Genomic DNA, 72,089 nt, shown 5'->3' with positions numbered 1-72,089 from the left:
AAGTACTTAAAAGCAAAATTATTTTTCATGATATTCATGCTTGTCTAGGGATAGAATATCATTTGAGCCTTGAATCCTGCAAAAAAAAAAAAAGTATTTATATTTAAGACTTAGAAAACATTTGCTTGGTTTTTAGTTACATATAATACTGATCCCTGAAAATCCAGGTGTTCTTCCACGTATCTTAACTCCATTGCAGTTAGGTAGAGCCATGTGATTATTTCTGGTCAAGGTCAGTGAACAGAAGTAGAATTTGTCACTTTGGAGCAATGATGCTTTAAGACCCTTAAGCTCTCTATTCCCTTCCCTAGTGACCTGGAAACACATGTTCCTTAAAGTGCACCTACTGTGACCTTCAGTGAGTGGTGCAGCTAATTTCTAGTCTTCAGTTATTCTCTTCTGTGTGAGAATGAACAAAAGTTGTAGTGTATTGGGAGTTGTGAGCACAGTTGTGACGATGCAAACCAGTTTATTCTTATATTGTTATTTCTTAATTATTGTATTACTTTCCATATGAATAACTCTAAACCTACTTTTGCCCCACCCTGAATTATTGTTGCATCTAACATTAATAATCTAAACCAAAATTAAAAATCAGTGATCTCTCCTACAAACATACACAAACACATCACCTGCTCAAATTCTTCTTTTTTTTTTTTTTTTTTTTCAGCTTTCCGTGACTTTATTTATTTATTTTTTCTTTTTAAATTTCTTTATTGATTAAGGTGTCACATATTTGTCCTCATCCCCCCATTCCCATCCCCCCCTCCCCACGCATGCCCCAACTCCCTGTTGAACTTAACCGTTGGATAGGATCATATGCATGCATACAAGTCCTTTGGTTGAACTCTCCCCCTCCCCCCACCCTCCCCTATCCTCCCTCTGAGGCCCGATAGTCCGATCGATGCCTCCTTGCTTCTGGTTCTGTTCTTGTTCCTCAGTCTATGTTGTTCATCATTTCCCCTAGATGAGCGAGATCATATGTCACTAGATATATACTTATGAGAACTGAATGTGAGACAAGCAATAATAGTTATGCTGACAGGCAAATGAATCAGTCTGTAGTGAGTTTCTTTCTGGACCAACAGTTCTTTTGAGACCCAATTTCAATGTCCACCAGTTCCTTATGTGTACATGTCAGCACTGACCCCTCAGCTCTGGATGGTGGACAAATGGTGGTAACGGAGGTCCGACTCCCTCTGGTTTGGTCTCGGCCGGACCCAGGGGCACGGCTTCACCCGGAGTAAGGGGCACGTGGCCTCACCCGGATCTAGGGACACATGGTCTCACCCGGACCCAGGGACGCTTGGCCTCTCCCAGACCCAGGGGCACGTGGCCTCACCCGGGCCTCGGTGCACGAGGCCTCACCCGGATCCAGGGACACATGGTCTCACCCGGACCTAGGGACGCTTGGCCTCTCCCAGACCCAGGGGCACGTGGCCTCACCCGGGCCTAGGTGCACGAGGCATCACCCAGATCCAGGGACACATGGTCTCACCCGGACCCAGGGACACTTGGCCTCTCCCAGACCCAGGGGCACATGGCCTCACCCGGGCCTAGGTGCACGAGGCCTCACCCGGATCCAGGGACACATGGTCTCACCCGGACCCAGGGACGCTTGGCCTCTCCCAGACCCAGGGGCACGTGGCCTCACCCGGGCCTCGGTGCACGAGGCCTCACCCGGATCCAGGGACACATGGTCTCACCCGGACCTAGGGACGCTTGGCCTCTCCCAGACCCAGGGGCACGTGGCCTCACCCGGGCCTAGGTGCACGAGGCATCACCCAGATCCAGGGACACATGGTCTCACCCGGACCCAGGGACACTTGGCCTCTCCCAGACCCAGGGGCACATGGCCTCACCCGGGCCTAGGTGCACGAGGCCTCACCCGGATCCAGGGACACATGGTCTCACCCGGACCCAGGGACGCTTAGCCTCTTCCAGACCCAGGGTCACGTGGCCTCACCCGGGCCTCGGTGCACGAGGCCTCACCCGGATCCAGGGACACATGGTCTCACCCGGACCTAGGGACGCTTGGCCTCTCCCAGACCCAGGGGCACGTGGCCTCACCCGGGCCTAGGTGCACGAGGCCTCACCCGGATCCAGGGACACATGGTCTCGCCCGGACCCAGGGGTGCGTGGCCTCTCTCAGACCCAGGGGCACGTGGCCTCACCTGGACCTAGATGCACGAGGCCTCACCCGGATCCAGGGACATATGGTCTCACCCGGACCCAGGCGCGCTTGGCCTCCCCCAGACCCAGGGGCACGTGGCCTCACCCGGACCTAGGTGCACGAGGCCTCACCCGGATCCAGGGACACATGGTCTCACCCGGACCCAGGCGCGCTTGGCCTCCTCCAGACCCAGGGGCACGTGACCTCACCCGGGCCTAGGTGCATGAGGCCTCACCCAGATCCAGGGACACATGGTCTCACCCGGACCCAGGGACGCTTGGCCTCTCCCAGACCCAGGGGCATGTGGCCTCACCCGGGCCTAGGTGCATGAGGCCTCACCCGGATCCAGGGACACATGGTCTCACCCGGACCCAGGGACGCTTGGCCTCTCCCAGCCCCAGGGGCACGTGGCCTCACCCGGGCCTAGGTGCACGAGGCCTCACCCGGATCCAGGGACACATGGTCTCGCCTGGACCCAGGGGCGCGTGGCCTCTCCCAGACCCAGGGGCACGTGGCCTCACCCGGGCCTAGGTGCACGAGGCCTCGCCCAGATCCAGGGACACATGGTCTCACCCGGACCCAGGGACGCCTGGTCTCACCCGGACCCAGGGACGCCTGGCCTCCCCCAGACCCAGAGGCACGTGGCCTCACCCGGGCCTAGGCGCACGAGGCCTCACCCGGATCCACGGACACACGGTCTCACCCGGACCCAGGGACGCCTGGCCTCCCCCAGACCCAGGGGCACGCGGCCCCACCCGGGCCTAGGTGCACGAGGCCCCACCCGGATCCAGGGACACATGGTCTCGCCCGGACCTAGGGGTGCGTGGCCTCTCTCAGACCCAAGGGCACGTGGCCTCACCTGGACCCAGGGTTCAGATTCGCCCGGACCCAGAGGCACATGGCCTCACCCGAACCCGGAATCCAGCTTCACCTGGACCCAGGGGCGCGTGGCCTCACCCAAACCCAGGGGCGTGAGGCCTCACCTAGACCCAGAGGCGTGTGACCACATCTGAGCCCAGAGGCTCGCAGGCTCGCCTGGACTTGGGTCTCAGCGGGGTTTCGTCTTCTTGATCCCAATTCCTGTTGGTCAATTCCCTCTCAGCAATTCCTTCGGTCATTTTCTCAGAGCTCCAGGGCGGCTGCCGCAGAACTCGTTGGGCGGCGGGCTGGGCAAGGCTCCGGTGTGCCCGGTGCATGGCGGTGGGCTGGTCCGGTGTCGCTGCGTCGGCCCTTGGGTCTGCAACGGTGGCCGGTCGCTGAGCGTGCGCACCTGGCCACTTCGGGGCATTGAGATTCTTGAAGGACTCGGAAGTCAGCAAGCACGGAGTCTCCCACCCCATGTCTCCCAGGGGCTCGTCTGTCCGTGCTCGGCAGCGAGTGGAGCCGTCCCCTCAGCCGGAGACCGCCGGGGGAACTGCGCCGAGCACGTTCCAGGCCGCCATTGTGTCGCCTGAGCCATAGTTCTTAAAGTGTGGACTTTGGGTCACCGGCATCAGCATCATCCTGCGTACCCCTCTCTTTTATTCTAGTTGTAGAGCATCTGCTCAGCCAGCCCCCCGGTCTTTCTGGCTGGTGTCTGCTCTGCTCTCCCGTCGTAGTCTCAATATTGTTGTGGTAGGCAACGATCAGGCTGCCGCCCTATGTCTCCATCTTGGTCCTCCTTTGTACAGTTAAGTCTTGATTGTTGTTGGTGTCACTGGGAGGAATTGTCCTCCAGGCCAATTGGCCGTGAGGACCCTCTTTGTCTATATAGGAAGAGTTGCTGTGCAGGAGACATGTTTGTGGGCCGGGTCTTGATGCAGCAATGCCTTGGCGCTCACTGAGTCTGCCTCTAGAATGCCTCCCTTATGCAAGTGATTGAAATCTGGTGTCATCTCACACCAACCACTAGATGCCCTCGTTTCTGGGTCTCCAATGTAGTGCGGGTCAGCCACTACCTGAGGCACTCAGCAGGAAAAAGCTTCTGCTCAGCTTGGCTGGGGCGAAGCTACAGGGTGGAGCCTACAACCTTGGCTTCCTGTCAGCCCCGCCCTATGAGGCTCCTGCGTCTGTGTCCCTCTGTATTCCTTGCAAACACCTCTGAGAGAAACGCGCCCTGGAGTTTCGCCCACTGCCAAACAGTCCAGTCCCTCCCCTAATGAATCTGGACTCCCAGATTCTCGCCTGGAACTGGGTTTCAGTGTAGTTGGAACTGGGTCTCAGCGCAGTCTGGCGTCCCTGTCTCCTTCCCAGCAGGGCCACCCAGTGGCGCAGGCAAAAGTCCGTCCTCTGCGCACCTTCCAGTGCGCGCGTCTGGAGCCGCCGCTTCTCTGTGCCTCCGCCACCACAGCCCAAATTCATTCCCCCAGCGTGCGCCTGGCTTCCCAGGGTTTCGCCCGGAACTGGGGTTCAGTGCAGTCGGAACTGGGGTTCAGCACGGTCCTGAGCTTATGTCTCCTTCCCGCTAGGGCAGTTCAGTGGCGCAGGCAACAGTCCGTCCTTTGCGCCCCTTCCCGTGCGCGCCTCTGGAACTCTGCCTTCCCCCGCTCCTCTGTGCCTGCGCCCCACAGCCCAGATTCATTCCCCCAGCCTGCGCCTGGCTTCCCAGGGTTTCGCCCGGAACTGGCGCTCAGTGCAGTCGGAGCCGGCGCTTAGCGCACTCCGGCGCCTTTATCTCCTTCCTGCCAGTGAACGCCGGCCAGGCCCTCAGCCGCCCCTTCCTCTCCGGCTCCATCCTCCCCGCAGGCGCGCGTGCTCGTGTCTCCGCCAGTTTCTCCATACCTCAGGCTTTTACGGCTCCCCCGATTGTCCCCGTGGCCTTCTCCTTCCCCCCAGCTGTGGGCATTTCAGTCCGCCAGCTCTCCTGTGGTTCTGGACGATGTCCGTTCTGACCTCTAGTTGTGCCTTTGAAATTGTTGTGCCCGGCTGCAGGTTAGGTGTTTAACCTATGCCGCCATCTTGGTTTCTCCTCAAATTCTTCTTTTTTTAAAAAAAAATATATTTCATTGATTTTTTACAGAGAGGAAGAGAGAGGGATAGAGAGTTAGAAACATCGATGAGAAACATCGACTAGCTGCCTCTTGCACACCCCCTACTGGTGATGTGCCCGCAACCAATGTACATGCCCTTGACCTGAATCGAACCTGGGACCTTTCAGTCCGCAGACCAACGCTCTATCCACTGAGCCAAACTGGTTTCAGCCCTGCTCAAATTCTTCTGATACTCTGTCAATAATCTTGTACAATATTCATAGGAAAAATGGAACCCAATGCTTATGTTATGAACTATTCCACAGTCCCCACCTCCTGAAGTGTCTTATGTTTCCAAAACTTTGGAGGAATATATTTAATTGCTTTAACAATAGAGAAGAAGAGAGGTTAACTTTGACACTCATCAGTGTTTTTCTTCCTCTACCTCTCAGCATTGCATTTCTCTGTGTGTTAGCTTGCTTTTCTCCAACTGCTAATGGACTTCCTTCATTGGGAGGAGAGAGGTGGGTGGATGTGACACCACTGTGATTAGCTAGTTATTAATAATATAGGAAAGAAGCAAAGGGAAGGCCAAACAGTATAGGCATGTCATTTGGGCAGCTTTACCAGGAAGCTACAAAGTCACTCTCCTCAGAGAACATAGGCCTATTCCCTGCAAAATACTGGGGGAAGGAATCCAACTAAGGAAAAATAGATACATGCCCAGTAAAGTTGGGGTGACTAGGGAAGGTACTTGCCTGTCCATCAAACCTAGGTAGAGAGATCATTGGCCAGTATGGGTGCAGCCACTGCAATCCCATGAAAATCTGGGAATACATATCCCCTAAACAAAAGAATTCTCCCTCTTGTTGTACTTGACTCTTGGCTCATGGGGCTCTCTCATTCCTGCTTTCTTGTATTTGCCCCTGTGGCCCATGGCCATGCAAACCCCACACAAAACTAATGGACTACAGCAGGAAACGCAAGACAATCTAGCCTGATGCCCTATTGGACTGGTTCCAACATGGAAATAAAACTCGGCCTTAGATGGTTAGAGCCTCGGCCTGTGGACTGAGGGCTCCAGGGCTCGATTCCTGTCAAGGGCACATGCCCAGGTTGCAGGCTCGATCACCAGTAGGAGGCGAGCAGGAGGCAGCTGATCAATGAGTGTCTCTCATCATTGGTGTTTCCATCTCTCTCCCTCTCCCTTCCTCTCTGAAAAAAACCAAAAACAAACAAACAAACAAAATCCCAAAACCAACTCTGGACACTGAGGCTGATTTTGGCTCTACGGAAACCCCACCCAGCTATACTTCTTCTGTGACTGGATTAAGGGAAATGGGAGTTTGGAAACCCAGGAGTATAATTCCATGGACATAAAGCTTTCTACTATACCTCATCCTCCCGTGGGGACCTCTGAAAATTCTTATTCCAGTGGTACCCCAATAATCCCACCTCAGGGTTGCTCCTGCTAAGAGATGATTAACACTCATACTTAAGCTTAACTTTTCTGATACATTTGAATGCATTCTGTGAATTAAAAAAAGAAATGAGAAAGAACATTGTTGGTATTCTAGTCAATTTCAATGTTAACTAGGTGTTCACAATTGCGCATTTCTTATCCTCTATTTTGTTTTGATCAACTTTTGTAAGGTTCCTCTCATGCCCACAGGTCTTCGAATTTAAGATTTTCCCTAAGTCTGAGCAAATACTAAAATAAGGAATGTGCCTTTAATGAGCTTATTCCTGAAATTGACTGACCATAAGGAGGTGCATCTCCTGTCAAACCACACAGACTATGATTTCTACTATGATTTCTGCTTACTCTCCCTCTCCTTTGGCCGACTTCCTCTTAACTTACTTAAATCTATGACAGAAATGCAATTTTAGTTTAATTTGAGATGCAATTTCTGAGTTAGGAGTATTCATCCTACTCAATTGTCTTATTTTATGAAGTCTCACCTTATATGGATTTATTTTTATTGGAAAAAATAGCTATAGCAATGTCAAGCATCCAATAGTGTATTATCTTACACAGGACTTAAAATGTAATGGTGCCCTGGCCAGTTTGGCTCAGTGGATAGAGCATCGGCCTGTGGACTGAAGGGTCCCAGGTTCGATTCTAACCAAGGGCATATGCCCAGGTTGTGGGTTCAATCCCCAGGAGGGGGCATGCAGGAGGCAGCCAATCAATGATTCTCATCATCGATGTTTCTATCTCTCGCTCCCTCTTCCTTCCTCTCTGAAATCAATAAAGAAATATATTTAAAAAATAATGGTATTTTTAAATTGACTATACTCATTTTTTATGTCATGATTTATTATACATATGCTAAGTAGTACTCTGGTTTCATTAAATGCAGTTCACAAACAATTTAATGGCTATTTTTATCTACACTAATAAAAAAGAAACAAGCAAATTGACCATACCTTCGCTACGCCCACAAGCCAATCAGGAGTGAGTATGCAAATTAACCCAGCTAAGATGGCAGCGGCCACGGAGCTGGAGCGAGCAGGAGGCTTGGGGTGCCCTGGCGATGGAGGAAGCCAAGCTTCCAACCTGCCCTGGTCCTCCGCTCAAGGGGGCGCTGAAAAAAAAAAAAAAGAAAAGAAAAGAAAAGAAAAAAAGGAGTGGCTGGGAGCTTGGGTCACCGGGGTATGATCAGGCCAGGATGGGATGTCAGTTGTCGGTGATCAGGCTGGTGGGGGGCAGGGCCGTTGGAGGTAAGCAGACCAGCAGGGGGGCCAGTTGGGGCTGAGCAGACCGTCAGTGGGGGTCAGTTGGAGGTGATCAGGACTTTGGGGGGGCAGTTTGGAGTGAGCATGCCAGCAGGGGGGTAGTTGGGGGCAAGCAGGCCTGTGGAGAGGGGAGGTGGGGGTGAGCAGGCCAGCAGGAGGGGCAGTTGGGAGTGAGTAGGCTGTCACAAGGGGCAGTTGGGGGTGATCAGGCTGGCGGGGGGGCCATTTGGGGGCGAGCAAGCCGGCAGGCAGAGTGGTTAGGGGCAATCAGGCAGGCAGGCAGGCAGGCAGGTGAGCGGCTGGAGCCAGCAATCCCGGATTGCAAGAGGGATGTCTGACTGCTGGTTTAGGCCCGATCCCTGTAAACCAGCAGTAGGAGATCCTTCGAGGGTCCCAGATTGGAGAGAGTGCAGGCTGGGCTGAGGATCACCGCCCACACACACACACAAATTTTGTGCACCTGGCTACAAGTATCATTATAAATAGAGACTCACAAAGAATACCATTTAATTTAAAACATGGGTGTAAATAGAAGATTTGGAGGATTTATTTCCTTAAGTCAAATATATGTCTGACTTTATTTTAATGGCTATATCAAATTCAGTTAAAAGTTGAATTTGAAAAGAAAGTAATTCATTTTGCAGTGATAGTGTACACATAAAATTTGATAGCAAACCATGTAGTGGTAAATAAAAAACCATACTCAATTATGAAAAATTAAATAAAACTGTAGCTGTTAAAATTCACACACTTTAAACAAAGTTAGCGGGGGTTTTGTTGAGCTTTGAGGGCCATTTTGTCTCTGTATCAACTCCTAGCTGATCAGCTCTGCTGCTGTACAGTGGGTGCAGCCACCAGTAGTGCATACATGAAAGAGCATGGAGATATTTCAGTAAAAATGGATTTTTGTGTGTAGAAATTTGAACTTTATATAACTGTATATGTGTCACAAATATTACTCTTATTTTTTCAACCGTGTAAATATGCAAACCTCATTATTAGCTCCTTGGCTTCTCTAAATCAGTTGGCAGGCCAGATTTCATGTGGAGGCCTAGTTTTCTGACTCTTGTTTTAGGGGAAAAAAAAGGAAGTACAGAATTTCTGCGATGCAGCTATTATTATAAATATATCTTAAGAAACAAATCAGCATAGCACTGTTCACTATTTCTCTTTGAAAAGCGTCTGAACCTTCATAGGATTACAGTATCAATCAGTGTCCTGCAGTTTGGTGGCCAGATAAAATAATTTCAGATAAAAATCAAATAAATATTAGTTAATTATATATGAACCAAATATTGCATATTACAGTAAAATTAAAATCTAAGTGAGTCTCTTTTTCTCCCTCTTAAATGTAGCAAGCTTACTTGAAACAATATTTAACTTTAATGCAGTTGTATTCTCTACATTCTGATTGCGTCTTACTGAAAGTCATTTGAAAGTTCTCAAAATTTTGGATGGATGAACTGCAAAAACATTTTCAGTAATGGAAGATTTTAAATGTATTTTTATTATTATAAACAAGATGTGCAAATAGGAGGTCATTAATATTTATCCCTATAATAGCAAACTAGGAACTGTAATAATTTGAACATCTACAATTAAACTTGGAAATAATATTTTACTGAAGTTTCTATATTTTTAAATTATTTTTATTGATTTCAGAGAGGAAGGGAGAGGGGGAGAGAGATAGAAACATCAATGATGAGAGGAAATCATTGATTGGCTGCCTCCTGTACACCCTCTACTAGGGATGAAGCCCACAACCTTGGCATGTGCCCTTGACCAGAATTGGACACGGGACCCTTCAGTCTGCAGGCTGATGGTCTATCCACTGAACCAAACCAGCTGAGCTGAAGTTTCTATTTTTAATTGGACATTTATATTCTGTATTCAAATGAAATAAACCTGAAAAAAACACCCTTTGATTTGGAGCATTTAATTTTTTTATAAAATCAAAATTCTTATAGAAACAAATTATATGATGAGTTTTGACTTATAACTATGTGTCATCAAGAAAAATGCTCAGCATGGAGGCAAAACTCAGTAACAGTTTAAATATTTAGACTAAAATATTTATACATTTCAGTATAAAGAATATAATTTAGAGTATCATCCATATATTAGAATTTGTTATGAATTTACTGGTACCTGAACATTTATGAAAAAAGATAAAGTATTTTCTCAAAAGTATAATGGTCTACAAATAAACAGTTTTAAAAATAAGAACCATACAAAGATACGTTGAAAACCATTGTGGATAGGACTATGACAACACTAACATTAGCAGACTACATTGAAAGGAAATACATTGTTTTCTGATAATGTCAGCACAAAACTCTGACATACTTTACTAAGAATCTGAAAACAAATACACAAATATATGTAACAAGAATAATTATTCTGTTTGTCATGTTTAATATTTATAAAAGTAATATTAAATTACTTAAATTATTCTTAAGTTACATATTTTTTATTTTATGACCAATTTGCATGTTGGAAATCACATGTCCATCCTAACCTTTATCATATATGCAAATTCCATGTAATCTCTACCTTTTCTGTGATGATAATCTTGATCAAGACTAACAGCTCCTTCTCAGTACCATCATGTCCAGAATATGCATTGTATTTATGTGTCGGCTTGCCAGTCACTTCCACTAGATTCTTGAGAACAGAGGATATATTTTATTTTAATTTTATTTCTATCTCCTAAATACCACATGCAGTACTTTTTAGTATGTGTTCACTGAATTAAACTTGAATCTAGAAAGGAAATTATTTAGACTTACAATTTCACTGTAAATTTATTTACTGTTTAAGTTTCAGGTGGAGGTAACACATATTTGGTTTTGGTGCAATAACAAGCCCGCATTATTAGAGACATATTAGATATATTTTTTCTTGCAATCTCCTACATTAAAAAATTTAAAAATTGTGGTTGTCAGAAATAGCTGTAGAGCTAGAGATATTCTTCACATCCCTCCTCAGCCCCAGGCATTAGAAAATACCATCTACTATATTTCCTCCTCCCGATCCTTTATCTATTTTTATTAAATTTACTTATATGACATTGGTTAATAAAATTTTATGATACAAGATCTGTATATTTCATTGTGTTCCCACCACCCAAAGTCACATCTCTTTGTGTCACAATATATTTGACCCCCTTTACTTTTTACTAACCCACACCCCTTCCCTCTGGTACCCACCATATTTTTGTCTGTGTCTATGAATTTCTGTTTGTTTTTCTTGTATGATCATTTCTTGCTCTCAGTTTCATATCCCACATGAGTGAATTCCTATGGAACTTGACTTTTTCTGTCTTATTTCACTTAGCATGATATTCTCAAGGTCCATCCATGTTGCAAATTGTAGTGTTTCATCTTTCACTAGGGCTGGATATACTTCATTGTATATATGTACCACATCTTCTTTATTCAATCAACTAGTGAGGGAACTTCAGTCATTTCTATGTCTTGGCCTCTCTGAATAATGCAGCAATGAACACAGAGATTTCTTTTTTAAGCTTATCATTTCAAACAATGGAAAGTCCCTGCTTTTTATTGAAACTCCACCTACTGCCCACCTGGTGTGGCTCAGTGGTGGAGCATTGACCTGACCCATGAAACAAGAGGTAACTGGTTCCATTACAGGTCACAGCACACACCCAGGGTTGAAGGCTTGATCCCCAGTGGGGGGCATGCGGGAGGCAGTGGATCGATGTTTCTCTCTCATAGATGGTGTCTATCTCCCCCTTCCTCTCTCTCTCTCAAATCAATGCAAACATTAAAAAAAAAATCTACCTACTTCTAAAATATATTTAAATTTGCCTAATATAAAGATCTTACTTTAAAAAGTATGTTTTCATGAGCAATATATGTAGTGAGGTAGTACTTGTGAAAAAGTGGTGATAGCATCTTCTTTCTTTGCTTTTACAAGAGCCTTTCTTATGTGGTTGCATATTCTCTTCTATAGTTCATATATATACACACTTTGAAACGTTACTGTTGATATTGTATGAAATTAATATTTGGTCCATAACTTTTTTCTAATGTCTAACTTATACCTAATGCTGATGTTCAGCTGTTTGCCATCATTTGGATAACACGGAATAATGATATTTAGACATATCTTATAATGTCTGTTACAAAGAAGAGTAATTTTAAAGGAAGTTAACAAGCCAAATTAACAATCTACTCAGAAAGTTCAAGTAAATATAAATATAAAAACTTTAATTAGATCATAGTACTAGAAACATAAAATATTATGCACATTCATGCACACATCTTAAATCTTTTACTTATCTGTCTATATACTTTCCTGGAAATTAATATTTCTAACATATTTAATAGAAAAGATGTAAGAAAGAGTAATATAAATGGGGATATCTATTCTATATTTATTTTAAAAGCATATATTTAGTAGCATTGACTGATACACCAGAGCTTAACCACACAAAGGTAATAATTATACATTGCCAAAACATTCATTGAGTTCTTAAATGGGAAGAATTATATTGCATTCCATTATAGTTATTGAATTCAGTATTTTATATCATTCTAAAACATGTATACAAATAATATTTTATTCTCATTTTGAACATGAGAAAAAAGGCATAAATATTCTTACAAATACAGATTTTAATTTTAGATGCTAGAGCTCGATTCTAGTCTTTCTCACAAATGCATTCTATACATTATCGCTTCAAGAAAAAAGCTAAAAATTTAACTGGATATATTGAGATTAACTTGCTGTATACTGAAGGATTATAAATTCTCTTGATTTATAGTACATGATATAAACTAAATTGGCTTTTCTTTAAAGCATTGTGAGTTTTTGTTGTTTTGTTTACTCTTAACTATACCCGTTTTTATGTCCTATTACAATTTCTCCAGTTGTTTTCTACCAATATATAATAATACTTTTGCTCTATATTGGTAAAAAATAGGTACTTAGAAATACTACTTTACCAGGTAAAGCACACATTAAATTAAAATATTCAAAATTTATTCTCAAATTTCTCTGTCTTTCCTATCTACAACACTCTAGTTCCTTAAAGTATTTTAATAAAAATGGTTCCTACTAAACCTCTTGGCTTTTGAATACTTTCAGGAAGAAATCACATGTTCCGTTATTGTGTCAGGTTCATAGGTAAAAGCCTTTCTTTGGCATAATTAGTTCTCTCTTGCCCTGTATTTATATGGCCCTAAGGATATAATAAATAATATTATAATGTGCTCTCTGGATCCTGAAAGTCCACTCTTCAAAATTGTGCTTGGAAATAAATGTATTCCATTTTAGAAGAAATATGTTTTCTCTATTTTATGTGACTGAAAAAAATAAGGCAATTTAACCACTTTCAGCAGAATGGGCAATCATGACAATTAAAATGTGTTCCAATTTTATGTCAAAGTTAATCTAAAACATATTTTAAATAAAAAATAGTATTTGAAACATTATATGTTTAGGGGCAGTAAGCATAGCAACACTTCACATACATGTAATTGTTGGTTTTATAAATCAGTAACGACTTAATTTTTACAGAACTGAAGTTCTGTCCAGGCATATACCTGGGTGGATAGACCAATGCTTTGCTCCCATCAGGGAATAACTATGTGCATAAGTGTGTACATTGATTATTATATGGGCATTATTATCAGGGCATTTCCTCATTGTTGACTGTATTGCTAATCCCTCAGAAAGTGACTTCTACATACTAGAAATTAAATGGTTATACTGTGTGTTTTTTTGTTAGTGAAATTGCCTCTTCTTTAATCTCTACTGTCTTTGTCTCTTTTTAATTTCAAATAAAATCAATAAAAACATTTTATTAAATCACTGATTCCAGAATGAGCTAAAAAAGCATCATCTGGAAAGTCAAAGGTTATTTCTTCTTCCTTATGCAAAATAATAAAAAGGTTTACTAGCAAATACTTTTCTGTCATTAATGGTAGTACTTTGTGATTTGTTAATTCTAATTGGTGCCTTAATATAAGTCATCATAAATATTTTTGAAGAGAGGTTCATTTGGGATATTACCACAGGCCAGTCACAAACTCTTATTTTATCTTTAAAATATTTGGGTCCATTTTTAATTTAAATTGTAATTGGTGGTAGAAAATTAGATTCAATAATGGCATTTTTGCTTGTTCTTATTTTTAAATCATAGTAAATTAGCAAAGAATATATTTATCACAAGAATATAGCATAGAATGAGGCAATAAAGTCTTTTATCACTTAATATTTTTCTTTGTTAAAAAAATGCTGTCATATTTTAAGAATAGAGTGATCTTACAACCATCTCCTAAAATTTCAGAAATGAATTAGGTGATTCACATTTAATTGGAAATAGGATGCCAAGATTAATATAACTTTGAAAGAGAAGTATAGTATGGACACAGGATATTTAAGAACAATAAGTCTCTTTTCCGGCTGGAACCATGGAGGGTGCAGAAGAAGAGAAAGAAGGTTCCTGCCGTGCCAGAAACCCTCAAGAAAAAGTGAAGGCATTTCTCAGAGCTGAAGTACAAGCACCTTGAGAAAATAGTTTGCTGAAAAGATGCTTTGAAAGGCAAGAAGGAAGCTCATCTATGAAAAAGCTAAGCACTAACACAAGGAATACAGGCAGATGAACAGAACGGAGATTTGAATGGCTAGAATGGCTAGAAAAGCTGGCAACTTCTATGTACCTGCTGAACTCAAATTGGCATTTGTCACGGATGAGAGGTATCAATGGCATGAGCCCACAGAAGGGGCTACAGCTTCTTAGCCTTTGCCAAGTCTTCAACGGCACCTTTGTTAAGCTCAACAAGGCTTCCATGAACATGCTGAGGATTGTGGAGCCATATATTGCATGGGGGGGAGTACCCAAACCTGAGGTCAGAACATGAATCGACCTAAAAGCGTGGTTATGGCAAAATCAACAAAAAAACTAATTGCCCTGACAGATAACAAATTGATTGCTCAATCTCTTGGTAAATATGGCATCATCTGCTCGGAAGATCTGATCCATGAGATCTATACTGTTGGAAAGCAAAAGAAGCTAACAACTTCCTGTGATCCTTCCAGTTCTCTTCTCCAGGAGCTGTGGGAAGAGAAAGACCACCCATTGTGTAGAAGGTGGAGATGCTGGTAGCAGGGAAGACCAGAGCAATAGGCTTATTAGAAGAATGAACTCTAAGGTATTTACCATGGTTATTTTTATAATCTGGTCAGTTAATATACTAAGTCCTTTAAAATTGAAAAAAAAAGGAATAATAATAACAAAGTACACAGTCATAATATTATTGACTATAATATTAAATATAAACTGTAATTGAAAAAATTTATAAAGGTATATAATTTTATATGTTTAAAGTAAAAATCAACCTATGAAATGATAAATCAAAGACACACAAAAAAGAATAATAGCACTGCATCCTAGAAAATTCAACGGTTTGCCTAAAATTGACCTAGTCTTCTGGAAGAAAAATATATTTCTCTGAAAAATATTTATATAAAAAAAAAACAACTTAGGTTATAATTAATTACCACCATCACCATCAGCAGCAGCAACAACAATAAAAACACAGCAGGTTTTGTGCAAGATACAATTGACATATATATTAACAAATACAATTGGCTTTCTTCATTGACCCAAAACCCTTATGCTCAAAGTCATTAATTATCCGAGAGATGCAAATCAAAACGAGAATGCAGTACCATCTCACACCTGTCAGAATGGCTATTATCAACAAATCAACAAATGACAAGTGTTGGAGAGGATGCGGAGAAAAAGGAACCCTCATGCACTGCTGGTTGGAATGCAGACTGGTGCAGCCACTGTGGAGAACAGTATGGAGTTTCCTCAAAAAACTGAAAATGGAACTGCCATTTGACCCAGTAATCCCACTTCTAGGAATATATCCTAAGAAACCAGAAACACCAATCAGAAAGGATATATGCACCCCTATGTTCATAGCAGCACAATTCACCATAGCTAAGATTTGGAAACAGCCCAAGTGCCCATCAGCAGATGAGTGGATTAAAAAACTGTGGTAGATCTACACAATGGAATACTATGCTGCTGTAAAAAAGAAGAAATTCTTACCATTTGCAGCAGCATGGATGGACCTGGAGAGCATTATGTTAAGTGAAATAAGCCAGGCAATGAAAGAAAAATACCACATGATCACATTCATTTATGGAAAAATAAAGAACATTATAACCTGATGAACAAAAAGATAGATACAAAGGCAGTAAAGCACCGAACAGACTGTCAAACTACAGCAGGAAGGCTGGGGAGTGTTGGGGGAGGGGCGTGGTAAGAGATCAAACAAAGGACTTGTATGCATGCATGTAAGCACAACCAATGGATACAAGACACTGGGGGTGGGGTGGGATGAGGGCATGCGGCAGGGGCTAGGGGAGGCTGGGGGAAGGTCAATGGGGGAAAAAAAGGAGATATATGTACTACTATATGTAATACTTTAAACAATAAAAAATAATAAAAAAATCTTTATGTGCACAACTATGTAGAAAATCCTAAAGTCTTCTCCTAAGACCTATTAAACCTACTCAACAAATTCAGTAAAGTTACAGGATAGAAAATCAATATAGAGAAACATTTAGCAATTTGATACACTAACAAAGAAAGTATCTGAAAAAAGAAATTTTAAAAATTCCATTTATAATAGCAACAAAACAATGAAATACTTAGGAATAAATTTAGCTAAGGATATGATATATCTCTACACTAAGAACTATAAGACATTGATGGAAGAAATTTGAAGACAACACTAATAAATAAAAAGACATTCTATGTTCATGGATTGGAAGAACTAACATTGTTAACATGTTCAAATTTCCCAAAGCCATCTGTATATTCAATGCACTCCATATCAAGACTCCATTGTCATTTGTACAAAAATAGGAAAAAAATCCTAAAATTCATTTGGAACCAAAAGATCCCGAATAGCCAAAGAAATTCTGAGAAAGAACAAAGCAAGGGGCTCACATTTCCATATTTCAAGCTGGTATTATGAAAAATTACAATTAAAACAATATGGTGATCGCACATATACAGATGCATAGGCCAAAGGAACGTGATCAAGAGTCCAGGAACATACCCATGCTTATATGACCAACTAATATTTGACAAGGGAGTCAAGACTACTCAATTTAAAAAAAAAGACACTGTCTTTTGTAAATGGTACTGGAGAATATGGATTTTTACATGTAAAAAGGATGAAACTAAACTTCTATCTTATACCACTAACAACAGATATGACATATACATGTGCATATGTATGGAAGTATGGTCACATACACACTAGTATTTATCTTTTACAGAAGAGCAAAAATAATTAAAATATATAAATGCAGAAATTTATATTTTTACTCACCCGCATATCTTGCAATGCAGTATTTCTCAGAGTCATCTGAAAAAAATATTGTCATGACTAATTTCTGACACCGTGTAAAACCACAGTGTAAATTAAAATGAAAATGCAATCTGTACAAAAATGGCACATTACAAAAAATGCTAAGTTACTTATCCTGTACCACTATCCTGTTTCTGTTACATTCTTGCCAATTTAGCAAGTGGAAATAAATTTACAAACACAAACACATTTAAGATTTGTGATATCTTTGGCTGACTCAAAATATATACTTACCTTTCCTTTCTTTGCAGATTGTACTGCATAGAAAACAGAAAACAACTTATAAAGTATATCATGCAAGTGGAAACCAATTCAAGAATGAATATCAACAGAATAAAGTAACTGTAATCCAATGGATGGGAAAATAGGATCTATTAAATATATGCCATTAGAATTTATTCAGAGATTGCAAAGAGTTGAGACTTAGAGAAAGAATGAGGTATGGACCGTCTGTCATTGAAGACATTAATTGTAAGAGAGACCAGTTAGATCTGTCCAATGCTCAAAGAGCTATTGTTGTCTTGAATGCAGTTAAGCATTTCATTCTTTGCTAAAGGTACCCAATGATATTAAATTCTATGAGACCTGATACCATATCTGACTTATCACAATAACAGCTCATAATAAAATGTATTCCCAGTTATTTCATTGTGTCAACCTAGCTAAGCTAGAGAAAATTGCCCAGAATCAACTTTCTTTCATAGTTTTGGGCTAGCACAGGCTGTAAGAAACATTTTGGCTATGATTTGTAAGGATGATTGAAGCTGCAGCCATATTTTTACACATGGAAAGTGTCAGAGCACAGCTTGAGCACTGTATCCTGAGTCCATATGTTCTTCTGAATTCAACTACACTCAACTACACCAACTATGGGGGCAGGTTCCTTCTCCAACCCTGCTCGCTATGCTAACTGTTGGTCCATGCCTCTCCTCCAGGGCTGGACCTTCTTGGACACCGGTGGTAGACAGAGAAACCATAAGGAGTTGTGGGTGTATAAGAATGAGTCTTTATTATAGAAGCCCGTGGCCACATAGCCATCAGACAAAACAGTCCTTCGCAAGCAGTTTCATACAGGCAGCTGCTCAGCACTTGGTTAACAAAATACATCTTTCCCACAAAGCAGCATCAATCTATGTACCCACAGTTATTATCTGAGCAGCCGCACGCTGCCCTGAGACTCACTGCCTCACATAGTAGCGGCACCTGATTTCTCCACTCTTGCCACTTTGGTCTTTCCCATCTCTCTAGCCTTTTCCTGCACTCCTCTCAAAACAGCAGCAGCCATATCCTCTGAGCCTGCCTTTTCTCCAGTACACTCTTCTGCACAGCACACTGGCTGGTCAATAAGGTATTATACCACTTAGACCAGTGGTTCTCAACCTTTCTAATGCCGTGACCCTTTAATACAGTTCCTCATGTTGTGGTGACCCCCAACAATAGAATTATTTTCGTTGCTACTTCATAACTGTAATTTTGCTACTGCTAATGAATCGTAATGTAAATATCTGTGTTTCCTGATGGTCTTAGGCTCTATAGCAGTGGTTCTTAACCTGTGGGTCAGATCCCACAGGTTGAGAACCGCTAGCAGGGTCGACTATGTAAATATCTGTGTTTCCTGATGGTCTTAGGCTCTATAGCAGCAGTTCTCAACCTGTGGGTCAGAACCCACAGGTTGAGAACCGCTAGCAGGGTCGACTAAGACCATCAGAAAACACAGATATTTACATTACGATTCATAACAGTAGCAAAATTACGGTTATGAAGTAGCAACGAAAATAATTTTATGGTTGGGGGTCACCACAACATGAGGAACTGTATTAAAGGGTCACGGCATTAGAAAGGTTGAGAACCACTGACGTAGACATAAGAGACTAGTTGCCAACAATGACATCAATAAGTTGGGTTATAGAAGGGCACACATGCGAACTATACCATGAAATCACTGTGGCCTTGCACCTGCTTAAGTTATTGTAGCTTTGAACATTATGATTAAGATTCCCATGTTCAGAGTGGCCTTGGCCATTCCAGCGTACTATCAACAAGGCCTTTCACACTCTGTTGCCTTGACTATGCGGTGACTCTGGTGTGGTTCTCACAGAGGGTAAATGCAGAGCAAAAGGCATCATTGCTGCCACCTGTCTGCCAGCTCTTCGTAGCACAGGAGAGCAGCTGGATCCACCCACAGCTCCTCCAACTCCTACCAGATCTTCATCTTAACCTTCTCTGAATCCTGGGCCAAGAGCTAGTAAGGAATTGTTCCTCCTCTCCTTGCCCCGTCCTCCCCCACCCCTCCCATGCCTCCTGACATGCAGGACAGCCTGGTCCTCAAAGTTTGAGGCTTAATGGTAACATTACATTAATGTTTTTAAGTTGTTCCTATACTTTCCAGAACAGCCTGTGGGTTCCAGTTTGTGCTCACTTCCCCTATTTGCATCTGATTTCTGTTCCTGACATCCTGCTCAAAAACAAAGCCTGACATAAACTTTTTAACCAGCTCTCACAATTGAGTAAGGTTGAATCCGCATAATAAATGTCTGATTATTTATAAATCTCTACTGTTCTGTTGAACCATCACTGATACAGCCTATTACTATTTTAAACTTCCAATAAATGTTGATTACATTAATGAATAAATCCTTTGGAAGATCTTTGTATCTCTAGTGTCTAGATTGAGGACTGTCACAGAGTATGATTTCAGAAATTAATTTTTGAATAATGTAAAGTAATAAATGATTGACATAATTAATCATTCAGAACTCCAATAGAAACCACATAAAAGTGGGAAGTAGAAGATCTTGAGTAAAATTGCCCTGATTTATTTCAACCTAAAATCTCTAAATATATTTTTGGATATGTAATAAAAATATAAAATATTGGTTTAAGAAATAGCAATTATTCAAGAAATGAAATTATTGCTCATTATGCTATTTGTATAGTTTTTTCATTTATTTATAAAAGAATTAGTGAAAGAAAATACTTGAGGCTAAATAGCACACAATTTCATGTATTACTAAATACTTTAAGTGAGGAACACAATTGGATCCTTTCAAAGAAATATGGATTTTTCTGAATAACTGTCAATATACTAATTATTGTAGAAGTACAGAGAGCTGCATCTCAACCCTGGGGATAATACTTTATTTACATAAAAAAGAAGTAATGCTAAAATAAATCAGATTAAAAATACCTAGAGCAAAGTGTCTCATCATAATAATGTTTACCCTCATATTTCTTTCAAAATGTATAAAATACATCAAGAGATGGTGGTAGAAAAGTAATAAGTGGTGTCCAGTTTTATACCAATAAACATAAATTGTGGAAAGTTCCAAAATCCTCATTATATAAATAAGTATTTTAGATATTGTGCTAAAAAATCTAGATAATTATTAAAGTACTATGTTACTCTGGCAATTCTGGTTTTAAAATAATTAAAAAGGAACCCATCCTACATGAAAATAAGCTTGTTATGATAAATATCTCCAAAGGGCAATTCTCTCCATTTCAAGTGCAGTTTAAATGATCTTTAATTTGTTCATTAATGTGGGAGGAGAGTGTACACAAATCTATGAATATCAACCCTAAGTGGGAGAATTAAATTATTTATCTAAAATATTATGGATAAGCAAATTTTATATTCATACAATGGAATACTATTGAGCAACAAAAATGGGATGAACTATTACCAATACTGACAACACAGATGAATTATCATAAATAAAATATTGAATGATGGAATCCAGTCATATGCTTTCAGTTACATGTGTCAAGCTAATGGATCTACGCTATTAGAAGTGAGGACAGAGGTTACCCTTTCTTGAGGTTAATGACTGCAAGGAGACAAAATAAGTCCTCTGTGTTAATTGTAATACTCTTTTTCTCTCTATGTGCATTCATTTACTGAAAATTCATTGGTATGTATAATTATTTTTGTACATGTTTATATACATGTTTGAATCTATTTTATATAGAAAATGTGCACAAATCAGAGACACTAACAATATTGGTACTACAATAGAGCAATTCTGATTCTCAAGAGGTATAAAATACGTTTCAAATATTTATTTTTACTAAACAAATCAAATTTGCAAATTGAGAGAGATTATTTTTACCCCTTTTAAAACTATAACTGTATTGAAATGATGAATCCATTTGAACCCATAGTTTTCCCAGATTTAATAACATTTAGATTGTTAAGTAGCTCAATAAACCATACTCTTTCTCCAGACATATGAATTATAGACATATAACTTCAACTAGTGAGTGTTTGTTATCCAAGATGCTCATTATTGAATTTATGATTCAAACTAATTTTTTTTTAAAATATCAAGCAGACATAATTTCTAACAGAGAAGTTTAGATGAAGGATCTTCATTTAAATCATAATCAATTTAAACACAAGTTATATAACTTTTCATAATTTTTTTATTCCTCTCTGCATAGAGGCCATGAGGATCAAGAAGGTATACAGCTTAATATCATGAAAAAATATCATGATATGTTTAACTCATTTACAACCTATTAATCCAAGTAAAATTGTTTACATACTAGAGTGAAATGTATCTCTGGCTACTTATAGGGTCCACCCCATCCCTAAAGGCCTCCTGTAGCTGGAGAGATTATCTCACTCAGTGAACATAAGTACATGACTAGCACATACTTTGTGGGACCCGGTGAAACATGAGCATGTGGGCACCTGGTCCAGATCTCATTAGGATTTCAAGATGACAATCCCAAGCTCTGACCCAAGTGCAGGGCCTGCTAAGCACGGTTTCTGTCACTGCACAAGTATTGAGTTCCCTGCAGCCTTTTCTTCCCCACATCTTTTTTTTTTTTTAATTTCAAAACTATTTGTATAAAATAAGACAAAACTGCTTTCATTTGCTGTCATTTTAAGCCATTAATTTTAGTCAACATTTTGCAACATTTTCTTCATTTAGAATTGTATTTTTATATGTTGTAGGCTAATGAAATCCTTTATATTGCTGGTTTTTGGGGCATGCAAAGACCTTAAATATGTATCATTTTATCACAAAAAGGCAAAAATTGAACTAATAGCAGCTACATTACTGATCTTTCATTGTTACCATATCATAGTCATAGATATGTCCCATCTTCAAATAAAAGGAAATTAAAAAAATATCTCAGAGGGAAGGTGGTGGTGGGTTGGTAGGTAGGTGAGAAGAGATTAACCAAAGAACTGGTATCATAGACAATAGTGTGGTGAAGGCCTGGGGTGGGGGGTGGGGTGGGCTAGAAGGGGTCAATGGGAGAAAAGGGGGACATCTGTATTACTTTCAAGCAACAAAGATAAATTTTTTAAAAATACTACGTGCTAAATCAACACTATATGGGGCATAAAAACCACAGAATTTTCTCTTTCTAGTAACCAGGAAGAAAAATCCAATCAACTCATTAAACGTTTCCTTCCATACCTCCATTACCTTTATAAGCTAGTAATTTTGAATAGGTGAAGTAAGAAACAGTAACTAGATCTTTTGACTTTACACAGAATATTGCATATAATATATGCCAGTGGAAAATATATCTATTTAGACTATTTTGAATATATCTATTCTGATTTTAAGTAACATGTGTAGTTTAATCCTTCTGTAAAATACAATAATGTGTTTCCTTCTTGCATTTTTTAAAAGTTTAGAAATAATTTAATGATTAAGTTTATTGCTAAAATCTCTATCTTTCAGCAAATATCTATAATATTTCCATACTTTGAACTTGTTAAAAGCATTGAACAGAGAAGCAAACTTGGTAAGATGTAAACAATTAAATCTTTTTGATACAATAATGGACTTCAGTGCTTTAAGTTCTGGATTGCAGATATATGCAGTCATTCAAATGTCTTGCCTGGTCATACAATCAATCACCTTATTAGCTAAAGTAAAAGACAGGCAAGTAACAAAAGCACTCTACTTTGTAACTGCAAAGTGATAATAGATTTACAATAACTAATTAAATCCCCTGTAATGTGACTCATGATAAAAATCAATTATCTATTTTTAATTAGTCATGACATCTTTTTATCCATACTTAATAATAATAATAGTGTGAAGCACCACATTTTAAACAACTGTTAAAAATGTTACTAATCTCTTTAGAAAAGCCTCAGGAAGGTTATCTAGATACTTTAAGGTTGCTTTGCAAGTGATAATGAAATTTCTGAGTCAGAGAAAATAAGTAAATATAATGAAAAAGTACCTATGTTTTACAGAGCAAAAACAGCACGTACAGTGAATTCTTCAAGGATTAGTATCATGTTATTACATGGAGGGAACAAAATTTGCACTTCTCACAACTCTAAGTTACTAGGACAAGGAATCCATTTAACCAGCACATTTAATGACTCCTTTCATGTCTTCATTATCTTTATAAAGCTAGTTACACAAAGTTGAGTTAGTAACAGCAGCTAGACCTCTTGAGTTTATACAGGTAACCACATTTACTACATGTATGCTTATGGCAAATATATCCAACACACAGATCTTATTTAATAACAACATACCACTGTTCTAGGTAAGCAGGAGAACTTGTGGCTATGGAAGAGCATTTAAAATACAATCTACTCAAAATTTAATCTTTTATTCAATGCCTACTGATCCTAAGAACTAGGTGATGGTTAAAATCTCCCAGGCATTTCTAATTGTCTTCATAATAAAAACTAAGCTCTTGAATATGGCCTTTCCCTAAGTCACAGTTCTTGTCACTCTTATATCTGTATATACATTGAGTGGCCAGATTATTATGATGTCTGAATGCATAATCATCTGGCCACTCAGTGTATATCCTATATAATAAAAGGCTAATATGCAAATTGTCCCCTTGACCAGGAGTTCGACCAGCAGGCAGTCTGGCCAACCGCTCATGTCCCTTCCCCATGGCCAGGCTGGCTGGACCCCACCCATGCACGGATTCATGCACTGGGCCTCCAATTATATATGTGTGTGTATGTGTATATATGTACATACACACACACACACACACACACACACACATATATATATACATAATAATAATCTGGTGACTCAATACATACATAATAATCTGGTGACTCAATACATACATATATATATATATGTATATATATATATATACACACACATATATGTATGTATTGAGTCACCAGATTATTATGTGTTCAGATCTGGCCAGATTACAATATATAGTTGAGAGAGAGATAGAGAGAGAAAGAGAGAGAGAGAGAGAGAGAGAGAGAGAGAGAGAGAGAGAAGGCAGGAAGGAAGGAAGAAAGGAAGGAAGGAAGGAAGGAGGGAAGGGAGAAACAGGAAGGAAGGAAGACTAAGTAAGAAGACTAAGAAATAAGGAGGGGGAAATAGCAAATAATTCAAGGCGGAAAACATTCCATGGTATTATTTGCCTTTTTCCTCCTATCTTCACACTCAGAACTTATTCTTCTAAATAGAAATCGAACCATTTAAAATAGGAATGATTTATGACAAAGCCTGAGCATCAATAAGACATAAACTCAAAACACCCTAGTCCTATGAAAAACAAAAGCAACTTTGTTTTATGAGACTATTAATACATATCTTGGCCAACTGAAGAAAAATCTCATTCTGAATCTTGCCTCCCAAAGGAATCAGGACCTGCTTTGTAAAATACTGTAATACCTTGCCATTCATGATGATATAGTTAATTCAGATTTTTACTTTTGATGAAACAGATATAAGTATGTGCAGAATTATGGAGAAAGGCTGTGCTAAAGGTTTAATATAGATTTATATAAACTTGTTGTATATTGTTAGAGCCTGGTATTTTGAGGACCATTTTAAAACAGGCTGTCTAGAGTAAACAGTTTCAATCACAATTTACATTTAATAGCATTCTGCACCAGTTTCAGATGTACAGCAAAGTGGCCAGAAAACCATGCACTCTACAGAGTGGACGCCCACTGCTCCAAGCACTCACCAGGCCTCATACCCAATTATGTCAACATTATTGACTATACTAGAGGCCTGGTGCATGAATTCATGAATAGGTGGGGTCCCTTGGCCTGGCCGGCAATCAGGGCCGATTGGGGCCAGCCGGCCGGGGGGAGGGACTGTGGGAGGTTGGCTGGCCATGGGAGGTTGGCTGTGGGAGTGCACTGACCACCAGGGTCCAGCTCCTGCATTGAGTGTCTTCCCCCTGGTGGTCAGTGCACGTGATAGCAACTGGTCGACCAGCCATTCGGTCACTTAGGCTTTCATATATATAGATTCCCCATGCTGCACTCTGCATCTCTATGGCTATTCTGCAACTTCCAATTTGTACTGCTTAATCCCTTTATTCTTTTCACCCATCCCTCCAACACTTTGATCCATGTCAGTCCATTCTCTGTATATATGAGTCTGTTTCTATTTTGTTTGCTTATTTTTCTCATTATATTCCATATGTAAGTGAAATAGTATAGCATTTGTCATTCTCTGACTACCTTATTTCACCTATTATAATACTCATACGTACATTCATGCTGTTGCAAAAGGTAAGATTTCCTTTTTTATGGCTGAGTAGCATGTCATTTTGTATGTACCACAGCCTTTTATCCACTTATCTACTGATGGGCACTTGAAATCTTGGGCTTTGTAAATAAAACTGCAATAAAAATAGGGATGCATATATTCTTTCAAATTTGTGTAAACATTTTTAACTTCTGAGGAGGGTTGTATGAAGTTAATCTTCTGAAAAAGTATTTGGATATAAATTGAGTTAAAATATACTTTTTAAAAGTATTTTATAGATAACGTATTTTTAACAATATTTTGTAGCAATATTAGATGGCATGAAATACTGTTTTGGAGGGTGGTTTGGCTGTTATTTTTTATGGCATAACACTATGTTAAGCAATGGGGAGGCTTTAACTGACTCTTGTCCTTCAAAGTTGAGGTATGAAATGTGGATGATGTCATCACAGCCAGGACAACCTTATTATTGGCTTCTGGGTCAAGAAGGTAATGCTATTTTGGGTGCCTTATATCAACAAAATACCAATGGCTTATAAAGAAGATCCTGGATTGCAGGTATCTAACAAAATGTGTTCTAGGCAAGGACTTGTTTTCAGAGGAAATTCTGCGTTGATAATTTTCATCCTCATCAGAGATAATTTACTGTCATTTTATACTTTGATCAAATGAAAATCAATATTTTATTATCATATGATAAAAATGCATTGGGAATTGGTTAATTTTAGTCAATAGGAATTAAGTTTCAAATTACAATCTTAGCAGATCAGTAATATATTAATGGCTGGGAATTTAAATGCCATGTAAGAACTGAGGCATAATTATGAAACATATTTCTAATGCTACCTCAGGAATTACAAGCATGTTAAATGAGTTGTTAAATTAGATACAGAGAAATAGAGATATAAATATTGAGGCAATAATTTCTTCTGCAGATTTATCAAAAACATCCCTGCAGAACAGATTCAATCACTGGTGCCTAGGAATGCTCCATCGTTTTCTCCAGGGCTCTGGGTCTTCCTAACACTAGTTTTCCTACTGACGCCTTATTATTATTATCACGTGTTACAATGAAAATATAAATATTGAATGAAAAAACTGTAGTGTATTGGAGGCTTTCCAAAACAATTGGATAGACAACATATATTTAAGTTGGTTAACATTTACTGTATATATTTGTAGTGGACATTATAATAAGAATATATTATAAGATGTCTTGAAGCTTGCTTGTATATACAAAAATGTAATATTTTTGATTTTATGATAAATTTCCTGTTGATTTTATAAATTTATTAACTCTGACCCAGGTGTTATTTTCAATATTTGGGTTCAGTGTATATCTTACAACTATCTTTATAAACTACTTCCAAATTAAATGTTTACATTTTTTGGGATTATAATTTTAAGAGGATCACTTTAAAAAATATATATATATTTTTATTGATTTCAGAGAGGAAGGGAGAGGGAGAGAGAGAGAGTAACATCAATGATGAGAGAGAATCATTGATTGGCTGCTTCCTGCATGCTTCCTACTGGGCACTGAGCCTGCAACCCGGGCAAGTTCCCTTGACCGGACTAGAACCTGGGATCCTTTAGTCCACAGGCTGATGCTCTATCCACTGAGCCAAACCAGATAGGGCAAGAGGATCACTTTTTAAAGAAAAATAAGTGCAATCTCTTGCAAGGTATTTTGCACATCTGAGTTACTAATATTACTAACACATATATTACTCATATACGTATATTTTTAAATATTTTTATTGATTTCAGAAAGAGGAACAGAGAGGAAGAGAGAGAGGGAGAAATATCAATGAGAGAGAAACTTCTATTGGCTGCCTCCACCCTGCACCCTACTGGGGATCAAACCTACAATTGGGGCATGTGCCCTGACCAGGAATCCAGTTGGCACCCTCCTGATGCATGGGACTAAACTGAGTCACACCAAGCAGGCGATTCCTCTTATTCTTCTGATTCCATTCACAAGACACATCATCTATTTAGAGTGTATAATACTGTACAACATACTGAAACATGGAGTTTTGTAACTTGTAATTAAAGGTTACTTCATAAATAAAATATTACTTATTATGAAATCTGTATTACTCATTAGACAATTCCCAGCATGGGCTTCAGGACATTATTATAAGCTAATAAATATTTGCATACTTTAAAGTTTACAAAGCACTTTCCTATACACTATATTCAATAATTCTATACATTTAACGCATATTATCTGAATATTACAGCTTACAAAATTGAAGCTCAGAGAGGCTGAAATTCACCCAGGATCACACAGCTAATAAATGGCACAGTGAATATTTAACCCAGTACTTATAACACTAAAAACACACTCATTACGTGGCAGTAAGCTTTAGTGTAAATTTAAATGTTAGGACATACAATACATAATTTAATTATGCCTAATATATATATGGAACTATATATTACTAAAAATGGCTTTGAGGCATAGTAGTTAGGGAAATAAAAACAGGATAAGTGCAAATGATTTTCTCATCATTGCAAAATTGCACTGGAGTGTTTGGTGTAAAACCCTCATTCAATTTCCCTGTTTATTAGGTTTTGCACCCTAATAAAACATATAGGGAATTAAGGACATTATCTTGTATAGTTACTAGAAAAAGAGCAAAGTTATTAAATTACTTTTCAAATATATTCATTAATGATTCTATTTAATTTTATAACTCTGTCCGCTTTTCCAGTTAACATTTAATTAAATAAGAATACTTTGAATGCCAACCTAGTAGACATCACTTTAATTGAAGCCTGAGGGATTAAAATAAATTGAAAGAAGGGAGGAGAGGAGGAGAAGAAGGTGGAGAATAACCCCTGTAAGGCGGCTTTGAGGAGTTAGCATTTGGCTTCTGTGAGAGGCAATACGTGTAAGGTTAAGAATACAGCCCCTGGTGTGAGACTGTATGTGTCACTATGTGAACTTGGCTCCTTCTTTCTCTCCCATTTTCATTCAGAACTGATTGGCATGCATCACTGGATAAGTTTAAGGCACACAGCTTGGCTTTTGGATTTACATATATTGTGAAATGATGACCACAAGAAGTTCAGCTAACATTTATCTTCTTCTATAGATCAAATAAGAGGGGGAAAAAGAATAAAAATCTCATTGTATGAGACCTCTCAAGATGAACTCTCCAAACAACTTCCCTGTAGATCATGCAGCAGTGTTAACTATAGTCATCATGTAGTGTGTTACATCCCTGGCACTTATTCGTCTTATAACTAGAAGTTTGTACCTTTTGCCTGCCTCTCCCTGACCCTCTGTCTCTGGTAAGCCCAAGTCTGATCTCTTTTTCTATGAACTTGTTCTTTGTTTTGTTTTCAGAATGCATTTATAAGGAGATCATACTGTATTTGTCTTTCTCTGCCTACTTATCTCACTTAATCCTTCAAAGTCCATCCATATTCTCTCAAATGATGGGCATTCTTAATGTTTACATCACTAATAGCATTACTATTACTATTGCTCAAAATGATATCTTCATTATTTATATGCTAGAGGCCCGGTACATGAAAATTCATGCATTGGAGAGGGGGGGTTCCTCAGCCCGGCCTGCCCCCTCTCACAGTCCAGGAGCCATCAGGAGCGGGAGGTGACCCAGTGATCAGGGGAAGGCGATGCCCCCATCACACCTCTGCTGCTGCCACTGCCAGCAGCGCAAGCTTTTGCTGTCCCTGGTTACCTGAGCCTCAGGCCAGCCCTGGGTGGCTGGGGGGCTGAGTGGACTGGGGGACTCCAGAGGCAGGAGCGCAGAGTGGCTGGGCCTGCCTGGGGGCAGGCCTACCCGTGCCACACACCTGCTGCCCTGGCGGGGGTGAGAGGACTGGGAGCTGCCATCTTGTGGCTGTGGGTACTGCCATCTTTGAGGGTATGGCAGTCAATTAGCATTTTCCCTTCTTATTGGCTGTGGGTGCTGCCATTTTTGTGAGAGTGTGACGGTCAATTAGCATATTCCCTCTTTATTAGAAAGGATATAAAAAGCCAGCAGCCTTAACGGCCTTAACAACCATAACAACCGGTCACTATGATGCCCACAGTGGCCAGCAAACTGGCCGATCAGGGGCAAAGCTGACTGGCCAACCACCCATGGCCCTTCCCTCAGGTCACTGGCCCCCAATCGGCCACCCAACCCCAATCAGGGGTGGGGCCTACAGTCCAATCGCCCGCAGCCCCTTCCCCAGCCAGCCCAGCCCTGATTGGGCCCTGATCGGGGTGGGCCAGCCAGCCAACCTGCTGCCACTGGCCGGACCCCACCCATGCACAAATTCATGCATGGACCTCTAGTTTACAATAATGTTAATATCATCATTATTTGCAATAGTCAAGACACTTCTCTTAAACTCTCTTTAACTTAATTTCCTCATCTATAAAACAGGCATGCTAATATACTAGGTGTACTGGTTAATAATGCAGATTTTGTAATCAAAGAAAAGATGATAATTTCAAGAGAAACATCAAAAGTGCTTTATTCAAAGTAATGTCCATCATTAGCTACACATTTCCCCCATCTTACAGGTAATTTGTGGATACCATCCCAATAGAACTTTTCTTGTTTTAAGGCAAACCTTTCAGAGACCCAATTTTCCACTTCGTACGTTTTGAAGTTCTGTTCTGCCATCGATCAAAACAAGTGGTAATCTGAAGGAGCAAGGTGTGGGGAATAGGGTGGGTGGGTTAATACTTCCCAGGCAAGATCTTTTAATGTGTCTTCAAGTGTGTGATGGTGCATTACCATGAAGCAAAATTACTTTGCTGTGTTTCCTGGCCGTTTGATGATCAAAGCATGGTTCAAATTGACCTGGACATTCTTTGTCTTTCACATCAAAATCATCACTTTTTAAACATTTAAACCAGTGTTCGCAAGTATCTTGAGATGAAGCATGTTCCCCATAAGTTTCCTGAAGTATACGATAACTCTCAGCAGCACTTTTCTTCAAAATAAAGTAATAAATTAAAATTTCCTGCAAATGTTCTTTTGTTGGCATGAAATTTGACATTTTTAAGCATAAAAATATCTACGATGTTAACACCTTCAGCAAATTTGACATATGATGATTTGAAGCTTGTTGTCAATACAACAAAAATAGCATACATATCAAATCGCATATATATCAACATATGTGTAATTCCATCTATTGAAAAAAAATCCACATTATTAACCGATACACCTAGTACATAGCTCATTGAATTGTGGGGAAAAGTGTAGAAGTTGACTTGGGTGAAGAATTTAGAATAGGACCTGGTACATATTAAGCATTCTATATAGGCAATTGATTGTATATATATTTTGCTTTATGTGTTTATACAATATCAAAATATGAAATGACTGAATTTTATTGTTTTACCTGGGTAATGCTATCATCATATTGATGTAAACAAATTTGATATCACAAAAGTATTGCTACAAACTACAAAAGTATGCACAAATTGTGGTATAGAAATTAAACTCCTGGTAGAACTCATGATATTATATAGTCACTAGCACAGATCGAGTTCAGTTCTTGTTTTCAATTTGTACTAAAGTAATTTTTTGGATTGATTAATTTGCTTATTAATTGATGAGCCACTAGAAAACTTACTATCATGATTCAACTGTTTTTCAACTTATTTATAACTTGATAGACTCTAACAGACAGAACATTTTTCATTAGTCCAGAATTCTGAATAATTAAAAACTGTTGCATTTTATCTCTGAAATAAAATGTGTGATACATGTGTGCAAATGTAACACAGAACAGCATTAACTAAAGTTAGCAATAGGTACAATTAGTTAATTTAGTGCTGCCATGCAATAAGTACCTTACACACATTAATTAACTTCATAAAGTTCTACAAAGAATATGTTATTATCTGTACTCTTTTTTTTATGAGCTGAGAAAAATGGGTTTCAGAAGATGAAGGTTTTTTCCCAGAGTAGGAGCTAGGAAATGGAGGATTTTGGGATTGAACTGGGCCGCATTCACCTCTTTTTAAAAAGATAACATTGAGTAGGATTTTTCTGTTGGTATTTAACATTTTTGACAACTGTGAAAAAATTATAAACAAAATTAAAGGGAAATGCTATTTTTTAGCATGATTATATTTGGGGGGATTATCAAATTCCATAGTATTCAGGCCTTTAGAATGTACCTTTGGTCCTCATGTTGTTTTAGAATTCCATGTCAAGATATTTTAAAATGCATTTTTTACTATTACATTTTTGGAGTAGCACTCCTTGTTTTTTATAGCTACTCATTAAATTTAATAATCTTATAAAATGCAGCTGCTTTTGAACTAGATTTTATGTTTTTGCTTTCAACAGACTAATTACATTGTTAAAAATTGTATATATCTTGCCCTTGCCATTTAGAGTGTCATTCAGATATGCCAAGGTTGTGGGTTTGATCCTGGTCGGAGCACATACAAGAATCAACCAATGAATGCATAAATGGGTGGAAAAACAAGTCGTTGTTTCTCTCTCCCTCTCTCTCTCTCTCTCTCTAAAATCATTTAAAATGTTTTATTTATCTTGCCCATTCTAAAAAATGTAAACCTTTTAAAATATGTACATTCATATAAATATGCTTAGACATATAACATATTATTTGATAACCTTATTTAAAGCATATATGAACATATACAAAATAAATAGTTATATTATATATGTATATATATTTTTTATTTTTCTTTTGCTTTAGGGATTAGATATTATGTTGACTATCACCTTAAAAAATATACAATTATTTTGGGAGGATTTATTTTCATGGTTGATAACATCAATAATATCTATATTCACAGTTAAAAAATGGACTTAGCACTTAAGATTGATATTTTTTTATTAAAATAATACTGCAAATATGTTTTCTGGAAATACCTTTCTTTTCAACCATATAAACAAAGTAAATCATACCACCATGCTACTTAGCATATGCATATATCACTATACTAGAAGCAACATTTATTTATTTTAATTTTAATTTTTTATTTGAAGGAGGGAGAGAGAGAGAGAGAGAAAGAGAGAGAGAGAGAGAGAGAGAGAGAGAAAGGGAGAGGAGGGGGAAAGAGAAAAAACATTGAATTTTGTAGTTTCACTTATTTATGCACTCAGTGGTTGACTCTTTTATGTGCCCTGACTGGTATCAAACCCACAACCTGGGAGTATTAGGAGGATACTCTATCCAAATGAGCTACTTGGCCATGGTCAGATGCAATATTTTTTCCCTTTTGTTTCCTTATTTGTATTACCCATTTACACATAATTTTTTTTTTTTGTATACACTGAGTGTAACAGTTAAGATGTAAATATTTGGTAAATTATTATTTTACAGTTTTATAACATACTAGTTTTTAATGCTATTTAAAAAGTATCAATATTATAAAAATAGGCTTCTCTATAAATACTAGAGGCCTGATGCATGAAGATTCATGCAAGAATGGGCCTTCCTTCCCCTGGCTGCTGGCACCGCCTTCAATCCGTCCAGAGCTGCTTTTCCACCTTCACTCCCGCCCAGAGCAGCCTTTCTGCATCCTCATGCTGCCCAGAGGCCCAGAGCTGCTGGGGTGGTGTCAAATGCCTGTGTCCTGCCACGCCCCCAGCTGCTTGGTGCCTGCATATGCAAATTAACCTGCCATCTTTGTTGGGTTAATTTGCATACTCACTCCTGATTGGCTGGTGGGCATCATGAAGGTACGGTCAATTTGCATCTTTCTCTTTTATTAGTGTATATACCTATAAATACATATATCTTCTATGTAGATATGTTTATATAGATATATACATATATATTCAAATTAATATATATCACATGTAATAATACAGCAATATTTATTTGTATTGTTTTTTTTTTTAATATTTTTATTGAGGTATTATATGTGTACATATCTTACTATTACCCCCCCACCCCACACCCACACATGCCCTCCCCCCCCAGAGTTTTGCGTCCATTGTTTATGCTTATATGCATGCATACAAGTCCTTCGTTTGATTTCAAAACTCCCCCACCTTTCCCAAACTTTCCCCCTGTAATTTGAAAGTCTGTTTGATGCTTTACTGTCTCTGTATCTATCTTTTTGTTCACCACTTTATAATGTTCTTTACTATCCCTAAATGAGTGAGATCATGTGGTATTGTTCTTTCATTGACTGGCTTATTTCACTTAGCATAATGTTCTCCAATTCCATCCAGGTTGCTGCAAATGATGAGAATTCCTTCTTTTTTATGGCAGCATAGTATTCCATTGTGTAGATGTACCACAGTTTTCCGATCCAGTCATCTGCTGATGGGCACCTAGGCTGTTTCCAAATCTTAGCTATTGTAAATTGTGCTGCTATGATCATAGTGGTGCATATATCCTTTCTGATTGGTGTTTCTAGTTTCTTCGGATATATTCCCAGGAGTGGGATTACTGGGTCAAATGGGAGTTCCATTTTCAGTTTTTTGAGGAAACTCCATACTGTTCTCCACAGTGGCTGCACCAGTCTGCATTCCCACCAGCAGTGCACGAGGGTTCCTTTTTCTCCGCATCCTCGCCAACACTTGTCGTTTGTTGATTTGTTGATGATAGCCATTCTGACAGGGTGAGATGGTACCTCATTGTTGTTTTGATTTGCATCTCTCGGATAATAAGTGACTTTGAACATGTTTTCATGTGTCTCTTGGCCTTTCTTCTGTCTTCTTTTGAAAATATTCTGTTTAGGTCTGTTGCCCATTTTTTTATTGGATCATTTATCTTCCTCTTATTAAGTTGCATAAGCTGCCTGTAGATGTTGGAGATTAAACCTTTATCAGTGATAGCATTTGCAAATATGTTTTCCCATGCAGTGGGCTTTCTTGTTGTTTTGTTGATGGTTTCTTTTGCTGTAAAAAGGCTTTTTATTTTGATGTAGTCCCATTTGTTAATTTTCTCTTTAGCTTCCATTGCCCTAGGGGCAGTGTCAGTGAAGAAGTTCTTGTGGCATATGTCTGAGATTTTGTTGCCTGTGGATTCCTCTAGTATTTTTATGGTTTCCCGTCTTATGTTTAAGTCCTGTATCCATTTTGAGTTTATTTTTGTGTATGGTGTAAGTTGGTGATCTAGTTTCATTTTTTTGCATGTATCTGTCCAGTTTTCCCAACACCATTTATTGAAGAGACTGTCTTGACTCCATTGTATGTTCTTGCCTCCTTTGTCAAATATTAATTGAGCATAGTGGTTTGGGTCGATATCTGGGTTCTCTATTCTGTTCCATTGATCAATATGTCTGTTCTTGTGCCAGTACCAGGCTGTTTTGAGAACAGTGGCTTTGTAATACAGCTTGAAATCTGGTATTGAGATCCCACCTACTTTATTCTTCTTTCTGAGGATTGCTGAGGCTAGTCTTTCTAGGTTATTAAAATAACCATCTGTGTAGATAATTTACATGCTAATCCCTGAATACATAGAGATTGATTTCTTAATACAATTAAATTTTTAAAAGTATGTGAATTTATTTTAAATTTCTGAGCTAGTTGAAGGTTTCAGTTGAACATTGATGTGATTAATTTATTAACACATTTATAGCCTACAGAAAAACAAGCCAGAATTGTTTGTAGAATTGGTTTTGTAGAATGTACATTAAAAAGGAATTTCTTTTTCTGCTCACTGAAAATAACCAAATGTTATGGATGTAAGTCAAATAAAGTCTCTCTCTCTCTCTCTCTCTCTCTCTCTCTCTCTCTCACTCACACACACACAAACACACACACAATTTGACAAGTTTATTATTTCTTCATATCAGATCAATTTCAATAAATGGATATTTTCAATCTCATTAATTTATTTTTAAATAAATATTGTATTTATAGAAAATTAAGAATCCTATCTAATAAAAGGGCAATATGCAAATTAACCATCACTCCATCACAAAGATGGCTGTGCCTATAGAGGCTGGGGTGCTGGATGCTGGCTGTGTCGTCCCAGCCATGAGCCCCAGCATCCCGCTCACCCTAGCCCTTGGAGGGAGGGAGGGTGGGCGGGCCTCTGGGCAGATGCCAGCCGGGGCGTGTGGGATGCTGGTGTTATTGCAGGCCGAGCTGAGGGACCACCCCCCTCCATGCATGAATTTCATACATCGGGCCTCTAGTGTACTATAAAAAGAAAGTTTATAAACATTAGGATTTATAATACATTGTTAACCTGCTTGTTAGAATTTTGGATATCTTCTATTTTTTAATTCTATAATTATCATACTAGCGTTCCTGTTGCAAGAAAAATCCTGCAATAGGGTTTCCTGCTGCACTCTACCCTGCCCCGCCTTCTCCGCTAGCCCGCCTGCTTTTCCCTTCTCCCCCGGCTCCGCCTCCGCTCCTCCCTTCTCCCCCGCCCCCCTTCTCAGCCAGCCACCTGCTCTCCTTCCTTCTCCCCCGGCCCCGCCTCCACTCCTCCCTTCTCCCCCCACCCCGCCTCTGCTCTTCCCTTCTCCCCCGGCCCCGCCTTCTCCACCAGCCAGCCTGCTTTTCCCTTCTCCCCCAGCCCCGCCTCCGCTCCTTCCTTCTCCTCCCCGTGGCTTGCTTGCTTCTCCGCAGCTTTGCTCCCTTCTGCAGCTCTTGGCTTCTTTCTATGCTGTCTTGATATGCAAATCAGCCACCATCTTGGTTGGGTAATTTGCATACTTGTCCTGATTGGTTGATGGGCGTGGCTTGGCTGGTGGGCATGGCTTGGGTGTAGCGAAGGTGCAGTCAATTTGCATATTTGTCTATTATTAGCTTGGATGTAGATATTGCCATTTTTAACCAAAAAGAGTGAAATGATTGATGTTTTTCCACTGTTAGGACTTACGTTTTAGCTAATATTTCACAAGTACCCCTGGCTGGTGTAGCTCAGTAGGTTAGCATCATCCCAGTCACCAAAAGGTCACCAGTTGAATTCCCACTTAAGGGCACATGCCCAGGTTGTGGTGCTCCATCCCTAGTGGGGGCATACAGGAGGCAGCCCATCAATGTTTCTCTCACATTGATGTTTCTCTCTCTCCCTTTCCCTTCCTCTCTCTCAAAAATCAATAAAAACATTTTTTAATAATCCTAGTTGAAACCAAAGTCCTTAGTTCTTAGATAATTTACTAGTGATGATATATTTTCTACCTTTAAATCATTCTGTGCTTTCTTTTATTTTGTTGGGGGAAAATATTATATTTAATTACTGTTATTAGAAAATGTAAATAGTTATCAGATTCTTATACAGTGGTATGGTTACTATTAAAGCCTTTAATAAATTAGAAAGTATTTTTAATATTGTTTTATTTAATTTTATATTTAACCTACTTATCAAAAGAATGGCAGCATGAGCCAAATTTAATATAATAGCAATCTGTATACACTAGTAATAAAAACAAGTGAATGCTGTTATTCAGTTTCAGTTACCTTTAATACCAAACCAAATTTAATTTGATATAAAAAAAATTATTAAGGATATTGGGTTTGAACTACTTTGCTTGATGTAGGGAAATCCTTAAAAGGCTTAAAAGGTGGCACCATTCATTGGAGATGGGTATCATTGCATAGATGTAATAAAAAGTAGATAGAAAAATTTAAGGTTTGTTTGGGGCAGTATTTTAAGCCTTAAAATTAGAAAAAAAAATATAACTACCAGAGTAAGTAAATATTATGACCTAAACATTGAAAATTATGTGTTAATAGTTTTAAACAAAGCAAAACTACTTAAAACACAAAAAATCCAACAAAATTAGAATTTTTTTTAAAATGAAAGGTGAAAAATTGTTAATCTCTCTCTCTCTCTCTCTCTCTCTCTCTCTCTCTCTCTATATATATATATATATATATATATATATATATATATATATATATATATCAATAGGATCAATATATATATATCAATAGGATCGAAGAGTTAACTGGACCCTTATTTGGTATACTATTGATAAATGATGTCATTCAACTTTTAAAAGAGTTGTGAAAAGTGATACTCTCCTTGAAAGGTAGCTTGAAATTTTGGTGAAGCAACTCTGGAGCCAAATATATTGAAGACATGAGTGCTTTGTAGTAAAAAAAAATAAATGTGGATACAAACAAAAAAGTAGATTGCAATATGTTAGCTCCATGGTACAAAATACAAAGGTCTTATAAATGGTCGGGTTGGGATAATGGTGGGGGATACTGATAAGATTAAGTTTTTATTATGAGGTTATAATTGAAAAAGAAGACAAGCCTTAGCTGTTTTCTCAGTGGTTAGAGCATCAGCCCTCAGACTGAAGGGTCCTGGGTTCAATTCTGATCCAGAGCATGTACCTTGGTTGCAGGCTCAACCCCGGCCCTGATCTGTGTATGTGAGGCAACCAATCCATGTGTCTCTCTCACATTAATGTCTCTTTCTGTCTCTCCCCCACCCTTCCACTCTCTCTAAAAATCTATGGAAAAAAGTATCCTTGGGTGAAGATTAACAACAACTACAACAACAAAAAGACAAGAAATTGTCACTTAGGGTGATCATTGTGCATCATATTATAAATGAAGTATGTGATTATATTATATCAGTCAGGGTTCTCCAGAGAAACAAATCAATAGGTTACATAGCTATGTAGAAAAGATTTATTATGAGGAATGGACTAATGTCTTTATGGAGGATAAATACAACAATCTGTGGTCTGTAAGCTAGAGACCCAGAGAGCTGGTGTAGTTCCAGCAATTCTGAGGGCCGAGGATCAGGAGTGCTGAGTTAGGAGAGGAGAAGATGGGTGTCTCAGCTCAAGTAGAAGGAACAAATTCACCCCTTCCCTCCCTATTATTCTATTGAGTCCCTCAATGGATTGGATGATACCCACCCACATAGGTAAGGACTATGTTTTTTTCTTTTCTTTTTTTTTTTTTTATTGATTAAGGTATTACATATGTGTCCTCATTTCCCCATTGCCCGCTCCCACTCCCTTCCCCCACTAAGGACTATGTTCTTTACTCTGTTCACTGATTCAAATTCTAATCTCTAATTTCTTCTGAAACACCCTTCCAGACACACCCCAATAATGTTTTAGGAGATAATTAGGGTATCCTTTATTTTTATTTTTTTATTTTTTATATATTTTATTGATTTTTTACAGAGAGGAAGAGAGAGGGATAGAGAGTTAGAAACATCGATGAGAGAGAAACATTGACTAGCTGCCTCCTGCAACCCCCCCCACTGGGGATGTGCCCGCAACCAAGGTACATGCCCTTGACCGGAATCGAACCTGGGACCCTTCAGTCCGCAGGCCGACGCTCTATCCACTGAGCCAAACCGGTTTCAGCTAGGGTATCCTTTAGCCTAGCCAAGTTGATATGTAAAATTACCCAATTGCAGTGATATAATAAATATGGTGTTAGTGGGATTTCTAAGATTCCCAAAAGACCTAGTTTGGAAATTAGTCTTAGACTCTCCAATTTAATTCAGTGAAATTGTACTGGCTGCTGTATCTTGCCAGTCCAGTTAAATGTAATCAAGTATCGTTTAATAGTTTTTACTACTCTGCAATATTTTGTAACATTACAACATATTATTTGTGTTTAGTTTCAATGGTCCTTAACCCTATTATGATTTCCAGATCAGTTTTAGGCCAGGGATTAAGCTTGGGACAAGTTCTTCATTTTCTTTTTCTGGAAGTTATGTTTAAATTTTAGCACAGAGAAACTTGCCACTAATAACTTTTGAAAAGTAATTTCACAGTATGACGCGTTGGTATTTTCAGAATTGATTTAGATTCAATAATTCAGTTACGAAGACCTTCAGTCTTGAATTGGTTCCTACCATTGCTGCCTTTGACCATTATAGATTCCAGGTAGTCTATTTACCTGTCAAGTTTAATGTTTCACCATAAATCTCTACCTTGTTAATTCACATGGCTGTCCTTGTTCTTTTTCAAAATATTATGGGCTCTCCTTATCTTTTATTTTTTTTCCTCAGGCTCTAGCACATTAATTTTCATTTTTAAAGTGTGCCTGCTCATCTAGAAAAACAAAGATTTTAGGTGAATGTTTAAAGTTTCTGCTGCAATTTATTACAGTTCCAAGCAATTCCTTGAATCATTCATGCTAAAGAGGATTACTGTCAAACTGTCAGCAGAATTTGTAATGTCAACAAGGGTAAAGTATCAGAAATATGTCATTAGCTTTTTCTTCAATCCATTTTAAGTGAAAATACAGAAGAAATGGGGAATTTTAATGTCCCAATGTAACCAAAGTATATCTTATACTATCTGTAATAGCTTTAGTTAACCACTGATTACCAAAATCCAATTGCAATCTTCTCAGTGATTATAAGGACTTAAATGCTCACGAACACTATTTGCTATAAATGCCACAAGGAAATGGTTACATGAATGAGCAGAAACGTTAAACGGCTGACAGCTATTTTGGAATTAAATTGACTATAATGTCAATCAAAACATTCTGCATCATGTAGGAAAACCAGTCTTAAGTGCCAGTAGATATTTCATGGGTGATATACTTTGTATCTGCTTCCCTTAGACAGGAAACTCCCTAAGTACTAACTCTCTTAGTTCAAGATTAAAATCACATCCAGGAGTCTTCATGTGAGTGTTAATGCTATAAACAGTACCATAACCTTAGATTAAATCTATCAACTAAACAGTCTCCAAGACAGAAATGGAAAGCAGCCTAGTTGAATTTTACACAGAATTCATAGGGAAAAGGGAGGACTTTAGCATATGGGCGGTGTTTTCTCTGGTGAGTATGTGCATGTTTGAAATCTGATTCTGATTAATGTAGAGATAGAAAAGGTCACTAAATGCCTGCATGGAATATTCAGTGCAACACTCTTCGTTTTAACACCAGCTTTACTCCCTTAAGGTTCTAATGTTAAGAACTGGTGTTTGACCGCTTTTGTCTTGGGACCGTTCTTGACTCGACTACATTGCCTCCAAATGCTTTCCAGCTGTTTCAGCTTAAAGTCAGTCCTGGCTGCTTTGAGCAAACCCACTGAACTAACTCATGCCCCTGAGATCTAACACTGACAGTGACCATCCTGGTCAGAACTACCAGGAGCAAAGTCCTTTGACCTACCAAAACAGATTAATAGTTTAACGTATAGGCATGTTTCTATTTTTTATTTAAATGCATTGAGTATATAAATAAATAAATAATATATAAATAAATGACCCATAGTTAATATTCAGTTAAATAAGCCATGATATGTTCATGCATAGATAATAATGATAACTTGAAATAATATATGCATAAGATAAAATCATGATAAACAAACTCTGTTATAAAATTATATATACAATTTCATTTGAATGCAGTATCTCCTACAATGCTTAGGACAGGGTAGCCACTTAATACATGGTCTTAAATTGATAAGCATTTTAAAACAAAGATTAATAAAAATAAAGCTTGTCCTTAATTTATCTATATTCATTCTTTCATAAAATAGGCATAAAATGAAACAATAATGAAATTTTCCTGGGTGTTGATATTATAAATGAATCAAAGGTTAATTGTCCCTGGAATTCTGTTATTGGCCTAATTTTCTATAAATTTCATTGGTTATATTTATAATCTCTTTCATTCTTTCTCTCTCTTTCAGACACACACACACACACACACACATACACACATACACACATACATATAATCAAATACTGTTAATGGAAGGCTATAAATATACCTCAAGTAGAGGAGTGTGTCACAGAAGTACAGATATAAATACAGCTTTCTAGGGAAAACCCGAAAAGCAGAGAGTAGTATAAAATCCTGCAATCTCCACAATCTCCATAATTCTCAATGTCTCCCACTTAAGGTTAACTGTGGATAGTCTGCATGCACAGTGGTCAACAATACAATTGAGAGGTAATTTTTGAACATGATGTAGCAAAAGAAACCTCTGGTCTCAGTGGCTTAAAATGATATCCTTTTGTTTAGCTCAGAAAGCTGCAGATAGACAATTTACCTAGGTTTGGCTGGGTAACATTTTCCAGTCATGTTTAGGATCATTCGCATAGCTACTTCTAGGTTGACTGTCATCTGGGAAAATAGAGGTAATGGACAAAATCTCTTGGAGTTGGGAAAGTTCTGGAACAGCAGATGGAGCTGTGAAAAAGCTTTCAAGCTTCTATGGCACGACATTTGCAATTATCCCTTTAAGCAAAAGCAGCCACATGGCTAAGTCAGAGAAACTGGACTCTAAAAATTTCTGACCAAGTGCATCTCTACAGAGAGGAGTAAAAAACTGGGCCATTAATACCAATATACCACAGAATACCTGTGGAACCAGGGAACTGGCCCTGATAAGACTTTAGAACCCAGTGATTGTTATCAACCTCCACTTTAATAGAGCTAACTCAGATTTGCTGAGTCAGATCTACTAAGTTTCTAAAAGGGTGTAGTTAATGAGCCTCAGCCTTACAAATTTGTGTCTCTGTTCCCCTTTGACCCATGAGCACTCATTAAGTATCTCTATTAACTCTGATTAGTAGCAGGTCATTGACTTTTCCACAGTGATGGCTGAGGATGAGCATAAGAAGGTCCCATGGGAAGTAATTTTTAATATCCAGGATGCTTGTCAGTACTTGTAACATAATAATTAAAAAAATCAAACATATTTGTCCCTACACAGTTTTTCTGGGATTTTATATATATTCACTTACAAACAATCAAGGTCTGCCACTTTATACCCCGAGTTATGATGAACCTTAGTGCTGTTTGTTTTTCCAGAACAATCAGGATTTCCATGAGCAACTTTTGAGGGCAGAGAAGCAGGGTCATGTAACACTCAAGAAAGACCAATGTCCAATTTTTTGAAAGTCTGTTGTCCTTGATCTAAGTAAGTAATATGAACTATCAATCCATCGAGGTTACATAAATTATCCATAAATATACTGAAGGCAAAGCAGGCAAAAACTTAACTCCCCATTCATCAGCTGAAATGTTTAAGAAAAGTTTATTTTACCCTTTTGGGGGGAAAATTAACATATAATGTTATTCTAATTTCCATCACTGTCCTCCTAATTCCTGTGCCCAGGATCTTACCCAACATCCAAGGAGGTATGACTATGCTGGCTAGAACTGCAATGTATTGATTCCTTGAATTTTGGTAACTGGTAGCTTCCCCCATATTTCTTTTGGTGAATACAGCTAGTGTTCTTACAACGATGTAAATTTTTTTTTTCATTTTTTAAAATATACCACAATTTTCTTCATGGTGCTCTTTTTGACCCATTTCCTAAGGCATTTATGTTTATCCACTATTATGGTGATGGTGAGATAGTAGTAGAAACTGTAATATATACTTTGGGTTAATGTTTCCCTCCCTCCCTCCCTCTCTTCCTCCCTCCCTCCCTCCCTCTCTTCCTTCCTTCCTTTCTTCCTTCCTTCCTTCTTTCCTTCCTTCCTTCCTTCCTTCCTTCCTTCCTTCCTTCCTTCCTTCCTTCCTTCCTTCCTTCCTTCCTTCCTTCCTTCCTCCTTCCATAGAATTGGGTAACATGGTCCTAGTATTTGCTTGTCCACGAGGGGGTGAGTTAACCACAGGTTCCACCTGTCCAGGATCTTACCAGGGAGGGGCTCAGAGATGTCTGCTAAGACACTAAGATGGTGCCAGCATAAGTGTATATATGCCACCAAAGATCTAAGACAAATAGGCAATTTGAAAGAGAAGTGGATTTATAGCACAGAAAATTTTCAGCTTTACAGGCTGCTGGTGAGCAAAGAAAAGAAGGCTATAGTTTAAACCTGAAGAAAAAAACAAATAGACAAGTAAACACTCCAACAAGCAAACACACAGACAAACACCACAAGAATTCATATGCTGTAGAGTCAACAGGTGAAGGACTGATCGAATTAAAGGTGCAAGAGAAACTAGTCAAGATGGGACATGCCTCGGCTGCTCAAAACGACCGCTAAGCAGATGGGCTGATTAACATACTACGCACATACACACACATTTGATTTGGCTGCTTTACTAGAACACAGATTTAGATGAGCCAGTATGCACTCAATGTGTAATTGGTATGTTAATTGAGGAGAGGAGCTAGAATCATATAAAATGCTCATTGAAAAGTAGAGGATGAAGAAGAAGAAGAAAAAGAACAAGAAGAAGAAGAAGAAGAAGAAGAAGAAGAAGAAGAAGGAGGAGGAGGAGGAGGAGGAGGAGGAGGAGGAGGAGGAGGAGGAGGAGAAGAAGAAGAAGAAGAAGAAGAAGAAGAAGAAGAAGAAGAAGAAGAAGAAGAAGAAGAAGGTCAATGGTTTAATGCCATGAATTAACTGCAATGAAAACAATTACACACATGACAGAGTAGTTAGAATATCTTAGGCAAAGGTAAAATATCCTGAAGCAAAAACTTTGGTCTCTCCTACCAAAAATGGCCACGGCAAGTAATACAGACTATCCAATGCAAGTTGAAATGTTTTAAGAAGGTGTATTCAGAGTTTAAACCTATAACCCAGTGGTCCTGAAAATATGTTCATAAATCCGATATGTAAGATAGTAACTTAGGTGAATTTCAAATAAGCATCGTTAGTTTATTCCATATTGGCAGTGCTAACTTTTTTTTTTAGGGGGTGGAGGTCATAAATTGTATAACTACTGTGATTTGAGGTAAGTTATAGTGAGAATGATAAAAGTAAAGCTGAAAATTTCTTAAAACTCATTATCCAATGCTTTGTAATAAAATAGGAATGCTGATAACAAGGAAAACTAAAAGAATCTTGCATTTTTTATTGGCATATTACTGTGACCTTGAAATTGTGATTTTTTTGCAAGCTAATTTGAGTTTAATAAGATTCAAAAATATCTCATTAATAACTTTCTATTCTGAAAAGGTTACACTTAATTAGAAATGTGGAAACAACTAATTGAAATAATACACTGATCACTTAAAGATGATAAATGATAACATCTTATATACCAAGTATGATTTTGTTAAAAATGTGACCTTGTGGAATTGAAACTATTTGAAGTTAAAAGGGATATGACATATGTCCACAAAATGATTATTATAAATTCTTCTCAAATAATATTTTTGTGAGAAATAGAAGGGGGGTACAATTTTGTAGACAGGACAAAACAAAACAAAACACAAAAAACACCACCACAAAAAATAAAAGAAAAAAATTGAAACTTTTGTTTTTCAAAAACATTATTAAGCAAATGAAAATAAAAGCTGCATGTTAGTCATATGTCTGACCATGAAAGTTTTTTTTTTGGGAATTTATAAAGTATAATTATATTAAATAAATCAATATAGGACACACAATTCAAATAAAAATGGACAAAATATTTTGAATATATATTTACAAAAGGATATATAGCCAATAACACCTCATAAGATGTTCAACATTATTAGTCACTGGGGAAATTAAAATTAAAGACAAAATAAGATAATTTTTCTTAACAGCCAGATGGCTAAAACTAAAAGGATGAAATTCAAAGTTTTGTCAAGGACATAATACTGTCACATTTATAGTGGAAGTGTAAAATAATAAAATCACTTCGGAAACATTTTGCAGGCATTGTCTGATAAAGTTAAACATAGTCCTACTCAGTAACCTAGTAATTCTATTGCTAGAATAGAAAACATGTTTACAAAATAAAAGCATGCTCAACATATATGGGCCACTTATATTAGTTTTCTATCACTGTATAATAAAGTACCCAGAACTGAACAGCTAAAACAGCTTCCAATTATTATCTCATGTTTATATAGGTTAGAAGTATGTAGGATGACTGGGCTCTCTTCTTAGTGTTTCACAAGGCTGAAATCAAAGTCTTGGCCAGGTGACTTTATGGAGTATCTAGGAAAATACTCACTGTGAGTTTCACTCAGGTAATTGATAGACTTGAGTGCTGTGCAGCTATAGGGCAGACATTATATCTCCCCCAGTTTCCTGGCTGGATGTTATCTGGGGGTTTCATTTGGCTCCTGGAGGCCACTCTTTGGTTTCTGCATGTGGTTCTTTCCATCTTCAAGTCTCACATTGTGTCAAGTCCTTCTGGTGCTTTGAATCTCTCTGCCTTCCTCTTCTGTTCCCAGATGGAGAAATATCTCTGCTTACACTTTCAAGAAACAATTATGTACCCTCTCAGTACCCACCACAGGCCCAGCTTCATGTAGGCCATTTTGTGTTCTGGAATTATTCTTTTTTTAAAATTTATCTTCATTGTTGAAAGTATTACAGATACCTTTTCCCCCATTGACCCTTTCTAAAACCCATCTATGCTGGTATTCAATTGCCCAGTTAGAATGTTACCGCTAAAACTAAAGCCTGTGGGATCCGCCCGAATTGCCGTACGACAGAGACTCCCATTCGTGCCCCTCATGAACTCTTTCCTTGCAGAGGCTGTAGCTTCTGAACAAACTATGGACATCTGGTGCGAAAACTGCCCTTGTGGTTTGGTACTGCCCATCACCAGAGCATTAACTGCCGCTGCTTCCTGGGTGCTTCCGGAGACAGAGCTACCACGTGCCCTTCGCCATTACTGTCTGCATATTGCGGCCCATCATGTCTTAGGTCATAGAGGAGGGGAGGCCAATACACACTCTGTGGGGCAACCACAAAGCAGAAGTCTTAATGAGAATAGGTAGGCAGATGCCACATAGAGCTGCTCCAAGGTACTTCACTGTAAATGCTACACTGCATGTAGAAATGCACATGTTATTGTAAGACTATGGGACTGTTACTAAGACATATTTATTTTCTATGTTTCATTGAAGTCAATTTCTCAAAGACATAGTTTGTGTATAAGCACAAAATTAATAATTGTTTAAATGACTATTTAATGTCTACAGTGTTATGTAATACAAAAGATAAAATAATTACAATCGTTAAATGGCATGTATCTGTCTTAAAATAATTTCTAAAACTTAGGGGACAACAACTTAATCGATTTAAACTTATTACATTGTTTTCAATGTGTAATTCCAAATCAAGATATTTAAATCCTGAAAACACATATTACTGGAAGATTTTAAAATCTTAACTTAGTGTTTTTATATTAAAAACTAGAGGCCCGGTGCACGAAATTCGTGCACTGGGGGTGGGGGTGGGGGGGTGTGCCCCTCAGCCCAATCTGCACCCTCTTCAATCTGGGACCCCTCAGGGGATGTCCAACTTCCAGCAGTCGGACATCCCTCTCACAATCCGGAACCGCTGGCTCCTAACCACTCACCTGCCTGCCTGCGTGATTGTCCCTAACCCCACTGCCTGCCTGCCTGCTCGCCCCTACCTTGATCTCCTGCCAGCCTGATTGCCCCTACCTTGTCCTCCCCTATCAGCCTGATCACCCCAAACTGCCTGTGCCTTGGCCCCCAGTCTGGCCTCCCTCTGGAGGCACCACCCCCATAACCCCAATGCTGCTGCCACTGCAGCTGGTTATGGCTGCCTGAGCCTTGGCCTTTGTAGCCACTGCGGCTTTGTCTGGAAAGATGTCCGGAAGACAACCACTCTAATTAGCATATTATCCTTTTATTAGTATAGATTTGGGGACCATTAAAACCACGCAGAACTTGAAGAAAACACATGGCCCTGGTCAGTTTGGCTTAATGGAGAGAGCATCGGCCTGTGGACTGAAGAGTCCAGGTTTGATTCTGATCAGGGGCACACATGCCTGGGTTTTGGGCTCAATCCCCAGTAGGGGGCCTGTGGGCGGCAGCTGATCAGTGATTCTTTTTTTTTTTTTTAATATATTTTATTGATTTTTCACAGAGAGGAAGGGAGAGGGATAGAGAGCTAGAAACATCGATGAGAGAGAAACATCGACCAGCTGCTTCCTGCACACCCCCCACCAGGATATGTGCCAGCAACCAATGTACATGCCCTTAACCGGAATCGAACCTGGGACCTTCCAGTCCGCAGACCGACGCTCTATCCACTGAGCCAAACCGGTTTCGGCTGATCAGTGATTCTTATCATTGATGTTTCTATCTCTCTCTCCCTCTCCCTTTCTGACATTTTAAAAATATATATATTTTTAAAGAAAACACATGAGCTTCACTTTGGGCTTTGTCATCTTACAATATCCTTTGTGCAGTGTTTTAACTTCCCTCAACTTTCCTTTACCCACCTTTAAAGTGCAATCTATTTTGGGGAAGATGATCAGGAAAGTGATTCCAATGGGTAGAAGTTTTTTTTGGAGGGGATGGGTCATGAAGATATTTAAAAATTGAGCATGGTGATGGTTGTACCACTCTGAATTTACTTTAAAAAACCAGTTCATTGTACACTTTAGGTGACATGTACAGTATATGGATATTTCTCAACAAAGCTGTTCTTTTATTTCTTTTTAAATAAAGACCAGTCTTATAATCAATTGCAGATGTTTACAGAGGCCCCTCAAGATTTGCTCACCATGTCCCAAATCACGGCTGTGATTCCCAGTTGCCTCCAGTCCTGGTGGATCTGGATGGTGTGGTTTGCAAAGGAGAAGGTGGCAAGAGGCTTATGGAATTTCGGCAACCCCATTCCCCCGGTCTCCTCATAGGGCACCAGGGCCATTCCCACTGTGCCAGCTCTGCTCCCTTTAACCTGTTGGGCAAAAGAATCCTGCGTGCTCTGGCCAGAAAGTGCATTCTTTCTTAGGTGGCCCGGATGCTTTTTTTAAGGTCGTTTTATGGATTCAAAAGAATAAACAGAGATGTGGAAAGCTTTTGTCAAAATCCTTTTACATGGTTCTTCCAGTGTCATGGGAAATGAGATGTGGCTCTGAATTCATCCCAAAGTGTGTCTTTGGGCAAAAGCACCCAGAAAGGCACAACTCCTGCAGAATGCCCCACACACTTTGCTGTCAGGACTCAGGGGGGCTTGAGGGTGAGCGAGGCGGCGGTGCCAGCACAGGACCTGGGAGAAGGTAGCGCTTTCTACACTGCCCAGGCCACGTGGACTACAGCAGTACCCGCCCAGGTGGGCAGGGTGTTTCTGCTGTTTTGTTTTGGTCTGGCCTCCACCCTGTCAGCCACAGACCTGTGCCTGCACTGAGACTGAATGCTTTGATGGCCCTACTTTTTGGTGGACAGTGGATGCACTCCCAGAGACTGGCAGTTAGACTCTGGTGGCTTCTGAGTCCCTTGTGGGGAGAGTCCGGCCCTAGGTCAAGAACAGACTCAGGCGTCCTCGGCCAGGAGGCCTCCTTGGGCTAGGGGCCGCCACAGTTTGAAGGCTGGCCATGACCCCAATCCTGGCAGGGGTCTCCTCTGGGGTGCTGGCAGGCCTGGGCTAGGGCTGCGGGAGGTTTAGAGGCTGGTCACGCCCCCGATCCTGGTGGGGATCTCCTCTGGGGGGCTGGCAGGCCTGGGTTAGGGTCACTGGCGGTTTGGAGGCCGGTCACGCCCCCGATCCTGGTGGGGGTCTTCTCTGGGGTGCTGGCAGGCCTAGGCTAATGGCCACCCTGGTTTAGAGACTGGTCACGCCCCCGATCCTGGTGGGGGTCTCCTCTGGGGTGCTGGCAGGCCTGGGCTCTGGCGCCGCAAAGGGAGAGGTTCCTGAATCTGCTTCCCACACACCTAGGCTAGGATACATCTTGTAGGAGGCGGCTTTAATGCCCGGGGTCGGTGACCAGGTCCTCCGGAGCCTCGCTTTCTGGGCTGCAGTCCCACGTCTCCCAGTGCCCCAGCCTCGGATGCGCCCATGCAGTTGCCCCCACCACCAGCCACCTCAGCGCAGGCCACAGCAGCTGAAGCCAGCCTCTTGGAAGCCAGGCCACCACACCCACCACCTCTAGTAGCTCTCTGCTGCTTGCTCTCTGTGCCCTGTCCACTGGGGTGGGGGAGTGCTCCCAGCCCAGAGGCCCTCCCTCCCTCCGCAGCCTGGCTTGGGAAGCTGGCCTCATGCTGGGGCTACTATGCCAGCATGCCCATTCGGCTACTATGGGTGCGACTCGGGCCCCCACGGAGGCCTACCTGGAGAACGTGGACCCCAGCTCTGCATCCGGCTGCTGCAGATGGCCTCGGTGGTCAACTACCACCTGCTCCTTCCACTGGCCCCATTGATCCCTCTCAGCACCAGCCATTGAGGCGAGGGTGGCGATTACCAAGGGACATCACCCCTGGAGCGGCTGGCTGGGCCCGGCCACGCGCAGGCCGTGCCCGGCCACGCCCTCCCCGGTCGCCATTGAACCTGGGACACCCGGGAGGCTGCTGGCCGTGCCCGGCCACGCCCCCCCGGGTCGCGATGGGTCCCGGGACCCTGCGCAGGCTGCTGGCCGTGCCCGGCCACGCCCCCCTGGGTCGCGATGGGTCCCGGCACCCCAGGGAGGCTGCTGGCCGTGCCCGGGCACGCCCCCCCGGGTCGCCATTGAACCTGGGACCCCATGGAGGCTGCTGGCCGTGCCCGGCCACGCCCCCCCGGGTCGCGATGGGTCCCGGGACCGCCGGGAGGCTGCTGGCCGTGCCCGGCCACGCCCCCCCGGGTCGCGATGGGTCCCGGCACCCCCGGGAGGCTGCTGGCTGTGCCCGGCCACGCCCCCCGGGTCGGGATGGGTCCCGGGACCCCCGGGAGGCTGCTGGCTGTGCATACCAGCCCCTCTAGGGTTGCCATCACTCACCAGGACCCCCGGAATTAAGAGGATTTGGCGCCGCCATCTTGGTTTTCTCAATGGCCAGTTAGGCCACCTGGAGTCCCGCCCCCAGCCTCTGGCAGGCCCAATCATGGGCATAGCGGAGGTGCGGTCAATTTGCATGTTTCTCTATTATAATGTAGGATGTTTGTGTTCAAAATAGCTAATGAGCTTCCTTTATAAAAGTTTTTCTGGTATGATAAATTTTGTAGAAGTTAAATGATATTAAGAGATTATGTAAGCACAGAAAATATAAATAGGAAAGGTGACGAATAGAATTACAGATTTTTGAAATAGAAAATGCTCTTTTTGTTTGTGCATTTGTTGCTTTCAATGTTACAGGGGTGGGTAAAAGTGGGCTTATAGTTGTAATACAATAAATAATACAATAATTAATAATAATACAAGAACAAACTCTGTGTCTCATGTACTTACAACTTTAAACCTACTTTTGTTCACCCATCCCAGATGAGTGAAATATCTGGTTCTTTTTCTGTCTGCCTTGTATCGATTAACATGATATTCTCAAGATCCATCCATGTTGTTGCAAATGTCAGTATTTCATTTTTTCTTATGGCTGAGTAGTATTCTATTGTATACTATATGTACCACATCTTTAGTCCATCATCTACTGAAGAACACTTTGTCTTGGACGCCATGAGTAATGCTGCAATGAATATACGGGTACAAATATTTTTGTGAATAAATGATAGACACAGACAACAGTTTGGTGTTTACCAGAGGGCAAGGGGGGTGGGGGAGTATTAAAAGGTGAATGTGGTCAAATATATGGTGATGGAAGAAGATTTGACTTTGGTGGTGGATACACAATACAACATACAGACTACATATCATAAAACTGTACAGTTAAAACCTATATAATTTTATGTCACCCCGATAAATTTAACAGAAAAGGGGTGAGTTTTATGGTATGTGAAATATATTTAAAAATATGTAAAAAGGTTAAACTTAGTATTAAAAGCTAAATATAAATGAGTGCAAGTTCTGGAGCTTGACTTGTTGGATTTGAAAAAGAGAAAAGAAAAGAAATAGAAAAGACTGCATTGCATCTGGTAAATGCATGAACTATAAAAGTTTTCAGTAAAAATATTTTTTAAAAAGCTGGAAATAGATTGCTAAGCACCTAAAGAGGACTCCAATGGAGAATGAATGCATAATAGGACAAACTTGAACATTTCCAGATTTAGAATATGTATCTTGAGACTATAATAAGTAAATATGAAAGCATAAATCATATGGTTCTCTACTGCCAAAACTTATCCAAGTAGAAAGAAATATAGTCTGCTAGATATACAAATAGATCAAAAGGTTTTTAAAAGTCATTTTGTCTTTTTAAATTCAAATGCTTATTTTTTATATTATTATAATATTATATGCTTCAACATATTATACATTGAATCCTACATATTACATCCTTATATTAACCACTGCATAAGGCCCATATTCATACGTTCATGTACACACTATTTTATTGTTTTTAATTATTTGATGTTCAATATTATAAATTAAAACCTATACTATTATCAAACATTCATGTAAATGCTTATCAAAGTTGCAAACACATAATAAGTGCTAAACAAAAAGTAACTTTGTATTATTTTTCTCTACTAGTGGGCTATTAACTCTATGAGAGAAAGGACCTATGCCTCTTTTACTTGCCATTATATCCCTGGTATTTCACAAGACCTAAATGATAATAGATGCAATATATGTTTGCTAAATGAACACCAACAAATAAATAGATGAGTTAATTACCTATACACATATTTAGTAGTTTTTAAAAATTTACTAATTTTAGTGTAATTATTAAAGAGAATATTAAAATAGTCAAATTTAGCATTTCCTTTACCATGTCTTTTCAATTAGGCATATCCCTTCACATTTAATTTCAAATACACTTCCCCAATATCTGGTATACTCAGACAAATTTAGAATTATGCTGTTAATAATATCCAATGAAATGGAAGCATCATTTAAACAAATGTGTCAAGTCCTTTCGGTAAATTAAAATATCTTGTCTGGAGAAATATTGCGATAATTCTGTGAAGAATAAAATATACCAGGGAGAAATTAGACATACTTTTTTTTGCAAATCAGTTGCTCTCACACAGGAGTTGAATGAGAAAAATTTACTTTTTTGGCTTCCATTTCTATATTTGAAAAATAAAGTTATTCAAATAGCTTATCTCTATGTGACACATTTTGAATTCCAATTTAGTATAATTTCATTGCATTCAAGTCAATCTATACCATTTTGCTTAAACTCATACCACTAATCAAGAACTGAAGAGAGGAAGGATAAGTAAGACATGATCCCAACAAACATGGCCATACTTTTCATTCATTCATGTATTGTCTATGAATGCTTTTGTGCTATAATAGAGTTGAGTAATTACAACAGAGACCATATGTCTCCACAGACTAAAATATTTACTATGGGGCCCTTCATAGAAAAAGGTTGCTGATCCTCACTGTAGACCATGACAATAAGCTCCTACATCTCAATCCACCCTCATTATATATTCATACACAAGGGTATTTAGATTTCGCACGTCTGGGGTGGGGGGAAATGAATCTTAAAGGATAGGCACAAAGCTGATTCTGGTATTTATTTTCCCTCTTTTCCTTTCCCCATACAATTCCATGATTCCAACTGAGGCTCTCTGAGTTAAAAGTACAGTGCTTATACACTAGCATACTATGCAAAATGAAAACACTGTAGTGGAATTTTACTGTAAAGAGACTATTTTGACATACTCACATATCTTTAAGTGATCACATATGCCTAGTCCACAATTGATAAAGAAAACACACACACACACATACACATACACACACACAAAAAGCTTCTAATAATCATAGAAAAACTAGAGGCCCAGAACATGACATTTGTGCACTCGGGGGACCCCTGCAGGGAGCAGGCCTAAGCAGGCAGTCAGACATCCCCGGAGGGGTCCTTAGTGCTGCTGCAGAGGCGGGAGATGCTCCTGCCACTGTCGGTGCACTCTCCAGCCATGAGCTGAGTGGCACTTCCCCTGTGGGAGCGCACTGACCAACAGGGGGCAGCTCCTGCATTGAGCATCTGCCTCTTGGTGGTCAGTGCTTGTCATAGCGAGCAGTCGTTCCACCGTTCGGTCGATTTGCATATTAGGGTTTTATTATATAGGATTCTCAGCATATAGGAAAATTAAAAAAACAAACTTTTAAAAAACATTAGCTGTGTCTCATACACACAGACAACAGTAGGGTCATTACTAGAGAGAAGGGGGATAGTAAAGGGTAAAGAAGGTAAATATATATGGTGACAAAAGATGATTTGACTTTGGGTAGTGAGCATACAATGCAATATATGTATTGATGAATCATAGAATTGTGCATTTGAAATCTATGTAATCTTATTAACCAATGTCACTTCAATAAAATTTAATAAATAAAATAAGTAGGACATAAAATCAATAGCTATAAATATCATTAAATATTTATCAACATATGTCAGTTTATCAAAGAATTTTTACAAAACAGTAAGCCTGATAACTCAAAATTAGCCTCTGAAGAGAATAAAATCCCTTTGTAATATCTTAGAAGTACAAGATTTAGAGAATTCCAGAATACATAACTATTACACACAAATATTCCTACAAGCCAGGCTTCACCACATATCATAAATTATATAAGTAAGAGTACATTATATAACTTTACTATTCATCTTCTGATCTTTGAAAATGTTTTTAGGGACATTTAAATACCATGTGGTCAGGTATTGACATTGAGAGCCATATTTTGGATTACACATACTCATCCAAATATTCTAGTTTTTTTATTACTCTTTGCAGCTTATCTCTCTGTGAAAGGGCTGTACATATATACAATGGAATTCAGTAAGAAAATATTTTTTAAAAGCCTCTTATTACCTTGTATTAATTATGCTTGGACAGTATGATATTTTTGCTGCTCAAATCATATATCAATGTAAATTACTGTAATATATTTATATTTGAAAATTAATGTATTAAGTCTAAACTGATTTCTGTGTGTATGTGCGCACACATATGTCGATGATAGTGTCTATTTCATTTTTGGTCTCTATTATATTTTCAATCATCCCTTTTTCTCATTAAATTGAAATTTTTAATAGGATCCTTACGAAGGAGGATTTTGGATGCTAAGTAGGAAGTGATATTTCTAGATAAGCTGACCTTTTCCTGAAAGCAGGAAGTAAGCAGAATAGATGTTATTTTGTTAACATTTCTCAGAAGGATAGAGTTAACCTTTCATGGAAGATGGTAAAAATGCAAGCAGTTTTTTTTCCTCACAGTGTAACCAGCTCAAAGTTTCTAATGTCATGGAACTGAGAGAGCAATGTCATTATCAAACACTTAATATGATGTGTTTCCCTTCCTGTAGGGATCAGGTGGGGGTAGGGATGAATCAAATTATTGAAATCTATTTATCACTCATTATTTTTCTGCACTCATACTTTGTTCTTTCTCACTTATTCTTCTTCATCTAGATTTTCTTTAGCACCTGCTCTTAACAAGCCCTTGAACCAAAATGTAGGTTTTTTAAAATTGAATACATTAACATTAGGAGAAAATGTGAAAATTGCTTTGTAAAAGTAGGAGCTGAATGACATATTTTAACTGAATATATACAGTTTTATACATATGTCCATTCACATCTACAAATGTATACTTTTGCTTATGTTTATGTCTATAGTCCTTATTATAATATTAATTTCAGGAAGATTATAATAAAACCATGATGAGAGAAGACCAAGAAATAATTTACCCAAAACAAAGTAGGACAAAAGTAATATAATAAAGAAGGAGGAAAAAAACTTTAGTGTTTTTTGTTTTTTTAAACAGGCTGGAATTTTTTACTAACATACACTGAGAGTGAAATGTAATGAATTCTGCAACTCTCAAGTTTCAGTGGGGGAAAACCTACACAATAACAACAAAACAGCTTTGTTTGGCAGAAGTTAGTAACTGTTTTTCTTTTCCCTGACACTTATCTCTCCATCTCTCTACTCTATGAAAACCCCTGAGTGAAGTAATGGAAGCTATCCCAAAGTACCCTTCTACAACACTTAGAGACATGCTACTTAGAGAGATAGTTCTTATGGTACCAGCACTTGATCACAGCTGAAGAGGTAGAGTCAGCTGTAATTCTCTACTACGTGTGTTATAAAGGACAGGAAACATGACCTAGATTTTAATATTCAGGGGGTTTGTCATAACACTTGAATAAAGTTTTAAGTTTGTTTTTTAAGTGTTGAATAATGGTTCTAAGTCTTCAGATATGCACAGTATTTTGGCTGCTTCGGATGAGACAATTTTGGGGTAAAAATGAATTATTTATGTAATTCAACCCATGTGTGGACACAGATGTCATAATAACCCCAGGAATCTCTCTTAAAATCTCTCTCTAATGTGTAGGGCTATTCCTCCTTACTGCCTAGCACACAATACCACAGAGGCTACAACAAAATGTTAGCAAATCTCATTCCCATATTGTTTAATAAAGATATTAAAATTTAAATTTTGAAATATATCAATTTGAATGCTAAAGTACATGACTTTTATGAAAATAGATTTCAGATATTCTAAGTAATCAGAAGTAAATAACACCTGTAGCTGTCTCGTGGGTCTTCCTTAAAAAATATATCAAAGATTATTTTAGGTGAGAAATAACTGACAAATAACATTTTAGTTTCACGTGTACAACATAATGATTCAATGTTTGTATAGATTACAAAATGATTACCCTAATAATTCATCACCAAAAATATTATTAAAGTTGCATGTCTTCCTGGTATTCATAAGGAACAATGTGTCATTTTCAACTATGAATTGTACCAGAGTATTCAGGCAAAATGTACTTACATTTTTTAGTAACATATACATGATTTATAAAGGCCAGGCTCCTTCAATGTTGACATCATTCAATGTTGTTTGAACATTCTCAAGGAGTTTTCCCATCTACAAATCACATATAATATTCCATAATTTAAATAATCTTTTATGACTTTAGGTAAAGTTTCCTATAATGTCATTTTAAGAACTTAAAACAAGACAGGAGAAACTAGGACTACTTTTAGGAAATTAAAAGTGAAGAGAAGAGTAAATATGTAAACAATCGATATATCCTTTATTCTGTTACTGTTCATATTGATCCTCCTCAGTTACAACAGAATCAAGCCTAGCTGGAAAACAGAGGTAATTTGGTAATACTATTAGTATTCTTACAAACACACACACACACACAAAAAAAAAAAACACACACACACAACTTTAATAATACAGCAATCATGCACAGACCTTATTCTTTCGTATTCTTACAAATACTGTACTTCTAAAATTTGCCTATGTTGGTTTTCTTCTTCTTAATATTTGTAATTGATTTTTAAAGAGAGGAGAGGAGAAAAAAACATCATTTATTTGCCTTCTACACGTACCCTAACCAAGGTATGTGCCCTGACCTAGAATCGAACCTACCAGCTTTTGGTCTATGGACAATGCTCCAAAAAACTGAGTCACACCAGCCAGGGCATGGTTATGTAGATTTTATCAACAGTTAGCCATAGATAGTGCAACTTTGAAAAACAGATATTTATCATATAGTTGTTTTTGAAGTAAGAATCTTCTTTAAAAAACACAATATCATATTACTTTCCAGTGTTCATCATAGTGACTCAATATGTATACAAATTACAAAATGATCCTCATGAGTGTCTATTTACCATCTGTCATCATATAAAGCTATTACAATACTAGAGGCCCGGTGCACGAAATTCGTGCATGGGGGAGGGGTGCCCCTCAGCCCAGCCTGCACCCTCTTCAATCTGGAACCCCTCGAGGGATGTCCGACTGCCCGGTTAGGCCCGATCCCACCGTCCAGAACTGCTGGCTCCCATCTGCTCACCTGCCTGCCTTCCTGATTGCCCCTAACCGCTTTTGCCTGCCAGCCTGAACACCCTCTAACCACTCCCATACCAGCCTGATTGATGTCTAACTGCTCCCCTTCCAGCCTGTTTGCCCCCAACTTCCCTCCTCTGCTGGCCTGGTCACCCCTAACTGCCATCCCCTGCAGGGTTGATTGCCCCCACTGCCCTTCCTTGCAGGCCTGGTCCCTCTCAACTGCCCTCCCTTGCAGGCCAGGTGCCTCCCAACTGCCCTCCCCTGCTGGCCATCTTGTGGTGGCCATCTTGTGTTCACATGGGGGCAGGATCTTTTACCACATGGGGGCAGCCATCTTGTGTGTTGCAGTGATGGTCAATCTGCATATTACTCTTATTAGATAGGATAGAGGCCTGGTGCATGGGTGGGGGCGAACTGGTTTGCCCTGAAGGGTGTCCCAGATCAGGTTGGTGGTTCCCTTGGGGTGTGGGGCAGCCTGGGCGAGGGGCCTGTGGTGCTTTGCAGGCCAGCCACACCCCCAGCAACCCAAGCAGAGGCCCTGGTATCTGGAATTTATTTATCTTCTACAATTGAAACTTTGTAGCCTGGAGCAGAGCCAAGCCTCCTGCTCACTCTGTGGTGGCAGCCATTTTTATTGAAATTTATGTATCTTCTATAATTGAAACTTTATAGCCTGGTGTGAAGGCCTGAGCCGGCCAAGGCTGCAGAAGCTTGGCTTCCTCCATTGCCTGGGAGAACCCTAGCCTCCTGCTCTTTCCAGCTTCATGGCGGCCACCATTTCTGTTTGGATTTATTTACCTTCTATAATTGAAACTTTGTACCCTTGAGTGGAGGCCTGGGCCTGCCAGGGTGTGTGGAAAGCTTGGCTTCCTCCATTGCCAGGATAACCCAAGCCTCCCTCCTGCTCTCTGTGACTGCAACCATCTTAGTTGGGGTTAATTTGCATACTCGCTCTGATTGGCTGGTGGGCGTGGTTGGTGGGTGTAGTGGAATGATGGTTAATTTGCATATTACTCTTTTATTAGATAGGATTATTGACTATCTTCTCTAGGGTTTCCATTATATCCCAATGAGTTACTTATTTTAAAATTGGAAATGTGTACCTCTTAATGCTCTTTACCTATTTTGCATGCCCTCCCTAACCCTTTCTCCACTGGTAACCCCAAGTTTGTTTCCCATATCTATGAGTCTGTCAAAATGAAAAGACAACCTACTGAATGGAAGAAGTTATTGGAAAATCATATATTTGATAAGGGGCTAAAATCCAAAATATATAAAGAACTGACACAACCTAATATAAAAAAACAATTAAATAATAGAGAGATGACTTGTATAGATAGTTTCCTAAAGAAGACATTTAGATGGCCAACAGGAACATGAGAGGTACACATCACTAATCATCCAGGCAATACAAGTCAAAGCACAATGGGGTACCAATTCACATCAGTCATAATGGCTAATATAAACAAACAAACAAACAGACAAACTAAAAAGACAAGTGTTGGAGAGGATGTGGAGAAAAGGAACATTCATCCACTGTTGGTGGGAATATCATGGAAGAGATACTAGAGAAAACAGTATGTATGTTCCCCCAAAAAATTAAAAGTAGAATTAACACACATTCCAGCAATTCCACATCTGGGCATTTACCTAAAAAATGAAAACACTAATTTGAAGTGATACAGACACCTCTGTGTTGTTATAGCATTATTTACAACTAGAGGCCTGGTGCATGAAAATCATGCACTGGAGTGGTGGGGGGTCCCTCAGCCCGGCCTACACCCTCTCACTGTCCAGGACCCTTCGCTCCTTACTACCAACCTGCTCGCTGCTCCTTACTGCTTGGGTCGCTGCTCTTAGCACTGCTGCGGGGGCGGGAGAGGCTCCTGCCACCACTGCTGAGCTCACCAGCTGTGAGCCTGGCTTCTGGCTAAGCAGAGCTCCCAGGGGAAGCTCTTGATCACCAGGGGCAGCTCCTGTGTTGAGTGTCTGCCCCCTGGTGGTCAGTGTGCATTATAGTAACCGGTCGTTCTGGTCGTTCCGCTGTAATGGTCGCTTAGGCTTTTATTATATAGACTAGTGGCCCGGTGCATGAAATTCGTGCATGGGGGGATCCCTCAGCCCAGCCTGCACCCTCTCCAATCGGGGACCCCCTTGGGGGATGTCTGACTGCCGGTTTAGCCCAATCCCGGGATCAGGCCTAAACCAGCAGTCAAACATCCCTCTCTCAATCTGGGACCGCTAGCTCCTAACCTATCACCTGCCTGCCTGCTTCATCGCTCCTAACCACTCTGCTTTCTGGCCTGCTCACCCCCAACTGCCCCCCCACCGGCCTGCTCACCCCCAACTGCCCCCCTGCCAGCCTGCTCATCCCCAACTGGCCCCCCTGCCAGCTTGCTCACCCCCAACTGCCCCCCCCCGCTGGCCTGACCACCCCTAACTCCCCTCCCCTCATGGCCTGATCACCCCTAACCACCTCTGCCTCGGCCCCATCACCATAACTTTGTCCAGAAGGATGTCCGGAAGGTCTCTTGGTCTAATTAGCATATTACCCATTTATTAGTATAGATAGCCAAGATATGGAAACAACTTAACTGTCCATCAATAGATGGATAAAGAAGATGTGGTGCATGCATATAATGGATCATCACTCATACATAACAAGAATGAAATCTTGCCATTGCTACAACATAGATTAATTAAACTAAAACAAAAATGTTTTCTTATGTAAATAAATGAAAATGTATCTTTGAAATATCATCAACAATAGTCTTGAAGCAATACTTCTGTGAAGAATGGCAAAATTTCTCTCTCTAAATAGAAATATAATATAAATCTATAATTCTGGCCTTGATTGTAGAAAGTCAGAGAAGAGAGAAGAAATTCTAATGTTTCTGTTATATGTATTGAATAAACTTATTTCGTCAGTTGTGTAGCTACAGTAATCACGTGTGTATGTGTGTGTGTGTGTGTGTGTGTGTGTGTGAAGTTGAATAGAACTCAGTCCAATAAGTGATGACATCTTAGTCTGTCCCAAACTATTTTTATGTGTATAATAAGTCATTTAATTTGAAAATTTTTAGGGTTTGGCCAGTGATGCAGGCTGTAAAAGAATTCACAACTAAAAAAAAAAAGATGCAAAGAGAAAATTTCTTTTAATTTCCAAGAGAGGTAAGGGCCAATCATTGATAGTCAATAAAGGGCATGGAAGAAAGGGTGGCCTGCTCTTTTAAGCAGTGACTGTTGCTGAGCAACAAGGAAGGAAATAGGATTATGTTGAAGTTGAGCAGATATATTGGGGGGGGGGGGGTGTTGTCTTGAAAAGTTATAGTTCATTTGCTTTCTAGGAAATAGTCCAGCAGATGTCCCAGGGAGGTATTTTATCAGTACTTTTCTCAAGCCTGTAAAACAGGCTTAGAAAAAATGTTATGAAGAGCTCAAAAGAGGCTTGTTTGAAGTGGGAGGGGAAGGGAACTTTCCAATAACTAGAGATTCCATGGTGGGGATTATTCCTGAGTGGAGAAAACAGCAGGGAGGAAGGGGATGCAGAATGTTGCCTTGAAAGTAGGTTATCTTGTCCCCCAGCAAAAGAGCTGGGGGACAAGAGCAAAAGAGCTGCTTGAATCAGAGGAACCAACAATCTTGGGTTTTAATTATCAGGTGCTTCTCATAAATTGTGGAAGGCCACTACAAAGAAAAGGCCTGTTTTCTGTCCTTATAAAAATGATTAAAAGTAAATGTATATATGGGTGATTTTTTAAAAAAAGATATCCTATCTAATAAAATAGTAATATGCAAATTGACCATCACTCCAACATACAAGATGGCTGCCCCCATGTGGTCAAAGATGGCTGACTCCATGTGGACACAAGATGGCTGCCACAAGATGGCCAGCAGGGGAGGGCACTTGGGAGGGATCAAGCCTGCAGGGGAGGGCAATTGTGAGCGATCAGGCCAGCAGGGGAGGGCAGTTGGGAGGGACCAGGCCTGCAAGGGAGGGCAGTTGGGGGTGATCAAGCCTACAAGGGAGGGCAGTTAGGGGTGACCAGGCCGGCAGAGGAGGGAAGTTGGGGGCGACTGGGCCTGCAGGGAAGGGCAATTGGTGGGGACCCAGGCCTGCAGGGGAGAGCAGTTGGAGGGGACCAGGCCTGCAGGGGAGGACAATTAGGGGCAATCAGGGTGGCAGGGGAGCAGTTAGGCATCAATCAGGCTGGCAGGGGAGTGGTTAGAGGGTGATCAGGCTGGCAGGCAGAAGCGGTTAGGGGCAATCAGGAAGGTAGGCAGGCAAGCAGTTGGGAGCCAGCAGTCCTGGATTGTGAGAGGGATGTCCGGCTGCTCATTTAGGCCCAATGCTACTGGGCAGTCGGACATCCCTCGAGGGGTCCCAGATTGGAGAGGGTGCAGGCTGGGCTTAGGGACACAACCCCCGTGCACGAATTTCGTGCACTGGGCCTCTAGTTGTATAATAACATCTATGCCTTTAAAGAGTTTAAACTAGATAAAGAAAAAAAGGCCTTATGATAAAGTACCAACAATGTGGTTGAAGCAATAGAAGTTCATTATAAGATTTGCATTGATTGCCTTTGCTGGTGTGGCTTGGTTGGTTGGGTGACATCCAGTGCACCAAAAGATTTCTGGTTTCATTCCCAGGAAGGGCACATGCCAGGGTTGCAGGCTAGATTCCTGGTTGGAGGTGTGCAGGAGGCAGCCAATCAATGCTTCACAGTCACATTGATGTTTTCTCTCTCTCTCTCTCTCTCTCTCTCTCTCTCTCTCTCTCTCTTTCTCTCTCTCTCCATTCCTCTCTCTCTAAAAGTCAATTTAAAAACAAAATTTGCATTGATCTACTTTTCAATCCACCTCTAATTTTATTATGTCTGAAATAACCCTATAAATGTGTTTCTGTGTTACTTTTTTTGTTAGTAATATACTTTTTAAAAAGTCCAAGCCAATAATAATCCAAAACTTCCTCTTTAATAATTATATCATTTCAGTTTAAATGTGGTACCAAAATCACCATTTCTTATAAGACATGATCAAATTGTTGACACTATATCACTATTTCTTAACACAATGTAGGGTCAATAAATTATAAATTTGGATATGCTTTCTGGATCTTTGATGGACAGTGGAAGACCAGAACAAAAATGAATCATTTGACAAAGCATAATTAACAGTGATATTTTTTATAAGTGCAAACTGTGGAAAAGAAGGGTTTTAAAATATTATTGACTCTTAGATATTCACTAATGAAAAAGTATTAATGATAAAAAATACTGTGTATTAAGAACAATTTTATATTTATACTATGGGTTGATGTTCCACAGATAAAGTATCAGACACCAGTTAAATTTTAATTTCAAATAAACAACAGTTTTCACTACAAGTATGCTCAAATATTGTGTGGGACATATTTGTGCTAAAATCAAATCTGCTGTTTATTTGAAATTAAACCTTAATTGTAAGTTTTGTATTTTTATTTGATAAATCTGAAAACACTAGAATTATACATACTTCTGATTTTTCTAATTTGCTACAGAGATACAATACTATTATATAAAACTAGAGGCCCAGTACATGAAATCATGCATAGTTGGGGTCTGGCTGGCCTGGCCCCAATTGGGGAGAATACAGGCCAGGCCTGTTGGGGGGAGGAAATGGCAGGAGGTTGGCCATCTGGCCCACCCCATTTGGGGCCCATTCAGGGCTGGGCCAGCTGAGGGGAGGGGCCGCAGGTGATTAGCTGGTGGACCCTGCCCCCGATTAGAGTTGGAGGGGCTGATTAGGGGTGGGGCCAGCCATGGGGAGGGGCTGTGGTGGTGAGCCAGCCGGCCCTACCCCAGAAAGCGTTGGGGGGGGGGGCTGATCAGGGTCAGTGGCAGGGGGAGGTGTCATAGGAGGTTGGCCGGCTGGTCCCACCTCCCGATGGGGCCGGTTCACTGTCTGCAGTGGGTATAATAGTGACCGGTCATTCCAGTCATTACAGCATTCCGGTTGCTGGCTTTTTATATATATAGACAATGCACAAACAAAACTAAAACAAATAAGCAAACACAACTTAGGGACATATAATCCTTTTCACCATTTGGATTGTTTTGTATTTTGAAAAGGAATATATGCCATATATGCCACCTCTCAGTGGTCCCAGGAACAGCAACATAGAATCCATCACAATATTTCTATAGCAAAACATATGAATATGAACACTAAATGGATTAACTACATCTATAAACAGAGTGAGGTTCATTCGTATTAAGTACCTAAACTATGAAGAAACTTTATAGTTTGAGGATTTTCTGGTATATGAATTACAGATAAATGGTTGTAATCAGGAAGACCATTTTTAATATATATTTTAATTAAATTTATTGGGGTGATTAATAATATTATACAGGTTTCAAGTGTACATTTCTATAATTCATGATATATGTATTGCATTGTATGCCCACTGATGAAATTTTCATCTTCCAATTTTTCAAGCATCATTTCTTAGAACTGTGTTAGTTCCTTAGTGCTTCTGTTTCCTTATGCTTCTTCCTTTGCTGATGAGGTTGGCTTCTTCCCCCAGGATGGGATGCACAGTTGCTGCTTTGATAATACAAGAGACCATGCTTTCCTCTCTCTCATGGTTCTTTTCTCATCCCAAGAAATTCTCTGATCTGACCTAACCTTATCTTTTTCAGTCTATGGACAGGGGAAGGAGGAAGAGCCTGGGTGGGGCAGTTATTTATGAGAAAAATTCAATTTGCTATTTGGAATGCAGGTAAGGTCAGTTACTAAGCAATGGGCTACAGTTGAATGTGACTGAATACTAAAATTTGTCATGCTTACTAATTTGTCCTATGACCTCTGAAAGTTACTTAACTCTTGTTAATTGGCCATTGCAGAATTCAATAAATACTGTGAAGTAAATGCTGACAAACTAATAGAGCCTCCTGTACTCAACAAGTATGAGACCCACACCTTCTTTGTCACTTGGGAAATACATGGATAGTTCCCTTCCTCCAATTGACACATATTATTAGATGTAAAAAAAAATTAATTTCTTTGATTAAGGTGTTACAAATGTGTCCTTATTCCCCCATTACCCCCCCCATCTCCTCCCACTCCTGCCTTCACCCCCCCCCCCATTGTTTGTGTCCATTGGTTAGGCTTATATGCATGCATACACATCCTTTGGATCTCTCCCCACCCTCCCCTACCTTCCCTCTGAGGTTTGATGGTCTGATCGATGTTTCTCTGTCTCTGAATCTATTTTTGTTTATCAGTTTATGATGTTCATTATATTCCACAAATGAGTGAGATCATGTGATATTTATCTTTCTCTGACTGATCCCACTTCTAGGAATATATCCCAAGAAACTAGAAACACCAATTAGAAAAAAATATATGCACCCCTATGTACATAGCAGCACAATTCACCATAGCTAAGATTTGGAAACAGCCTAAGTGCCCATCAGCAAATGAGTGGAGAAAAAGATGTAAAATTTTTAAGAGTTGAAAATAATTAACTTCTATCTGCCATAAAGTAGAGAGTACAAGCTTTTATTAATGTTAAGAAACATTTTTTTCCTTTCACATCCATAAAACCACAATCACCATGCCCTTCCCTTCTTCCTCTAACCATCTATATCCTCTATCCTTAATTACTATTTCTTTTCTAACCACCTTTTTAATTTTAATACTCTCTGGGGTTCTACTCTTTTTTTCTTCAAAGATTTTTTATTGATTTTTAAATAGAGAGAAAGGGAGTGGGAGAGAGGAACATCAATGTGAGAGCTGAACATTGATAGGCTCCCTCCTGCATGGGACCCGGTATCAAGCCCGCAACCCAGGCATGTGCCCTGGCCAGGAAGTGAACAAGCCACTTTTTGGTGCACAGAACAATTCCCAACCAACTGAGCCACACCAGCCAGGACTAGGGTTCTACTCTTGATTCCCTTATCCTTTGCCCCAATTTAATATATATGACCCAATCTATCCTGAGAAACAGATCAATATTTTCATCTATATTCTGGCAATGTTATTGTAAATATCCCCATTGTGCCTCAGAACAGTTCATTTTTTGGGGAGTCTTTTCTAACTTTATCTTTCTTGTTACCTCAACCCCAGGCATCCAATAAAAGACATATAAAAAGTCATCCTACACTATATATTAGGACCCCTCCACCCCTTCCCTCTGGTATTCATCACACTGTTGTCTGTGTTCATTAATTTCAGACTTATATGCCGCATATGAGTGAAATCATATGGTTGTTAGCTTTTTATGACTGACTTATTTTGCTTACATTCTCAAGGTCCATCCTTGTCGCAAATGGCAGTATTTCATCTTTTATTATGACTGAGTAATATTCCATTATATATATATGTTCCTTACTTTCTTTATCCAGTCATCTATCAAAGGACACTTTGGTTGTCTCCATGTCTTGGCCACTGTGACTAATGCTGCAATGAACATAAGGGTGCATATATCTTTGCAAATACATGTTTTCAAGTTTTTTGGGTAGATACTCAAGAGAAGGATTGAGAGGTCATATAGTAACTCTATTCTGAATTTTTGAGGAATTGCCAGACTGTTTTCCAGAGTGGCTGTACTACATTCCCACCAGCAGGGAATGAAGGTTCCCTTTTCTCCACAACCTCTTCAGCACTTGTTATTACTTGTACTAGAGGCCCAGTGCATGATTGAACCATGCACGTGTAGGGTCCCCTACACGCTTTCACTTTTGATCACAGGGAGCTGGGTGCCTGTCCACTGGTGCACCAGGTGCCAGAGGCTTCTGAAAGGCCTGGTGCCTGAGTGGAAAGGCATCCAACTCCCACACTTTTACTTTCGATTGCTGGTGCACTAGGCCTTTCAGAAGCCTCAGGTGTGGCGGAGGCTTCTGAAAGGCCTGCTGCCTGAGCGAACAGGCACCCAGCTCCCACACTTTTGCTTTTGATTGCGGGGGAGCTGAGTGCCTGTCCGCTCAGGCACTCAGCTCCCCCGCTTTTGATGGTCCGCGCAGCAGGACTTCAGCTCGCTGCCTCAGAGGCCCCTTCTGTGCCACAGCACAGCCATGGCGCAGACGCTGAGCTCGGGCCACTGCTGGCGACACAGCTCAGCATCCCGCTGGCCCAATCAGCTACCCTGGCCACCCCGAGTCCCACCCCACCGTGCCTCCTGGCCAATCATGGGCATAGCGAAGGTACGGTCAATTTGCATATTTGCCTATTATTAGGTAGGATTGTTGATAATAGCCATTCTAACTGATGTGAGGTGGTATCTTATTGTAATTTTGATTTGCATTTCCCTAAAACAAAGTTGAACATCTTTTCACATATCTGTTGAGCATTTGTATGTCTTCTTGGGAGAATTGCCTGTCCTCTGTCCACTTATTAATTGGATTCTTTGTTTGTTTGGTGTTGAATTGTTTGAGTTCCATATATTTTTTTTATATTAACCTTTTGTTGGAAATGTTGTTTGCCAGTATCACCTCCTATTCTGTCAGATGAATGATGGTTTGATTTTGGGTGGTGGGCACACAGTACAATACACAGATCTTGTATCATAGAAATGTACACTTGAAACCTATATTATCCTATTAAGTAATATCACCCCTATAAACTTAATTAAAAAAAAGAAAAAGAAACCTCAAAATTTTACCAGAATGTTAATGGGTGAATATCTTTGGGTAGTGGGACTACAGATACTAGTCCAAATAAAAGGTTAATGTTTAAAAAATTCATCCTATGTAATAAATTCAATTGAGTTGCTAATTTCAGAGAGAACATCATGCCCCCAAGCTCAGGAATAGAAGTTCCCATAACTTCTGGTTGTTAAAACCAACAGAGATGTTAGCTGAGTGAGAGGGAGGGCTCCTGGACTCCCAGAAATTCCACTTAAATGGCCCACTCAGACTCACTCCCTCTGTGCTCCAGTGCAGCATCTTGAAAGGCAAATAGACATGCATATAAGGAAAAACAGAATTGTCTGTTATCAGGGTGATAGCTGAGGGTGGAGGGGGAAGGAAGGGGGAAGCAGCTTTCTTCCAAAGAGAAATGCTGGTAGAGGCCATTGTTCCTTTGATGAGCACTCCCTTCCACAGAGCCAGCAGGTAGGCAAGCTCCATATCTGAGACTCCATCAACCTGGCTCACACTGATTGCCCTGTGCTGGTGATTCCCTGAGACCCCACCCCACCCAATTCTCAGGCCCACCCACACTATTTCCAGTGGCTTTTCCAAATGAATGGCCTGTATTGGCTCATGCTTCGGATTTTTCTAAAACCTCTCAAACAACCAGCATCTGACCTCAGCATGCCCATACCTCTCCTTAAGTAGTCCCATCCCTGGCACTAGCAGCAGCCAACCTTGATTCACAGGTTGGCCTCACATGGGTATCTTCAAGTCCAGCACAAGCAGAAGTCAACTGAAGATCTCTTTGTAGCTCATGGCAGGTGGCTTTGGGCAGAACACAAACCATGGTTGACCTTGTCCTGCACCTCTGGGAGGCCTCAGAGCCAGCAAACCCAGGTACAGCTTTAGACCACATTGAGCCATCACCACCCAACTATTATAAGTACCACACTTAAGGGACGGACTACATGGAAACCAGAGCAGAGCCTCCCTGAAGTAAATCCTGCTCTGGGCTTGGGCCCCTTCACAGCTAATCCTCCAGTATTGTCATAGGTTTGTGGTTGGTGGTTGCAGCCAGTCCTTGCAGCAGATATCCTGGAAGTAAATCCCTCCCATTGACATGCCAACATTAATCAAGGCTCAACTACATCGGAGGGTGTAAACAGCCCACACAGGGAACACACCTCAAATGTCCAGCTGGGGTGATCAGGGAAGTTGTGCCTCTGGACCCTACAGGACACCTACCACATTAGGACACTTTACCAAGCCTGGGAGACACAGCAACTGTACCTAATACATAAAGCAAACATAGGGAGGCTGCCAAAATGAGGAGACAAAGAAACAAGTGTCAAATAAAAGAATAGAACAAAACTCCAGAAAGAGAACTAAGTAAAATGGAGGCAAGTAATTTACTAGATGCAGAGTTCAAAACACTGGTTATAAGGATGTTCCATGAACTTAGTGAGAACCTCAACAGCATAAAAAAAGTATTATTATCTCCTTTTAAAATAGAGAAGATTGATGCTCCAATATGTAAATGCTTAAAGTACCACAGGTAATAATAAATTCAAGATAAAAATTTGATTCAAACCTTGTTCTGCCTTTTCACAAGACAATGTTTAATCATGACTACATATAACCTCTCAAACAGTAATCAATGTATCCTTGAAGAGTGACAATAGCAATAATCTCTTCTACACTTTTGTATCCCTAGCATAAAGCATATCCTGGTAAAGAGAAAACCATAAATAAACAGTTCCTAAATTGATCTGTACAAACATAAAAAAAAGGGGGAGAGGCACATTTTGGCTTCAAATAGGCAATACCTTTTTCACAAAATATGGGAAAAAGCAGGCTTCTTTACTTTTATTTTTCCCCCTTTAATATTTTGATCTGAAGTTCAGTCCTTAGAAGGTGTTTATAAAGACTTCAAAGAATTGTACTTGAAGTAGACAATGAAAGAGCACCTGTTTCTTTGAGATTAGAATGAGGGTTGCTCATTGTCTTACCTGTTCATGAGACTCAGAAAGAAGAGCAAATCTCAAAAGAGTGAAGCTAAATTACAGTGGGAGCCTGTATTCATTAACTTCCAGATCTACAAAAGAAACAGTACAAATGTATAATTAAAGAAAGCTTAGAGCATCCTCATTCTTGTGGTAAGACTATTTAAAATATTTTAAATTTGTACAAGTTTTGCAATCTAATTGTCATACTTATGGAACTGACATTTGTTTTTTACAATAAAGAGATTACAATAAAATGTAAAGGACAATCTTAAAATTCATTCAGAGTATTGTTTAATTTTGTAAAAACATTTTAGGATCACATTTTAGCATATTTAAATCCTATGAATCATTTTAAGAAGCCAATTGGAAAATACAAATTTCCAAATGTTAAGATGATGAAACTCATATTTTTTTTTCAAAGCATGAAATGCATTCAAGGCATTATAAAAATTCTTTCTCAGTAAAAATAAAGTAAAATAAAGAAAATGAAATTTATAAGAGAGAGTTTCTTTATCTCTAGTGATCACATGAGATCTAACAACATGCATACATAAAATATACAGATGATGTATTGTAGGACTGTATGCCTGAAACCTGTGTAATTGTTTTAACCAATGCCATGTCAATAAATTCAATAAAATAAATAAAATAAGAGTGTGTGCTTTTAAAACCTTATTATTCATATATGAGGCATTGCATATCAAGATTAAACTTCCAAAACATATGTGATGAATACTTATTTTTGAAGAGCTCAATGCAGATGCTAGTATTCCCAGCAGGGATTTTTTTATGCTTTCCTGGCCATGTGATTAAGCCAGACTAACAAACCAGTTAAACCAGGTGAAAGTAACTAACAAAGAAACTGACCGACCTTGTAGGGAAAGTTTTGGACTTTACCCAGCACATGATAGATTATTTAGTTGGTTGGTGAGTCCACAGACCTTATCTTGACCAAGTCAAAGCCAGGACTTTGTGACTCCCCTCATGGCTACGATCCTGTTTTTGTTTTGTATTGTTTTATTTAGACGGAAAGGTACCCATTATCTTCTCTTATTGAAATAACCCTCCTCAATTGAACCAGACTTACTGTTTCTGGCTACTTGTGCACAGTCCCTGAGATCCCAGGACCTCTCCTTGTAGAGGAGGTGGGCCACAAACCCCCATGCTATGTCCCACTAGGTCTCACTGAGAAAAATCTTGAGTCTCTCACTCACACCTCGATTTTCCAACCTGAAGCATTAGGACGAACAAACTGAAGAGCTAAAAATGGGAAATAAGAGCAGCCAGATCCGAGAGAAGTTTACCAGAGATCCCGGAGAGCGTCCAAAGAGCCAGTGAACCGAAAGGGCTCCATCGGCACCATCACCGCCTCTAGGAGCCGTCCTGAGTCTCTAACAGCTGTTTTTTGGTTTTCATCTTGTTGCTAAAATTGTCAAATGACAAAACTAAAGCAATGTAGTAATGAGTTTGATGCCCCTTGTTCAAGGGAGAACAACCCATAGGTTGGGAGAGAACAGTGTCTAGTAAGCAAGCAAAGGAGCCTTCTTCTTGAAGGATTTGGGCAAGAGTGAGCTCTATAGATCTTTAGAAGAGGCAGCAAGAGAACAGAGGGCTTGTGTTGGCAAACTCATTAGTCAACAGAGCCAAATATCAACAGTACAACGATTGAAATTTCTTTTGAGAGCCAAATTTTTTAAACTTAAACTTCTTCTAATGCCACTTCTTCAAAATAGACTCACCCAGGCCATGGTATTTTGTGGGAGAGCCACACTCAAGGGGCCAAAGAGCCGCATGTGGCTCACGAGCCACGATTTGCCGACCTAAGGGGCTAGGACGTTGTGGATTTCCTTAAGGCTCATAGATCCTATTTTCTAGGGCAAGGTAACTAGCTAAAGCTGAGTTGGAGGATTGTGATTGGTGTATGCTAGGTTTTCTTGACAGGCATTTCCCATAAGTGCAGGCTTACATAGGTTTAGATTTGTGGCGGCCTCCGTTTTGTGGATCACAATACACAAATTATTTTTATTGCTGAACAATTCCACTCCTAGGTACATACCCAACATAAATACATGTATATGTGTATCAAACTTTACAGTTAAGAATGCCCATTGCGATTTTATTTGTCTCAAACTAGAAATAATACGTTGTCTATGAACAATAAAATGAATAAATTAATCATGGTTTATCTATACACGTAAATATTACATAGAGCAATGAAGATAAAGACACAATTGAGCCCTAGCTGGTTTAGCTCAGTGGATAGAGTGTTAGCCTGAGGACTGAAAAGTCCTGGGTTCAATTCCGGTCAAGGGCACGTACCTCAGTTGCAGGCTCCTCCCGGCCCCGGGCCCTGGTCGGGGCTCCTGCAGAAGGCAACCAATCCATGTGCTTCTCTCACATTAATATTTCTTTCTGTCTTTCCCTCTCTCTTCCACTCTCTTTAAAAATCAATGGAAAACTGCCATTGATTGGGGTCAGGATTAAAAAAAACAAACAAAAAAAAAAACAAGACACTATTGCTCCACATGTTAACATAAGAATCTCACAAACCTTATGTTGAACAACAGAAGTGAGACTTAAATCACTACATAAAGTATATTCCATTTTTTAAGTTTTCTAAACAGGGGAAAATCTGTTGTGATAGACTTTGAGTAATTGTTAAATTTGGGTGGATAGTGACTGGAGGGGAGAGGAAGGGGACCTCTGGATGCTCACAGTGAAAAGTTTGTGATCTGAAAATGTACAGACTCAAGATTTGTGCAGGCTTTTGCTGGTATATATGACTTCAGTGAAACGTGTTCTTAACAAATAAATGAGAACAATAATCTAGAGGAGACAGAATGGTAGTTTGGAGTAGAGTAGCCATATAGTGAGAAGTGGTTGAATCTATTCTAAAGTTAGAGGCAATACTATATTTAAATTTAATGTGTACTATGAGAAATAAATTATAGATATCAGCTGAGACACTCGAAAGTTAAACTTGTCATTAAAAAGAAGAAACGGCAGGGTTTTGGAGGTCTGATCACTTGGTTTGTAACATCTTAAATTAGATGTGCTTTTCAGTAGTCAAGGGGAGCTCTAGTAGGAAATCCTATCTAATAAAAGAGTAATATGCAAATTAACCATCACTCCAACACACAAGATGGCCACCCCTATGTGGTCAAAGATGGCCACCCCCATGTGGACACAAGATGGCCACCACAAGATGGCCAGAAGGGGAGGACAGTTGTGGGTGATCAGGCCAGCAGGG

General features: G+C 39.8%; 1 pseudogene; it reads left to right on the top strand.

The window, feature by feature from the left end:
* The first annotated feature begins 14,313 nt into the window (after positions 1 to 14,313).
* Positions 14,314 to 19,509, top strand: LOC103299816 (60S ribosomal protein L7-like; annotated as a pseudogene).
* The last annotated feature ends 52,580 nt before the right edge of the window (positions 19,510 to 72,089 follow it).

This window comes from Eptesicus fuscus, chromosome 15 (genome assembly GCF_027574615.1).
Source record: "Eptesicus fuscus isolate TK198812 chromosome 15, DD_ASM_mEF_20220401, whole genome shotgun sequence".
Classification (NCBI taxonomy): domain Eukaryota; kingdom Metazoa; phylum Chordata; class Mammalia; order Chiroptera; family Vespertilionidae; genus Eptesicus; species Eptesicus fuscus.
This window is presented reverse-complemented; position numbering and strand designations above follow the sequence as displayed.